Raw genomic sequence first — 72089 nt, 5'->3', positions numbered from 1 at the left:
TCCAGCAGGGACTGTAAGACTATTTGGTCCTTCGACATGAGCGAGTCAACTTGTTCAGATGACTCCAATTTGTCCGACTGTAGGTCTAGGCCTAGGCCTACTTCAAGATTGCTCACAGATCTGACGTATTGACATGACCTCTGATTTTCGGCCAATTTGAAGGCCTCACACTCGATAGCAACATCAAGTGCTTCATCCAGGGTCTTAGGCCTGGTTTGAAATATGCTCCATCTCATATCAGGGTGCAATGCGTCTAAGAACTGATCTTTAGCCAGAATGTCTTGCATACTCCTAGGTGCATTTGGATATGCATATTTGGTTAATCTACGCAAATTTTGTGCCAGCTCTGGAAGTGACTCGCCCTTTTCACGGGTTCTGTTCTTTAATAGCGTCTTATTCAACTCTGCTTTATTTTCAGAGTTGAAACGCCTTTCCAGTGCGTTTATCAACGCTGGATAGTGATACCTGGAATGTTCTTCCAAATCACTCAGAACCGCAAGAGCAGCCCCTCTAAGACTGGTAGCTAAAAATGCTGCTTTGACATCATCAGGCCAAGCATTTAATTCACACACAATTTCAAAGTGTGCCAAATAATCCTGTAGCGGTGTTGAGCCGTCATATTCTGATGGCTTCATCAATGGTTTTGTCATTGATGTGCACCTCGTCTCATCAGGACTTACAGGCAACATCGTACATGTTTTGTACGGGTACGGCCTCCTCGTTTTACACAAGGGACTTTGTTGTGTGCTCCCTTCTGAATCAGAGAGGGATGGCAGTTTCGCCGGTTCACTTTCAGACTCAAAGTCAAAATCAAAATAAGCTGTCCCTGTAGGTCTAGTAGGCCTACTACCACAAGCGTAGTCGCTCGTATACGAGACACTGTTACGGCTTTTTATTTCTTGCAGCCGGACTTTGGTCTGTTCCAGAAAATCACGCATGTTTAATTCATCCTTACCTTGCCCTCTGGTTATACCAGTGGGTTCACTAACGATTTCAGAATTCATATCGAAATCGCACCGCTGCTCACCAATGTAATGATTTACTCAGGGTGTGGTATATGGATGATGCGTGATTTCCTGATAAATGACTCAGAGAACGGAAAACATGGAGCAAAACGACAATGGAAGTACAATCACAAAATAACACGATTTATTAATAAAACACGAATCCTAACCATACAGAGACTGCCGCTTATATTGAAAGTCATGTCTCTAAACAAATGGTCAAGCCGTCTTTGCACAGAAACAAATGCACGTGTTAACTCAACAAGCTCCAAATCATAAGTGAAGGTGCATCGGATGACTGGCCCACGCGCACGCTCATGGCACGCTCCTCTCACATGCCAGTCGACCCAGCAACAGCACCAACCAATCAGGGCCAGGGAACGGCGACGTAAAAGTGCACGCGAGAGTGGACGCAAAAGTGCGTCTACTGATACGTCGCCACCTCTCTCCGCCCTCATTGCAGAAATGCGTCTACCTTCCGCTGCATAATGCATACCACAAATGCAGACGCATCCACAATAACGAGGAAGAGAAGTAATGGGACAATTAATATGCAATTAGCGTCAATTAATTAACAAAAGGAATAATTTGGGTTTCATTTATGAAAGTCCGAAAATACGCAAACAATCAGGAATGTGCGCCTTGTGCAAGTACAGCAAGTCAACAAGTCAACAAACTCTCCTGGGTCAATGTCCGTTCGTCAGGTCGAAGGCGACGCAAAATTGCATCGCCGAAGTCATTACATTTGATGAAAGTTTCGTACACAAGAAAAAGGTAAAGCCTGAAAAAGATAGGGAGACACCCGTAGGCTCAGGGCATTTCAATAATAATAATACTTTATTTTTATAAAGCGCATTTACATCAAACAAGATCACAAAGCGCTGAACAATATTAAAACAAAATATAATAGTACAGATAAAATATAAACATCAATAAAAAGTACAGATAACATTATCATAAAAACAAAATAATATGAAAAACAAGATAATCACGAGATAATATAAGATAAAAGAAAAAAATACAATAACACCAAGATGGGTAATGCAATGAAGGAATGATTAATGAGCAGCAGATGCAGAAACACATTGCACTAACCAACTGGCTAACAGCAAAAAGCAAATGATGTAGGCCCGCCACAACAAATTCACGAGAGCAAAAAACAATCAAAACTGAGCGGGCGTACACCAAGAGCAACAAACAATATGAATGAATAAAAAATATATAACTGCGCAAAAAGAAACTTAAACTAACACCTAAAATGCAATATGCACAGGAAACGGAAACACGAGAGCAAAGGCCACAAAATTAACTGTGCAGAAAGCAAAAAGGGAAAATAATTGAAGCAAAATTTACCAACAAAATATATACTATTAGACAAAAACCGTGATGAGAATTGCAAAGGAAGAGGTGAACGAGCAAGAGCAAAACAATAACAACAATGCAATTACCATCGGTCTAATATAATAATAAGCAAATACCATCGGTCTAACATAATAATAAGCAAATACCATCGGTCAAACATAATAATAAGCACAAGAAAAGCAACAAACTAAAACAGCTAATAATGTAGGCCCACTACAAAACAATCACGTGAGCAAAACAAAAGAAACAAGTAGGCATACATCAAAAGCAACAAAGCAATTACGGGGAAATGATGTAATGCAAAGCAAAAAGAAAATGATACTAATTAACACCAAAAAATGCAGTGTGCACAGGAAATGGAAAACACGAGCGCGAAGACCAAGTAACGAACTGTGCAAAATGCAAAAAACAGTGATATACTTTGCTAGGATGCACAACAGCAAGATTCACGAGAGCATAAATCAAACAAAATGAAAAGTATTATGCATCAAAGCAATAATAGGCCTGTAAAATTACAAAAATCAAATAACATTGTAAAAATTACAAATCAAACAAGCAGGAGAATATAATTATAATACAAAATGATTAGAGTAAAAACGCCAAAAATCAAATATATACACTGAGTAAAAAATATAATTGTCAGAGTCAATTTCAGATGATGTTCGAAAAAATGCGCGTGTGAAGACAATGATGATGACCATAATGCACGGAGTGTGATGAAGAGTTGTAAAATGTAATGAGATGATAACAATCTTGCACGGAAAATAATTCGCGGAAAAGCAATCCAACAAAATAATATAATATGCCAGGGGAGAGGTTACTAGCACATCACCCTGGCATTTGTAGAAAATAACAAAACATTAAATAACACAATGGCGGAAAGGATGGGGTTTCTAGCGTGATTTGAACATCGGTAGAGTTGTTGCAATGCAATGCGAATATCAAATGAGATGTATCTTGGCGAATATCATTGAGATGACGAAAATAAGGATCACTAGAGGAGAGGTTACCAGCACTTCACTCTAGTGATTATTGCACAGAAAACACATAATATTGGAATGCAGAAACAATATCTCTCGACGACAAAAACGTAGAAATGCAAATATAACGCCATTACGTTGCAAAAATATGATGAACAATGCACGGAAATTAAATCGCGGAAAATATGATATAGGGGAGAGGTTACCAGCACATCACCCTGGAAATTGAAATATATTATAAAACACTAATTAAAACATTGGCGGAACAGATGAGTTTTCAGGCGTGATTTGAACATCGGCACAGTTGTTGCTTGGCGAATATCAGTTGGTAAGCGATTCCAAAGAGATGGTGCGGCATAGGCAAACGCTCTTTCTCCGTAGAACTTCGTGCTCGGACGGCTGGTTTTCAGTAGATTATCACGCGAAGATCTTAATCGTCTTGAAGGAACATAAGGTTGTATGAGATCACAAATGAAGCCAGGTGCCATGGCATTCATAGCCTTGAAGGTGAGCAGAAGGATTTTAAACATAGCTCTATATTCCACAGGAAGCCAATGCAATTGGCGTAGTAAAGGTGTGATATGCTCACGGCGAGATTTGCATAAAACTAAACGTGCTGCGGTGTTTTGCACGCGTTGGATTTTTGCGACTTCGGTATGCGTTAAACCGTACAACAAAGAATTTGCAGAGTCAAGCCTAGATGTTACAAAGGCGTGGACGAGTCTAGCGGCAGTGTTTTCATCCAAATATTGGCGGATCTGGCCGATCTTCCGGATAGCAAACATCGCCGACTTGCAGATATTATTTACGTGGTCACTCATGCACAAAGACGCGTCCATGATGGCACCGAGGTTACGCGCTCTTGGCGATGACAACACTTCAACCTCACCAATGGATAGCTTCGCTTGAACAGGAGATGTGGATGAACTGTTGAAGCGGGAACAAAAATGAATAAGCTCAGTCTTGTCATCATTGAGGACTAGCTTATTAAATGCACACCATGTTTTGATATTCACAATACATGCTTCCAACTTTTGGAGAGCTGAATCACGATCCTCAGGGTTGAAAACGAGGTATAACTGAGAGTCATCTGCGTAAAAACACAGTTGATGCCATGCGACTCAATAACATCCTGGAGTGGCGCACTGTACAGGGTGAACAAAAGTGGCCCAGCTACCGACCCTTGCGGAACACCATAAGATAATGGAAGAGGATCAGATTGCACGTCGTCTATCAGAACCGATTGCGTACGATCAGCCATGTAAGACTCGATCCAGTTTAAAGCTGTACCTTTTATTCCATAGCGTGTACATAGACGGTCTAGCAACATACCATGGTCGATCGTGTCAAAAGCCGCCGAAAAATCTAAAAGGACTAGCATAGCCTCTTTCCGTCGATCAAGAGCAGATAATATATCATTCTGAACACGTAGGATGGCTGTTTCGGTGCTATGATGTTGCCTATATGCAGACTGCGAACGTGCTTGGAGGTTGTTTTCAGATAGATATGATTGCAGTTGTGATATGGCGACCCTCTCAATTACTTTGCCCAAGAAGGGGAGGTTGGAAATTGGACGGTAGTTAGCATATACGTTGTGGTCGAGTCCAGCCTTTTTCAGCAATGGTCGAGCATGTTTCAGGCTCGATGGAACTACGCCGGTCTTCAGCGACTCGTTCACAATGGTTGTAATTGTTGATAGCAATTCCGGCAGACAGGTTTTAAAAAGCACCACAGGGAGGGGGTCCAAGCTGCAAGATGTGGTGGAGGCAGACTTGATGATCTTGAAAACGTCACCCTCTGTTACTGAAGAAAACTCGGAGAATGAATGAATGCAATCCTTGACAACATTAGGTGTTGCAACGTTACTTGCAAGGGATCCACGGAGTCTTGTTACCTTATCCGCGAAGAAGTTGGCGAAGCTATCACCGAGCGACTTCGGGCAATCATGAGATGGCAGAGCTTGGTCAACTTTAGGATTTGAAAGCTTGTCAACCACACGAAACAGGTCCTTCGAATCTGTTTGACTAATCTGTGTACGATGGTAGTCAGTTTTTGCCTTATACAGGAGATCTTTGTAAAGATCACATTGGTCTTTGAAGTACTCTTTGTCTACAGAGAGTCTAGATTTAAGCCACTTTCGCTCCCGACGACGTTTCTCTTGCTTCGCTTCTCGAAGAGCATCTGAATACCACGGAGCATGTGGTCTAAGCATCACAGTTCGCTTGCGTAGGGGTGCGTGGGTATTTAACACACCAGTCAATGAAGATGAATACTCCTTGACGAGGCTTTCCAAATCAGGAGCCGGAGCAGAGAGCAAAGGTGAAGCACGAATGTCGTCAATAAATGCGTCAGTGTCCACACCTCGAAGTCTGCGAGATTCAACGTGTTTAACACTTAGTCCTGGGCGAGCTATATTGACAAAGCATCTGACGGCATGGTGATCTGATGGTAGTCCACGATGGATCGATGGTAAGGAAACTAGATCTTCATCTTTTCTGGATATGATGAGATCTAATGTATGCCCCTTCTTATGAGTCGACCCGACGATATGTTGTTGCAAACCACATAGATCCAACATGTTTAGAAACGCCAACGCGTCACGATCATTGCAATCGTCGACATGGACATTGAAATCACCAGTGATCAGTAACCTGATAGGTGTCGCAATCACTGACTCCAGTAAGGAGGAAAACTCATCAAGAAACATGTTGAAAGTTTGCTTCTTGTTGGCATATCCAGGTCTGTAGATGATCAGGAGACGCACAGAATTTGATTTTGAAGAGACGGTAATATCAATGTATTCGATTGATTTGAATTCACGAGTTTCATTGATGTTGAATGACAAACCATCACGAACAAGAATGCCTACTCCTCCAGCTCTTGTCAAACGAGGTACATGATAGAGTTTGAAATTAGGAAGGGTATTGTTTATATCAGCAATTGACCGATGGTCCTGTACCTTTCTTGTGTACCAAGTCTCTGAGATGGCCATGAGATCTAACTGACCAGTTATAACAAAGTCGCAAAATGCAGCAGACTTGTTCTTGGCATTCAAGGATTGTGCATTCCAGTGGCCGAATCGAATGCGAGGTGCATTCTGGGATTCAGGATTGATAGTTTTTACTTCAATCAGGTTACCTCTGTCAATGCATCGGCTCATCGTTTCAACATCCCGGCATGCATTTCTTTGGGAGATGGTCTCGATAGTTTTAACGCCATCAAGGACACCAGTTGGAGGTGTTTGCAATGACTTGTGGGATTCAAGGAGAGCAGGCTTGATTTCAATAAGATTATTATGGTTAATGTGTCCAGCATGAGTTTCGACTTCCCAAGATGCTTTTCTACAAAAGGGATTTTCGTAAGTTCTTGTACTCATCACAGCATTTATCGACCTTTTCTTGTTTTTACCAGCACGACATCCTCGCGTGGTTGCGTTTGCAAGGATGTTAAGTGTGCGTAATTGATTCAGGTCTCGGATGGTAATCGAGGAATACGATTGTTTATCACACCTTGTTTTAGAAACATCAACATACTTCTAGTATACATGATTGGTGTCATAGTAAAATATACACAAGTTCTATAAATGGTGCGGAATTCAACAGTTTAGATCCACAATGCAGTACATATAGCGTAGATGAGTCAAATTATAAAAACAAAATGTATACAGCAACGATGAACGACAAGTAAAATCAAATCATATAGGTAAAACCTATCAATGTTTATCAGGTGAACTTACTCAAAATTGCGAAGAAATTCGATGTAGAAACACAATAAAACAAAATATTTGCTGGACACAAAAAATCAGCCTGCAGCCTTACGGCGCATTAATAATTCTAGAGACCGAGGATCAAAATATTAACTCGTGATCAATCGTGACTAAAGAACAGGGAGTCATGATTGATTGAAGGCATCTCAATAAGAAATTGTTTATATTTAGGCCTATATTGAGTATATTTCGGCAGTAATTACGTTCATAATCCGCCCTTTACACGGGCTTTCACAATAAAATAAAAAAGTGGGCCTACCATAGTTGCTATATCTTCATTCTGACACGAATGGTCAGTCTGTTATCAATAGAGATTGCTTTCTTATATTGATCATAATGCAAGGGTGTTATTTGATTGTCCAAATTCATAGTATAAGGGTCGGTTCATAGTGCATATTCGAAGGCGAATATTCGGCTTCGAATACTTTTTGTGACGTCAAAATATATACGGCAACGAATACACGCCGAGTTGAATCGGATTAAATATCGCGCAACTGATAGCGAGATACTATTGATTTATATGAAAGGCTCGAGGTCACCTGAATATCGTTCGACGAACGATGATTTCAAAAATCCCCAATGAAAATCAAGGGATCTGGAATGAGCGTTTTGAGCGTTTCGACAGTATTTTTGTGGGACATGAGAGCACACTAGACATATCGAATTACATTATGAATACGAAGAATGTCTTTCTGATATCAAATAATTTTCATTTTTGAAATTCACGATATAATACAAATTTTATGACAAATTATTAAAATTTGATATTTTTCACATATTGATATAACAGTCCTCGAAGCAAATATTATAAATCTAATGATACTTTCTTAAAGTGTATGTAGCTGGGAGGAAAAGCCGACGATCAATTGAAAATTTTGCCCTTTCATATTGAAGATATGGATTTTTCTCCCAAAAACACCTAAATTTTTTTGGTGTTTTGGGAAAAAAAAGTATAATGCGGACCTATTTTCTCAATAATTATAAAAATGCGACATTTTTGGTGACTCAAATTTATGTATAGGCTTTCCACTTTTATTTAAGCTATAATTCGCCACTCTTTCTGATTAATAAGTCCAGCCAAGCCCAAAATACCTCAAATAGTTTCTGTATTTTACCGGAACTCATTAGGGTTACACAAATGGCGCATTCATTTAGTGGTGTGCCCCCTTATTAGTGCGGTACAAGCGTACCCATTTTTATATGATATGAAAGTAAAGGAAAATGCCTGGCAGGCAATAGCATTCCAATCCTGTAGTGATGGTAAGTAATGTTTTATGCAAATAATATGATATTTAGGCTTACAAACATAACCTAAAGAATGTTTCCATATTTTAAATCGACTGATGCAGAAAAAAGTCCAAATTCAGATTTATGCCTCCACCCCGGTTTTACATAAATAATGTTTGGCCCCAGTTCTAGGTCCCCATATGCATCTGCCCCTGGCAGACGATGTGTGAGGGTCTGGGGTGGTAAATCATTGGTTATTGATATAAAAATGCGTTTGCCATGATGGAGGTTCAACCATTTTTGTCATAGCGGAATTCTTGACGTTTTTGGCCCCAATAAACGATGTTATTTTGGGCGGAATAAAGATGTAATGCGTTGTTATCAGTCAAATTCATAATTATAATTAATAATTAAGAGGGCAAAATAAGTAATATGTAGGAATGGATATATAGCGCTTTGCAATTAATATCTTCATAAACTATGCAGAACAACCAAAACCACGAGCGTTGGTATCCTATCATTGCGTGTTCTTTTAAAATAAATTCTTGTTTATTTCTATAATTAGTGAATCAGGCATTAAAACACACTTAGGCCCTAGCAATGTAGGCCTACACAAGTTCGGAACGAGACTTTTTATCTTTTGACGCGTATTTCGGTCAAATGCCAAAATTGATTGCTCAATGAATCATGAAATGAGAGCAGTACTACTTTGATGATACCGATCTCAAGTGGATATCAGCCAATGGAAAAAGTATTCACCGGAAATATATTTGTGGGAGTTGAATTTTGTTGAACTCGACAGATATATATTTGGTGGGTCACCGTGGGTGGTCTCATATATAACACTTGTGAGAGCTGTCATATTAGTCGTCGCTTCAATCATATCTTATGATATTTATTTATTTATTTATTTATTTATTTATTTATTTATTTATTTATTTATTTATTTATTTATTTATTTATTTATTTATTTATTTATTTATTTATTTATTTATTTATTTATTTATTTATATTTATTTATTTATTTATTTATTTATGAATTTATTGACTTATTTATTGACTTATTTATTTATTTTTTATTTATTTACTTATTTATCTATTGACTCTTTCATTTCTTGATTTGCTTTGCAGTTGAAACCTACAAGAAGGTATGGGTCAACCTCCGCGTCGTAAATGCCCCAAAAAGCAAATCTTTTTGACTCCTATTCAAGTCAGGGGCGTAACCAGACCTGACCTTCCGGGGGGGGGGCAAGATTGAAAAAATTCCCAATTTCTGATCAAAAGTTTTAGTATTTATGTTCGAGAGAAAGCTTGCTTGCCACGAAGCGTTAGCGTTAAACAGGTGGAGTCGGTGGGGTCCAGGGGTCCAGGCGGGGATCAAGGGGCTGAGCGCCATGAAGCTCCTGGTTTTTGGCATTATTAGAAAATATCAGTGTTTCAGAGTACAAATTTCACAATGAAAGTAGTAGGCCTATAGATCTTCTTCTCTCTTTCTTTCCCTTTTCTCTTCTCCCTTGAGTCCCTTTCCCTTTCTCTTCTCCCTTCCCCTTCTTTCTCTTCTTTCCCCTTTCTCTTCCCTCTTTTTTCTTCCCTCTTTTTCTCCCTTTCCTTTTACTCTCCTTCCAGGTTTTTTGTGTCCGGGGGCAGCTTGCACCCCGGCCCCCCACTGGTTACGCCACTGCTCCTATTTAGACCCATTTATACAGACATTAAATCATGACAATAGTTCAATGGAGTTTACCTATTATGATTTTATTAACTTCGTTAAAGAAATTCTCTAAATTTTGCTTACCTTGGTCAACAGGCAATACTTGTTAACAGTCGGGCAACGCTGTAAATTGTAGAAATATATCTTTCTCCGGTTCATAGTTTTATATTCGAAGCCGCATATATTTTGACGCCCAAAACGTATTCGAAGCCGAATATTCGGCTTCGAATATTCACTTTGAACCAGCCTTAAGATCGCAAACTATTCGATAAATACTTCTAAGAAATGTCATACAGAAAATTCAACTACGACTTCAAATCAATTTATTGATATGTTTGTTTCAATTTGAGCGATCTGAACCAGACAGCCGTAACATACAATCAGCTCTCACATCTATCCAATTCACACTAAGTGTAAAAGACACTTCAACACCAAAGCAAACATGAAGTTAACACATAAACACAAAGAATAATCATATGACAGTATTAAGATCCTAAACATCGGACATGTTGAGTTCCAAAATTGTTTAAAAAGTAATAAAATACAACAGTAAAACATCTACCCACCCCCTTACAAAAAAATTCATCACAGATTCCAAAATTTCAAAGATTTCCTTTGACGCTGCTTAACCCAACAGGTTTTAAAGGGGTTTTTTTTTTAGTATTTTTATCATCACCCCCCCCTTGAGAAATTCCTGCGTACGCGCATGTCAGCAGTAGATAGCTGATGAAGTAGTACCGGTATGCTATCAACAGTAGATAGTGGATGAAGTAGCTTACTATACTATCAGCAGTAGAAAGCTGATGAAGTAGTGTGTTATCAGCAGTAGATAGTGGATGAAGTAGCTTACTATCAGCAGTACACTCTCAGAAAAAAATCATTTCCTTGGATAAAGAACATTTTTTTTCTGTTCTACTTAGAACCTTTGAGGGTTCTTTCTTTAAGATTCCTTAAAGGTTCTTCAAGCTTAAGGTTCTACAAAGAACCTTTTTCTTGGCTACAGAACTTTTTTGGTTCTACAAAGAACCCCATTGGGTTTCAATTGGGTTCTTTGTAGCAACGTTTGCACAGTTTGTGGGACATGAGAGCACATCAGACACATTGCATTCTGAATACGAGGAATGTCCTTCTGATATCAAATTATATAATTTTGAATTTTTGATTGTTTTGAAATTCGCGATATAATATAGGGCCTAAATTTGTTGGCAAATTATTAAAATTTGATAATTTTGACATTTAACAGTCCTCGAACTCGACGTCAACTTTATAAATCTAATGATAGGCTTATATCCAAATTTTGCTGTTATTCAAAACGTTTGATAACATTAAATGTCGGGTTATATAACTGTCAAACGACAAACGTTTATAAAACGTTTTAGATGAAACACACACAACAGTATTTTGTAAAAATAATGTTGTCAAAATGTACGTTATTGTAAAATTTCAAAATATTTTACGAACTTACGAACTTACGAACTTACGGAATTGATGGGTAGTGTTTAGGCACTCGCCTTTATATCCCCATATCTTTGCCAATAGTTCTGGAGTTCATGTTTGAATGAGGTAACTGTCAGTGCGTTAATAACTTGCTGAGGCAGGTTATTCCATTCTTCAATGACTCTTTGCGTGAAGAAATCCTTTCTGCAGCGAAGACCTTTATGCAATCTGGGTTTAAAGATCTTCTTGTTGTGTCCTCTTGTGCTGCTGCTTTCATCCAAAAAAAAAAAAACTTGTCTGCATTTACCTTCTCTAACCCATTCATGATTTTGTACACCTCTATCAGGTCACCGCGCAATCTTCTCGTCTCCAGTGTAAATAGACCCAGTGCCTCTAATCTCTCTTCATATTGAAGATCTTTCAGTTCTGGAACTAATTTGGTGGCTCTTCTTTGCACTTTTTCGAGAGTAGTAATATCTTTTTTTTTTTCTGGATTCCATACTGGAACACAATATTCAAGATGAGGCCGTATGTATGATCTATAAAGAATCTGGAAGGCATCTTGGTCAAAGTGCTTGAATGTCCTTTTAATCACTCGGAGAGAATTCATGGCTTTCTGAGCTGCTTTTGAACATTGGGTGCTGGGCTTGCAGTCATTCGTGATGTACACTCCCAAATCCTTTTCACTCTCAATTTCTTCAAGTGCTGACCCATTCATCTTGTAGCTTCCACCTGGGTTATTGTATCCCATATGCATCACCTTACACTTTGCTGTGTTAAATTTCAGGAGCCATGTTCTAGACCATTCAAGGAGGTTGTCTATGTCTTTCTGCATCGCTTGTACATCATCATTTGAGTTCACACTACTAAATACCTTGGTATCATCCGCAAACATCTGCGCCTCTGATTCAATAACTTCAGGAAGGTCATTTATGTATACTATGAAAAGGAGTGGCCCTAGCACGGATCCTTGCGGAACTCCACTTGTAACTTCTGCTTCTGCTGACTTGCCTTTCCTTACAGCTACATACTGTGATCTCCCACTGAGAAAGCCTTGGATCCAATTCAGTATATTTCCTCTGACTCCATATGAACTTAGTTTACTCAAAAGTCTCTTGTGTGGCACCGAATCAAAGGCCTTCTGATAATCAAGAAAAACAACGTCTACTCCATTTCCTCTATCAAGGTTGTCTGTTATGTCTTCCAGAGTCTCCAATAAATTTGTAAGGCACGATTTCCCCTTTGAGAAGCCATGTTGTTTTTCTGAAAGTGCACTGTGTTCATCAAGATGCTTTTGAATCTTGTCTTTGATGATCGATTCCATGACCTTGCAAGGGATGCAAGTTAAACTCACAGGTCTGTAATTTCCGGGTTTTGTTCTCGATCCCTTTTTGAAGATGGGTGCAACCCTTGCTGTTTTCAGTCTGCTGGCAAAATTCCTGTGTCAAGTGTTTTCCTGAAGATGAGGTACAAAGGAGTTGCTAATTCTCTGCTACACTCTTGCAGAATTCTTGGATGAAATTTATCTGGTCCCGGGCATTTATCACCCTTAAGCTTATTCAATTTCTCTTCAACATCTTCTATACTAAAATCAAAATCACTCAGTTCATCCTCAATAACACTTGGTAGAATTGGTATCTCTCCATCTGGTTCTTTAGTGTACACTGATTGAAAGAAGGAACTCAGTACTTCAGCTGCCTCTGTGTCGTTGTCGGTTCTTGTCCCATCTCCTTTTTCAAGCTGTGTTACTCCAACTTTCACCTTTTGTTTCTCTCTAACGTAACTATAGAACTTTTTCGGTTTCGTCTTGAACTCCTTCATGAGTTCTTTTTCATAGTCTGCTTGTGCTTTCCTGACTATTTGTCTGGTCCTGTTGTTTTGCTTCTTATAATCTGCAAAATCACTATCATTTTGCGTTCTCTTGTATCTTTTATAGAGTTCATACTTCTTTTTGACAGCTCTTTTGACTCCAGATTTCATCCATCGTGGTTTGTTTTTCTTTGCAGGCTTCTTCTTTGGCACATGTTTATCAGTCACACTCTGATACTTGTGTTTCAACAGTTGCCATGCACCTTCACTGTCAAGAATGTCCATTTCTTCATTCCACTTGATAGAACTGAAGTCGGCTCTCATATCATTATAGTTTGCTTTGTTTAAATTTGGCTTTGACTCATTGTCATCCTGCAGAGTCTCTATGTCAACATGGCATGTAAAATTCCAAAATAAACCGACATGATCGCTTTTCCTATGGGGGTATTTCCTCTATTTCTCCATCAATCATTGGTTCTTCGTTTGTAAAAACAAGGTCAAGCAACGATGGTCTTTGCCCTCTCTATATCTGGTTGGTTTGGTAACATGCTGAATCCAATAAAGATCTTGAGTAACATCGTAGAATACACTTGCTGGATGTGTGTCACTCGCTTCCACAAAGCCTTCTGTCCACTTGATTTCTTTGAAGTTAAAATCGCCGAAAACAAGGATGTGGCTTCTTCTCATATTGTCAATACTCTTCAGTTGATCAAGTAATTTCTCATTATTTGTGTCTGTACTGTTTGGGCTACGATAACAAAGTCCAACAAGTAGAACTTCACTGTTACTTAACTTCACATCACACCATAGTGATGATTCAAAGTTGTTGCTGACTACTTCATGACATTCTGAGACTTGTAGATTGTCACGGAAATACATTAGTAGGCCTCCTCCTTTTTCTGTTTTAGGCTTGTCCTCTCTGAAAAGATTGTACCCACTTAAATTTACTTCTCCATCTAGTACAGAGTCGCCACACCATGATTCTGCAATGCCGATGACATCAGGATCAAGTCTGTCTATGTGCACTAGTAGTTCACTCCGCTTATTCATAATACAGCTGGCGTTTGTGTAAAAGCATTTCAGAGAACTAGGATTGCTACTACCTGTATTTCTGCAAGTCGAACCATCATTTCTTAAGGTAGGACCATCTTTCTGGGTAGCGCTAAACTTCTCATCTGGTTCTGATTCTTTATTGTCTATTTCAATATCACTTATCTTTAGTTTCATAATCTTTGAAGTATCACTTACTTCATGTACTTCTTGTACAGTACTTCCTGTACCTGTGCTGTTGTGCTTGGGTGCAGGTTTTATATACAAGGTTTTCTCTTTCTCCTTTGAAGGATTTGGCTTAACTTTTGCCTGCCTTGTCATCATGTCATTGTCACTAGTACCCGGAACTTCCAGGGGTTGGTCAGTCTGCACATCGCCCCTTACCGTAAAGTTCTGGTTTAAACTCACTTCTCCTCTGGTCCCTTCTGCTCTTCTGTCATCTGACACTGGCTGGAACTCAGGTGGATAAAAACTTGCTCTCCTTGCAGCAATATCTTCTGACATAGGCAGGTCTATGATACTTGTGGTGCATGGTGCCGGTGCTAGTAAAAAGTCTGTATCTTTGTAATTACCATTCTTTGAGCCTGGCTCCTTTTTTGTTGCCACGAAAGGAGCTACTTGTAGTACTTGTGGACGGTACTATTTTTCCTCCACGTATTACAACATCCTCACCATTGCGTCGTCTTTCCTTAAGATCGTCTCTCAACTTTCTGTTCTCTTCACGTTCCTTTGGTGTCATATCAGGTGTGACGTAAATGAAGGATAGAGTATCGTCTTTACTACTGTGAAGTTTCTTGGCATTTGATAACATTTTCTTTTTGTCATTTATGTTATTTAAAGTTACTTTCAATAGTCTTGACCTTCCAGTTGCCATGTCTGACTTCTTACCAAGGCGTATTGGTTTTAGGTTGACTTGTTGATCAGATATGTCAAGATACTTTGTCAACTCTTACATAGCATTATGTTAGAATACCGGGTATTTTGTTTCGCAGCAGCGGCAGCGCCGGAAAAAATTTCGGGGGGTGGCATTTTAGTGGGGAAAAGTGAATTTTTTTGTGGGGATCAACAAATCAGTTTTGCGCAAAATTGCCGCAAAAAGTGGAAATTGTCGTAATTTTGAGTTTTCACAAACATACAAAAAACACCAATCACTGATTATATGAAAAAAACACCACAAAACCATTTTACAATTAATATAATTATTGCAAAATGTTGTATGTTTTAATGTGTGAACTCGGAGGTGCTCTTACAGAAAGGAGGAATTGCCCAAGAAGACGTTTTGGTGGTGCGCCTCTTTAAAGGCGGGATATCCTAACTAAACTGAACTGAACTATGGCGGCGCCCAGTTGGGAAATTCCTTCACGTTCCGAGACCGAGTGTTGTGTCTGCGAAACCGTCGGCCCAAAACGATTTGGTGGACCACAAGACAAACGACTAAGACATGTTAGAAGTAGGTGTTGTCTAAAATTGATACTGAACATGCTGAATGAGCTTATTGCATTTGGAAGTGAAATCTTGCGTTTACAAGGCGGTAGAGGAAGCACCTCTTCGCACTTGTTCTCGCTGGGATAAGAGGGATTATAATCTATGTATCGATCTTGACATCATCGCACCTCCTCATCCTACTTCAGTCATGCAGTTGATCAATATTAACCCGTGCATGCACTGACCATGAATACCTACCATGCACTGACGATGTGCTATGACCCCGGCCTATGACATGAATGAAATAAAAAGAATACGAAATAATAATATAATAATAATTATATGTCCCTCGAAAATTAAAATAAATCGACGTTTCCCAATATTTACCCGTGATATAAATTCCTTAAATTATTAATGAAAGAAATAAAAATAATATTAAGGAAAAAAAATCAGTGGGCCTATATTTATTTATTTATTTATTTATTTATTTATTTACTGTGGATGATTTACCTTACTTGTATTTATTTATTTATTTATAGGCCCTATTATTATTATAATTATAATTATTGTTATTTTATTATTATTATTATTATTATTATTATTATTATTATTATTATTATTATTATTATACAGCCTTTATAGTATAAGGTGTATATGATGTTCTCTTGTGGCCTACAGTGCGCACGGGTGTTTACAGTTTACTCTTGATTCGTATTTTCAGAGAAGATGTAATGATCTTCTTTGGTATTTTACTTAAGACAGCGTTCAAGCTTTGACTTACATTTGGCGGACAAAATGGTGGAAACTTAAAGTGAAAGATATCCTACTTAAAAGAACTTTTTCTAGGGTGAAATTTTGTGTAAAAACTGAATCTGACATAAAAAATGCATAATTATCAACTTGAAAATTTTCCCCATAGCACTGTACAGGCATATTTGTGCCCAAAATCATCAAATTTGAGCAAAAAATTTTGCTAAAAAAATAAGTCCTTCAAAATGGGGATGCTTAGGGCTAAACAAAAAAACATGTTGCTCTAGAGAAAGGTATTGGTAAGAGCAACATGTTCTTTGTTTAGCCTTACACCTCCCAGTTTTGAAGGACTTATTTTTTTAACAAAATCCATTACTTTTTTCACGCCCTCAAAATTCTTAGGGGTGGGGGTAGCATATTGCAAGTTATTTTCTTTTCTGTAAATCTAGCTTACTTTTTTGTTATATCACCATTTAGCTATTGAAATACTGAGCAAAAAGACACTTAAAACATCCCTATAGCTCATACCATTGTGGAGATATGGCATTTTCAAATCGAAAATGAGGCAAATATTATACTTTTTTCCAAATCAATTGTCACCCGAACCTTTGAGTTTCTACCCCTGCTACGAAAATAAAGAAATATATGGATCCCATTCAATGCTTTTAATATCACAAATGTACCCTTGTTACACACTTAGCATAGAAAATTAGGCACTATTTGATAGATTTCATGTTCATACACTCACAGGAAATTAGCAAGTCAAAATTTTTGTCACCCCAAAACGGCCATTTTCGGCCAAAATTGGACCAAAAAATGAATTTTTCTCAAAATCAGTGAAAAATAAGGGGTTTTAAGTGCCAAAATCTGAAAATATGTGACATTTTACCCCTAATAACATTTAAGTAATCAAGAATTTTGACTGTTTTCACCCCTAAATACTTTTTTCACTTTTTTTCCGCCAAACGTAAGTCAAAGCTTGAACGCTGTCTTAAGTGTTTATTTTATCAAGTTGTCTCATCTCCGTCTTTTATAAAAAAAAAAAATGAAAAAAAAGAAAAAAATTAATTAAAAAAAAAATGAGAGAGAAAAAAAAGAAAAGATCCAAGGCTTTTATCAAACGCAATTTACAGCTTTAAAAGTTGCACTGGTTATCACAAAGAATGTGCTTGGATATACTAAAAAAATCATAAAAATCCCTACTACCTAGGCCTACACTATTTTTTTTTTTTTTTTTAATACGCTAAACAAACGGTTTTTTTTTTGGTCTATAAATAATATCAATTATGATTTATAGGTACTCTCTACTCAGTTTATATAAAAAATAATGAAGTGTGTAACTGTGTTTTAATAAAGTACATATAGGCCTACTATCAAAATAATAAAGTTAAACACTAGGGGGCCTACGCATGTGTAAAGCCATCAAAACAGCCAGGCAAGTCAGTGTATTATAAGTCAATGACGTCACGGTCGTTGTCGATTGCCGATCTATTGATTAGTTGTCGGTCAGGCAATCTTAACGTCGATATAGAGTGATTGGGAATTTATAATCCCTCTTATCCCAGCGAGAACAAGTGTGAAGAGGTGCTTCCTCTACCGCCTTGTTTGCGTTTGCTGAAGATGCACACCTTGCACCCAGAACAGGATTACACTACCGGAAGTAGACTGCGGGAACCTCAATGATAGTCAGTCATTTATTTTTTGGTCGTTATATGACTATCATTTGAGGGACTGAGTTGTTATAATATATTTTCCGAGGTGCAATTTCAGACAATAGCTGGGGATTAGTGGGGCAGAGGTTATCTATTGAATCCTTTCATGACCACTGAAGCATAGTCAAGTCTGCCAAGGACACTCGGCACAAACTGAAAGACCATGTCAACTCTCGACAAAAGAATGCATGCATGTCAGGTCATACGACACCAATTTGGTGTTTGTTATGACACCAATTTGGTGTTTGTTATGCTCCTCGAAATTAGTACCTTACAGTCTATGTCTGTACCGGAAGATGCACACCCAAAACTACCTGCACCCGGCCCAGAGGATCACCAGAAGATCAAGTTCATCATCATACATTGAGTACCACACACGTATCGACCCATTCAAATTTTCATTTGTGCCAAGAACAATTAAGGATTGGAATGATGTACCACCAGATATTACAAGCATTACAAACCCCAACCAGTTTAAAACAGCAACAAGCAACCTAACTAAAGCACAAGACTCAAACATCAAGGACTAAGCACAGCACACGCGCACACCATTATTTCCTGCTCGTCTAGTTCCATAAGGGACGTTGTGCAGTATCACAAAGAAGAAGAAGAAGAAGAAGGATCATGTCAGAAATTAATATTTTGTTCTGGGTCTGATTCTTCTTCTTCTTCCTAATGTATATCGTGCATACCTCAAATTGAGTATAGAGGGTATGCAATACGACGTCACTCATGACAGAGTCATTCTCATTTAAATAAAATTCTGTCCTCCATAAGGTACCACAGGGCAATTCGCATGATACTACAATAAAACAGGTTATATGTATGAATGGTTGTGGAATCGATCTAGAGACCTGTCCCTCTCTCATCTTAAGCGATCCTAGAACTGTCCTCCAGCATGGCTGCCATTTCAATTGTTATACCGTTCGGTTGATTTATTGCATACACTCTATTGTCGCACGGGCTTAACGTGCACAGTTTTTTGACCTATTCACGATCCTGGAACCTAGGATTGATTGCAGATATCAGAACCGGACTACTGAAGATGATAGCACCCCATATCTTACATAGTCACATTATGAAGCACCTTGAAAAACACAACATTTTGACAGACAAACAACATGGTTTTCGTGCTAAACACTCTTGCGAGACACAACTTTTACAGACAGTTCATGACTTTTACACACTCGACAACAACACACAGACAGACATCATTATAATGGACTTTTCCAAAGCGTTTGACACAGTGACAGTACCCCATGACAGACTCCTTTACAAACTAGACAAATATGGTATCACAGGCAACATACATTCATGGCTCACCAACTTTTTAACAACACGCAAGCAGAGGGTGGTCAATGGGGAGCACTCAGATTGGGTCCATGTGGCCCGAGTGCCCCAGGGCACGGTTTTGGGACCCCTTCTGTTTTGCTCTACATCAATGACCTTCCTCTCAACATCACATCAACAGTTAGGTTATTTGCAGGCGACTGCGTACTATATAGACCCATCAAAAACGACACAGGCGCTAGACAACTTCAAAAAGACCTCGACACTTTAACCACATGGCAAAATAACTGGCAGATGACATTTAATACAGACAAATGCTACACCTTGAAAATATCCCGTGCAAGACAACGTAAACAACATAAATACACACTGGGCAATGCAACATTACAAGAAACATCCTCACATAATTACTTGGGTATTGAGATCTCTAGTGACCTCAGGTGGTCGAATCACATCAACAAAATCACTGCTAGAGCTAGTAGGGTCCTTGGATTTGTGAGGAGAAATCTCCATTCTTGCCCACGTGACCTTAGAGCCACAGCTTCCAAGACTCTGGTACGCCCACACGTGGAGTATTGCTCCACGGTGTGGGATCCCTACACTAAGGATCTGGTAGACCAAATCGAATCCATTCAACGAAGAGGGGCACGCTTTGTTTTCAAAGATTACAGGTGGACAAGCAGCGTGACAGATATGTTGACCAAATTGGAATGGGTACCACTCAAGGAGAGGCGGGAAACATCAAGAAACTAAGTGGCAGAACCAACTACTATAACTTTTCATACTTCCCAAACACCATAAACAATTGGAACAGTCTACCTGAGCACATAGTAAACATAGAGGACACAAATATATTCAAGGAAACCCTGGCTAACTATGTCAGCCAGCGAAAACATGTGGACTAATTATATTCTTGCGCACACCATATCTTCTCGGTTGGCTTCGAATGAGAAGCATTGAGAATATTCTTCAGATTCAGATTCAGATTGTTTGTAAGCTTACCCATGTACCTATCATTATTTTATCCTCCATTCTCTCGGTCGGGTCACGTCACACCCATTCATGCATTGGACTGAAAACAACTTTATCGCATATTTTTATATTTTCAGAGAGTCGAACCTGGCACAATAGTGTGATGGCTCACTCCAGAGTTCAGTGAATGCGAATGTTGTAATGTTGTTTTCACTCCAGTGAATGTTGTTTGTCAGCCGGTTCATGCCCGGATGTCCGACCGACAGAATAGCCTGAGGTACTCACACACCTCCATCACTATGATTTCCACTGATCTGCTCCGTTTATCTCGATGGTCTGAGGTTTCTGAGCCTATCTGGTACAGGGTACACAGTATCGAATTTTATTAACAAAATATCACTTCTTACCGTTCCTCACATGAAAATAAGATTTGAACAAAAAATATTTGGTGCATGTGTGAAAATGTTGGGTACATTTGAAGACTGTAAAATGACCAAATTTGTGACCGTAGCGATCGTCACTAGCCCTAGCACTCTGGCCATAGTATCCGTTTTTACTTCCACTAGGGCCAGAGGCACTTACATTGAAAAAATTGTTGGGAATGCTTGAACGATCCAGTACAAAAAATGAAAGCATTTCAATGCTTGATCGAACCAATATAAATGTGTGCCAGGTCACTAATTAACATGATAAAACCCACTTGAGAACACACAATTGCGGTCATTTCTAAAGATGCATTTATACTCACCTGTTTCATTAACTGTAGCTAGACAGAACGTTCGTCAGGAATGTTAGATTCCTGTATTTTAAGTCATTACGAATGCTAGAGGTAAGTAGGTGTGGATGACCTTGATATCACTAGTGTGATCAACTCCCTATGGGTAGGGTTAATATTAAGGGCCCCAGTTTTCTCTTTCCCCCAATGTTTAAGGGTGATATGAAGGTTGACAAACCTGGTCAGAGGTGTGCTTGGTTTGATGTGATGGCTTGCTGGTCATAAATGAGATTCGCAAAGATATGACTTACTGTGTTGTTTATTGTGACAGAATTCGGTGGTGATTGTATTTAATCCCGGGTATTTAATATACTGCTAATCTACATACGGGTGGCAGAATACATAATGAATATGATACTGTTGATGCGTATTTAAAAAGGATTTGTCTATTGTGCATTTTAAGTGGTTTAAATGCTTTTAACGCGCCTTGCTACATCGACTTGTTCCATCAGGAGTGCATGTTTATTGCTGTCATTTATAGCTACTAAGAACAAAAAACAAAACAAAGAATGCTCTCGCTTTCAGTGGAACAGTTCAATAATCTCCATTCATTAATCATAGCTCAAATCTTGACATCAAGTTATGGTTTTTGTACCCAACATATTTGAGGGTCATTTGATGAATGTACAAACAAATTGAGGTTAAACAAGAAATGTCTTTAAAAAAGACAATGCCTCAAGAGATTCCAGCGGGCACCATTTGTTATTAGCTTATAAGAGATACTTGAAATGCTAGCTTTAAGCCATCTTGCAATGGTAATAATTCTGTTGTATTTAATGTAGGAATACCTGCATGCCGGGTGGTAGTCCGAATAATCAGTCCTAGGCCCTATTCATTTACTGACATGATCGATGGACCCTGCATTTTTCAATACATTGATGCTGTAGCCTTCGTACTGAGGCTACACACAAGGAAACTAGGCTATAATCATGAGCCCCGGATGCTTATATATAATAGAGGGCCTCCTTCAACTCCCAACTTGTGACCACAGAAATAGCTTAATAACTGTGTAGGAAAAAAAAAATTGAAATTTGGACACCAGAAACTTAAGGTTGAAAGTCAAAAGTGTCAATTGGTACACCTTTATACAGCAGAAGTGATAGTAAGATTTTTTCAAATAAAATCTCTTTTCTGTAAAATTGATTGCTGTGCTGAAAAATGTTGCATAATGGGTACTTGCTTTTTTGTACAGGTATTCATTGTAAGGTACCATCAATGATGGTCACAGAATTGGGAAAATACATTTGCCCAAGTTAAATAATCACCTTTCTAAACAAAACAATTTCAATGTGAAATATCCTACTTGCAGGGTTGTCACCAGGACCAAAAAAAGTACTAAAAAGGCTACTTCGAAATTTGATGATCATACCTAGCATAGGCCTCACGGTTGTTTGATGTGTATAGAATTGGTTTCATTATTAACTAAATGCAAACTATAGATGGCGCTATTTATCATAAATCATATTTCTTTATTTGCAAGGGGTAGGTGATTAATACTGCCATTAAAACAGCTGGAATAGGTGAAACAAGCAACAAGGAAATTTTATAAACATATTTTATCAAACAATATAAGGAATTGTTTGTATTAAAATCTTGAAAGAGTAATTTCCAGTTACTAAATAGCGCCACCAATTTTGTCATTAATAGATACATTTTATATCCGAAAAAGCTTTAAAAATGCTATAAAAGTGAATGATTTTGTAAAAGAGGGGAAATTAAAGTTGAGAATGACCCAAAAGCATCTGTACACATTAGCATGATATCACATTTAGCTGTTCAAGCCTAAAATATGGTTGTACATGATGTTTCGCTTGAAAAATTAATAAATGATCCCATCAAACAACCGTGGCCTAGGACAGGCCTAGGCAAAAAAACCCTTTTTTTTCTAATAATTTCTCCGCAAGCGTCATTTATGTCGACAAATTGTTCACATATCCACAGCAGGGTTGCAAATATACCATACCATATGTCACTCAGAGTGCGACAATTTGTACAGATAAATTTATCACAACAGGTAATTTGGCCATTCGTCTGCATATTACTAAAAATAACGTCATTTATGTCGACAAATTGTTCGCAAATCCACCGGTTAGTTTTAAGGATATAATATATGGCATAAAATATGACAAATCATCAAAATAAATTTATAATGAATGCTTTTGTGGATATTTGCTAATACAATATATACATCTGACATGTGTAGATGATTTATGTCTTCAGTAGGAATTCGGCTGAGGGAATTCCAATTGAATGAACTTTCAATAGCATGACGAATTTTTGCGTACACTGCGCGATATACGCCAGCGTGTGCGATTATTGTGTGTGAGTATCGCGAAGTGAATCCAACCATGCCAACGCACTCATAGACATACCACCTAGACCTATGAGTGCCCATCCCTAACCAGGGCAGTAGGTGAAGCCACGTATCCAAGGTGATTTTGGTCGGTTGGTCGGACGCGGAAAAAAAAAAGCGTTCATATCTGGAGAGAAAGACGCGCTTTGCGTGATTGCTGCGCCATTATCACTCGTGTCAAATGCAACTTGTTCTGTACACGCGACTGGAGAGAAAGGCGCGCTGGTTTGTGTGATTCCAGCGCCATTATCGCTCGCATCAAATACAACAGGTATCGTAGACTCGAACATATCTGCTTGCTTGCGCCCCGGTATGCGTCCGTGTCAAAGTCGTTGCTAAGCAGTGTCCGCTTCACTCACGCGAGTCAAAGTCACTGGTCTAGGTGCTCGTTTGTCTGGGAATGCACTCGTGATTGGTTAGCATTGTATCCAAGGTCGTATGCGTTCGCGTTGTAGTTTGAAATACGCGATATACGATCGCGGTTGGATCGAAAAGTGCAGCTGTTGAAACCTGCGTTCATTCAAAGTCTCAGCCTCAGGTTGTAGTAAGTAGGTATGCCAGGTGAATTCAAATTTGCCATCAAACTGCATCATTTTATATATCAAATTAAAGCCCTTGAGTAAAGAAAGCCAAAACTGAAAACCTTTTTTTCATAGCACTTTCCATAGTAAAGTTACATCTTGTCAAAGATTGACTTTCATCAAAAAGATTCATCTAGCAAAATTCCCCAAAAAGCATTTGGTGGTGTTTCTAGATCTTAGACCTCATGTTGATAGCAGCTTTTTAATGGAACTGCTATCAAAATCCTCTAAAATTCCATGTGCGAGTGACTTATCACCATAAAAATCATATATTTGGGTTAAGTGAAGTATAGACAACATATTTATGTAGGTTTCCTTGACCGGCCAGTTCTTTTATATTTCTATGTAAATATATGTATTGTGTTCTAGGCGAATTTGGCTGACTAGCAAATGTGTTAACTAAGGTTTGCCTGGCATACCTATAGTAACGCTACAAATTTCAAATGTTTGAGGACTTGTTCTCATTGCTTAGGCCTACCGGGGTACCTGTATTCCCGGTATTTTCACATCATATTTTGTGGTCAAAATGATTACAAATGTGTAAATTTGCAATCATTTAAATGCGTGTACTGGCGATACTCTCGAAGAGAGGAATGTACTCACCGGTAGAAGAAGAAGAGGGAGAGTGCTACTACTTCAATAGTGAAACAGTTTACGCGAATTTCTCCAACATGTCGAATGCTAATTTATGCACCCTTATCAGCAAAAATACAGCTGATTTAGCCAAAGTGAACATGAAGTCATCGGTTATAATATTTTCCTAGCATATTGAGCTAACACCACAGCTACTTGTTTTTTTACAATATACTAGTATTAAAATAAAGAAAATCAGTAAAGCTTAACCCATCGAGCGATGCTTTAAAACCGGAGACAGCCGAGGCGAATATACCTAGTATAGGGAGACCGGGGCAAAGTGGAACACATTTTTTTTGTGGCCCAATCAGGATTACGAAGGAAGGCAAGGCAAAATTTAAGGTTTACAAGATACATATTTGGTGCATACGCACCAATATGAACTCTCGCGTAATCGGGCCGTCTTCACGTACCAGAGGTAAAGTTTGACATATCGCACGACTCTGGGATATTTGGTTAAAAGGATAGAGGGTTAAGTGCACAAAGTACAAAAAAGTAACTATATCTCATTAACAATGATCCTATAGATATGCGACCACTGACTTTTTTTGTTCCTTATGACCAGAGGAAAAGTTTGACATATCGCACAACTCTGTGGTATATTTGGTTAACAAGATAGAGGGTTAAATGCACAAAGTAGAAAAAGTGACTATATCTCATTAACCAATAATCCTACAGATATGCGACCACTGACTTTTTGTTCCTTATGACCAGAGGAAAAGTATGACATATCGCATGCGACTCTGTGGTATATTTGGTTAAAAGATAGAGGGCTAAATGCACAAAGTAGAAAAAAGTGACTATATCTCATAAACCAATGATCCTACAGAAATGCGACCACTGACTTTTTGTTCCTTATGACCAGAGGAAAAGTTTGACATATCGCATACGACTCTGTGGTATATTTGGTTAAAAAGATAGAGGGTTAAATGCACAAAGTAGAAAAAAAGTGACTATATCTCATCAACCAATGATCCTACAGATATGCGACCACTGACTTTTTTGTTCCTTATGACCAGTGGAAAAGTATGACATATCGCACGACTCTGTGGTATATTTGGTTAAAAAGATAGAAGGCTTAATGCACAAAGTAGAAAAAAGTGACTATATCTCATAAACCAATGATCCTACAGAAATGCGACCACTGACTTTTTTGTTCCTTATGACCAGAGGAAAAGTTTGACATATCGCATGACTCTGTGGTATATTTGGTTAAAAAGATAGAGGGTTAAATGCACAAAGTAGAAAAAGTGACTATATCTCGTTAACCAATGATCCTACAGATATGAGACCACGGACTTTTTTGTTCCTTATGACCAGAGGAAAAGTATGACATATCGCATACGACTCTGTGGTATATTTGGTTAAAAAGATAGAGGGTTAAATGCACAAAGTAGAAAAAGTGACTATATCTCGTTAACCAATGATCCTACAGATATGCGACCACTGACTTTTTTGTTCCTTATGACCAGAGGAAAAGTATGACATATCGCACGACTCTGTGGTATATTTGGTTAACAAGATAGAGGGTTAAATGCACAAAGTAGAAAAAAGTGACTATATCTCATCAACCAATGATCCTACGTGAGATGTGACCACTGACTTTTTGTTCTTTATGACCAGAGGAAAAGTTTGACATATCGCACGACTCTGTGGGATATTTGGTTAAAAAGATAGAGGGTTAAGTACACAAAGTACTAAAAAGGATGCAGCCAAAGATAGGAGCTTGTAGTCACCTGCTCCGCAGCCGACTGATGATTCCGCTTTGCCCGTGTTCCACTTTGCCCCGATCTCCCTAAATATTCGTCTCAGGCTGAACTATTTAGCTACCGTTCAAAAAATTCGACATTTTTGTAAGACGGGGGTGCAGGCCCTTTAAATATCCCTAAAATCCTTCACAGATACCTTATTTCAGATTAACTTCTTTAAAACAATAAAAACTTTACACATTCAAAGCTTTATATTCTTTTCAAAGTCCAGAATCAAGTCAAACATTTTTATAATCACTCTTCAAGGCAAACATTTTACTACAACTCCGTATAAAGAATTTATGACCGTCCCTGTCATTTTTTTTTCTAATGCATAATTCATTAGCCCGAAATGCAGACTCATTGAGCATTTTGTACTGTAAGAACTTCGTAGCAACATGGAAAACGTAGACCAAATGTACTTGACAGAATGATTTGTCATGGCAATCCGGCCATTATTTCGCCCAATAGTCGTGTTTCATGTTCCAATTCGAATACATACTGCTTTCGGCAGAAAAACTGTGTCCTGATAGATTGGAATGTTGTAGATCTGAGTGCATACCCAATTTATTTCCTCTCTTGTACTTCCACCCAGGACTTCCACCTAATAGTAATACTGTTTGCACTTCCACACTGATTTGTTTTGTTGTTGAGAACCATGCAGTTTCTTCTCCATAAAATATTGCTTTATGTAACACAATCTGATCATATCAAACCAAAGTCTGCAAGAATGAAATTGAGATACTGAGATACATGTATGTAAGCAAAAATAAAGAACAAAAATATAAGAAAATTGACACATAAATATGTCAGGGACTATTAGAGATTTCAACATCAGTTGAAGCCTTAGTACTAAGCAAGATAGTAATGGTAATAACTCAAATTTCTAAAATGTCCTACTTTGGTCTGAGTGGATCAGATTATGTCACATATTGTTATCATCATTACACTTTTTGTAATTAAATATTTATTATTGAATTTATTGTTATTTACAGTTCCCCAAAAACAAGCAGTCTTGGTTGTGATGCATCAATAGAGCAACCTCATATGACATATTCCTGGAAATGGTAAGTAATTCATTAAAATCCCTCCTCCTCATTCAGTAAACATTTGACTGCCCCCACATGCATTTGCATCTCATCCTTGTTTTAATTTGGGGTGGGGTGGGTTGGGCAGAGGTTGTTTATTATCCATATGAGATCTGTCCCTGAAAATTTATGAAAAAATGCAACATTTTGGTGACAGTTTTTCCTAATTATGACACGATCAAAGGATTCACATGAGTCTAATGTAGTTATACCTGTTTATGATACAGATTCATGTGAGTCTAATGTAGTTACTAGCCCATCGGAATACTACATTTTCATGCACACCCATGAAAATTAAGATTCTGGTTACCATATGTCATAGGCATTTTGTCAGTTGCTGAAGACAATAGGAAGCAAAAGAATTTGAGCAACTCTAAATCAATATTAGCCTTATTAGACTAATTCCCCTTGATCATGTCACAATGAAAACCAGAAAAGATATTTTATGCATAAAACAATAAAAATTATGACTTAAATCTTGGATGACAGGATCAAGCACATGTTGTGCTGAAACCAGCATAAAAATTAAGTGAATAATTGTGCAATTTCCTCTCAACAGAATAAAACAAATGGATCTGTATCTATCCACCTTTGACATTGTTTAATTTAGACCCTTGGATAATGTACAAGGGTGATGTGTGGCCAACAGTGAAATGCCTGGATGTGGATATGACTGGTCAAATTTTGCCAGCGCACAATTTCTTGTGGTTCACTGATGACATGATAGCAGGATACCTTTACATATCTCACTTTTTTTGTTGCTCTAAACCTTTGTCTTCACAAAGATATTGCCAAATCCTAGAATGTCTTGTCTAATGAGATCATATGTGAGGATTTCAGGGCACAAATTAACTGCTCCAGTGCCAGATGTGGGTTTAAAATAATAGCTGCCCTGTGAACATTTGGCAATTTACACAGTATAAAATAATATTGTACTCATCTACACATGGCAGCTATTGCACTTACCTACTTCTGGCACTTAGCAGTCAAAATAGGCTCTTGTCAATTACTTTGGGGTCCATAATTCTTGCATAGTATTGTTTCTAACATACCATTTTTGTTGTTTGCAGCCTTATGGGATGTCGATAGCATTAAACACAGCATTGTACCCAGTCTGTGTGTAAATGTAAATAGAGTGCAGCGATCAACAAGTGCCACCAAAGAACGATTGGCAACAAGAGAAAATTCCTGTTATGAATGGGATAATGACCTGTAAGTAGATATTTTGATTAAGCTCATCAGACTAAAAAAAATCATTCATTCATATTTTTTTCACTCATCATATACAGGCTGGTCCAAAAACAACTTTACCCAATTTAGAAGGTTAATCTCTCAAAGTAGAAAAGTCTATTTCAAATTTTTGTTGTATATTCTGAAAGACCGCCTTTCTAAGAGTATTTGGTGAAAATATGAATGAAAAGGAATTTAAATAAAAAATGTGGCGCCAGTTTGAAGGCAAATGGTCAAAATTAAGTTTGTCCACACATAAGCTTATGGGATGTTTGTGTGGGATGTGTTATCAGTGTGGTGCAGTTTTGTTGAACACAAAAATTGATTCTCACAAACTTATCTTGAAAGAATCAATCGAATCAACTTACTGCTTTTGGAATAGGGATGATTTTAGGAGAATTTTGATTCTTGCAAACTAAGTTTAGGAGAATCGTTGCGAGAATCAATTCTCTTTCTTGCCGAAACGGGCAGCCGTCATTATGGAACCTAAAGAAGACAGCAAATTTTACTTGAAATTTTTGAGCATCCCCAGGCTAATTTTAACCCCCCCCCATAATGGAACTTCCCATGTCGTCTTTAGGGTTTAGAAAGATTATTTCTTGGGAATTACCACCGTGCTGAAAATGCTAATTTTCTTGGTAATTTCCATGTCTTCTTTTGTGTTTTGAATTGAACGAGATATTTCTTGGAGATTCCCAGGGCAAAAACAGGCTAGAAATGTTGGGAATCCTGTGTCTTCTTTAGGGGGGATGCCATTGATATCTGGAATAGCCCATTTCATCACATTATGATATTACACATGTCCAGAATCTTTCTGTGTCAAAATATAAACATTTTGCTTGATATCAAATACATATATGAAACATTGTTAGAAATTTATATAAAGTTTATAAAATATTTAAAAATCTACAATTTTGTACCATCAAGCTTGAGATAAATTTCTGTGTGTACATGGAATGATTCAAAACCTGGTTTTCATCATTGGGCAGGGAAATCCTCCTATATGTTATTGCCCCTGAGCATGTGTTTCAAGCAAAACCTCCTTTGTAATCTCTTGGCAGTTATTTTTAAACATGTTCAAGGGCCACAAGTACATACGAGGTATTTCCTGCCCAACAATATTTTGTTTTACTTTTGACAGTTTTCTGTACCATTTGTATCTCAACTTCTCTCATATGGGCTGTTCAATTTGAAATCCATATACCCCCTATGGAATACATGACCTTATATCCTACATATAGGGGGGCTTAGATTTCAAATGAGAGTCGCTTATTCAGGTAACCCTATTTGAAATTCACACTCCCTGTGTGGGAGATTAAGATCATGTCTTCCATAGGGGTGAATGGTTTTGAACTGGAAGAATAGAAATACACCCAAGTGTATTAGAAATACACACAAATGTATTAGGAATACACCCAAGTCTATTAGGAATGCACCCAAATGTATTAGGAATACACCCAATTGTATTAGGAATACACCCAAATCAATTAGAAATACACCCAAATGTATATGGAATACATCCAAATGTACTAGGAATACACCCAAAAAAATGTATTGGGAATGTATTAGGAATACACCCATAAGCCTTTGCGGGTAGACCTGTCATCATTTGACGCCATGCTGATTTGCACATCGTTTTGACAAACATCCTTACGGCGCATTTGAAAGCCATGAAGTGCTTAATAATGATACGCGCATCAGCATGACGACATCTGAGGTTTATGTATGAGGTGAACCGTGAATGTATGGTGGTTGACCTTTGCCAATTAGTATTTCTACTTCATGTCTTTATGCAGGCAATGAATGACTACTCAGATGACCAGGCTATCTTCAATTCTCTTTGATATGCTCAGATATAAAACCCAGGTAATTAATAATGCGTTGTAGGCTATAGTGAATTTGAAAATTAGGTTGATGTGTTGTTAATATATATACACCAGGCACAAAAAGAAACTCGTCAGTTATATTCATCCTTGCTGTTCAATAACTTGATAATTTTGGATTATTCTGCAATATGACAGCGTTCAAGCTTTGACTTACATTTGGCGGACAAAATGGTGGAAACTTAAAGTGAAAGATATCCTACTTAAAAGAACTTTTTCTAGGGTGAAATTTTGTGTAGAAACTGAATCTGACATAAAAAATGCATAATTATCAACTTGAAAATTTTCCCCATAGCACTGTACAGGCATATTTCTGCCCAAAATCGTCAAATTTGAGCAAAAAATTTTATTAAAAAAATAAGTCCTTCAAAATGGAGATGCTTAGGGCTAAACAAAAAACATGTTGCTCTAGAGAAAGGTATTGGTAAGAGCAACATGTTCTTTGTTTAGTCTTACACCTCCCAGTTTTGAAGGACTTATTTTTTTAACAAAATCCATTACTTTTTTCACACCCTCAAAATTCTTAGGGGTGGGGGTAGCATATTGCAAGTTATTTTCTTTTCTGTAAATCTAGCTTACTTATTTGTTATATCACCATTTAGCTATTGAAATACTGAGCAAAAAGACACTTAAAACATCCCTATAGCTCATACCATTGTGGAGATATGGCATTTTCAAATCGAAAATGAGGCAAATATTATACTTTTTTCCAAATCAATTGTCACCCGAACCTTTGAGTTTCTACCCCTGCTACGAAAATAAAGAAATATATGGATCCCATTCAATGCTTTTAATATCACAATTGTACCCTTGTTACACAATTACCATAGAAAATTAGGCACTATTTGATAGATTTCATGTTCATACACTCACAGGAAATTAGTAAGTCAAAATTTTAGTCACCCCAAAACGGCCATATTCGGCAAAAAAAAAAAAAAAAAATGAATTTTCTCAAAATCAGTGAAAAATAAGGGGTTTTAAGTGCCAAAATCTGAAAATATGTGACATTTTACCCCTAATAACATTTAAGTAATCAAGAATTTTGACTGTTTTCACCCCTAAATACTTTTTTCACGGTTTGTCCGCCAAACGTAAGTCAAAGCTTGAATGCTGTCATATACATTTTGTTAATTGGATTTTGCTTTCTCATTTGACACCCTGTTCGTGAAAAACGAACAAGAATTGACCAAGATATGCGCCTCAAAAGCCTCAAACACCAAAATCAAACGTTGCATTTTCAACGATTTTCAATGGGAACGCATCGTTGTATTGCACACAAGCACCACGGGCCAATCAATAAAGCACACAGTGTAACAGGTACAATTGAATCGTTACAATTGCAACTTTTCATTTTACGGTTTGAGAGCTTGGAAGCGAATATCTTGGTCAATTCTTGCTCAATGTTCACGAACAGGGTGTCAAATGAGAAAGAAAAGTTCAATTAACAAAATGTATATTTCAGAATAATCCAAATTTTTCAAGTTATTGAACAGCAAGGATGAATATAACTGACGAGTTTCTTTTTGTGCCTGGTGTAAACCCTAACTGCCTTGAAATCTACAAAACCCTACAGGCTGGGTGCCTCCCCTTTAACATGAGGTTTATCATTTTCAGATTTATTACATTAAAGTAAATTCTTTGATCTGTAGGCATTAAAGCGTGGATTGTGTCTTGTCTAAGAGATTGATGTTTACATTGATTTGTCTACTGTCCAATCCCCTGAGTTGCGGGTTGGAAATGACACATTACACAAGCTACATGCCCCATATTTTGCAGGATGAGGGTAGTGGAAGGACTTGAATGGTAAATTTTGTTGAGTAAAGAGTGTGTGTAAATTTACGTCTAGTTACTGATAATAATACAGGTTTCTTTCCTGGGTTTGAACATTCCTGCAGACGATGGTGGACTACATTATTCAATGTGGCAACAGCCAAAAGCGTAAACAAAACAGAAAATATGACGGCAACACTGCATGCAGAATGGAAGTAATTATTTTTTCCCGGAGCCAAGATCCGTTTTAGCTCTATTGGCGGGTGGCCCCATTACAGAAAAAAAATGCACAAAATATATTTCCCAGTGCAATTATACATTTTCATATGAAAATAAATCATTTTAAATTCAAATAAAAAGAAGAAGAAAAATTTTTAATCATCGCCGGGATGGGAATCGATCTCGGGACCCTCTGCGTGGGAGTCCAGCTTCGTAACCACTACACCACGTAAACTCATTGATACACATAGGGGAAATTTTCAGTATATATCGTAACATATCGTGCGTGATTCATACAAAAAAATTAAAAAAAACAGTACTTACAATGAGGTTCACTGGCGAACCTCAACGGATTTAGACTGATAAAATAGTGCTTAATAACATACGTACAGTTTTGGAATAATTTGAGACATTTTTGTGTTTTACGTGTAAAACCAATGACAACGTCAAAATTGAGCCAATCTTGGCCGGCCCCCCCTGCATTCCTGGGCAAACCCAGCAAATACCGTCATATATTTACTGATAATGATACTGGTTTGTTTTCTTCCCAGATTGATAATATTGTGATATTATCTGATGGAGTGGATGAAGGTGGTCTTATTGGAACATTCCTGGGCAAATACAGATGTCTGGTCAAACCAAATCTACTCTTTGTTAACGTTGATCTCAGTGGTGCAAAATGCAGGTAAATATCATAGTAATGATCTTGCCAATCGGAGAATAATGTTATATATATCTACATCCAAGTGGGATACTTGGGAGAAATACTGATGTCTGGTAAACAATAAAGTATGTTATTTTTACAGCTTTAAAATTTCACATTTTGGAGAAAACCCATGGTTCTGTAACATGAAATTTTCCTGAAAGCTATAGGAAGAAAACATATTCATGTGCATTAAAATTTTGCAAATCAACTGCACTTACAAAATTTATGACATTTTCATGCACACAGACACTTCATGCTTTGCAGTATTAGGATCTTTGATTTATCTCAGAAGGCTATTCCAGTTGAAATCCATACACCCCAGGTGGGAGACATGACCTTAATCTTCCACACAGGGGGTGTGAATTTCGAATGGGGTAATTGGGGTTATCTTAATAGGTGATTCCATTTGAAATCTACACCCCCTGTGTGGGAGATTAAGGTCATGTCTTCCACAGTATGGATTTCAAGTGGAATAGTACTTACCAACCTGGTTGCTCTCAGGGAGCAAGAGCCCAGTTAGAGCGGAAACAGGGACAACAAAGTCAATTAGCTTCCAATCCACCGCATTCATGTGAAATAGTTTTTTCTTAAGAAGCAGGCTTCCTCCTGCCACCTTCATCCCACGGTGCACAATGTGGTTAAGATGTATGTATTTAATGGATTATTCCAGTTGAAATCAATACACCCCCTATTAGGGTGCATCAAACGCCCCTCATGTCAACCGTATTTTTTGTACCTAGTGTCAAACTGTGCCATTTAACTAGAAAATCATCCCCTCCAAATTTAAATTCAATCGGAGGTCAGGAAGGGGGTCCACCGTGAGCTTAAAGTTCGGACAGAGGCAACCAATAAAAGTCCGGCCGGCAGCTATTGTATTATATATACAGTTATACACACACATTAATAGCTGCCTTTAGTGAAAGTTTTTAAAGTACTTCATATCACAGCCAATACTCAATCAAATGCAAATCCATTTGAACTAAGCAAAAAGGCAGCTATTTTCAGACATATTTGAGGTCATAATAATAGCTGCCATGTGCATGTTTCTCTATTTACAGCTGTTTCTGCATGGAAAATGGATCCATCATGCGCTACAAGCTTAAAGTTTGTGTATGATAGGTGCCTTTAACTAAATGACAAATCAATCAGGCAGCTATTTAGTTTTCATTACTTTATACTGCACATCACTGTGGCTGCCATATGAATAACAATGTAATAAATTGCTTAATATTTATCAGTCCATATGATATGCTTTCTCAGATTAGGTGTCTGTTTTCTATCTTGCTCCACCACTTGCAAGACATTTGATTATGTTCCTCACTCTGGGCAGTAGCTAGGAAATCTGTATGAGTTTCACGACACTTTCTGCTGCATCATTTACCACATTGACGGCTCTAACATTGCTAAGCGATAGCAGTAAAGCTAAGGACTCGGGGCAATCAATTACATTCAAGCAGTCATGTATACATGTCCAAACTGCTGTATAGTATCAAAATCTCTCTAATGCAGAATCACATTGAACAGCTTCCGCAAGGCACTGTGATATCAAAGCACCAGCTATCAAAGATATGTGAATTTGTTGTATTTGCAACAATAATCTAAAGTTCCTGCTGGATAACATGCAGTGTTGCTTCTGACCCGCCATGGAACGATCTTCAGTTGTACAAGCGCCTCCTGCAGTATGCCAATATCAATTTCGGCGTTGCAACCAGTGCACGCAAACCCACAAAGCCCTGAGCAGACATCTGTGGTACATGTACCTCACCGAAGAGATGGCACCGCTTGCCCTCTGTAGTGGAAGCTACTGGGTCAGTACAATAACAGGCTTTAGCGAGAAGGCTACTTGAACTTAAACCTGATGCCGCAGCACTAAAGCCATAGATTCGCGTGGCGCAGGCTTTGGAAAGCCAAAGTTCCCTGACCCTGAGAATATCACTTAGTCTACAGTCGCCCTAGCTGATTTTGCAGGCAAGATTCACTATGAACATCCTGCAGATCAATGACAAATTCCTAGCAGACAATGTTGATACTTGGCCAGAGTCCTCGGTTTATCTGCAATCGCTTAGCAATCTTAGAGCCGTCAATGTAGCTCAATGTGATGATGCAGCAGAACGTGGCGTGAAACTGGCGTGCAGATTTCCTAGCTGCTGCCCAGAGTTAGGAACATTATCAAAATGTCTTGCAAGATAGAAACGGACACCTAATCTGAGAGAGCGTAAACTGAATGATGTTACCTAATTTACCAATATCATATGGACTGATCAGCAACATAGATAAGTACATTTATTACATTGTTATTCATATGGCAGCCACAGTGATGTTCAGTATAAAGTAATGAAAACTAAATAGCTGCCTGATTGATTTGTCATTAAGTAAAAGGCACCTATCATGCAAACTTTAAGCTCGCAGCATGCGATGGACCCATTTTCCATGCAGAAATGGCTGTAAATAGAGAAACATGCACATGGCAGCTATTATTATGACTTCAAATATGTTTGAAAATATCTGCCTTTTTGCTTAGTTCAAATGGATTTGCATTTTATTGAGTATTGTCCGAGATATGAGGTACTATAAAAACATTCACTAAAGGCAGCTATTAATATGTATGTATAACTGTATATATAATTCAATAGCTGCCGGCCGGACTTTTACTGGCTGCCTCTGTCCGAACTTTAAGCTCACGGTGGACCCCCTTCCCGACCTCCGATTGAATTTAAATTTGGAGGGGATGATTTTCTAGTTAAATGGCACAGTTTGACACTAGGTACAAAAAATATGGTTGACATGAGGGGCGTTTGATGCACCCTACCCCCTATGGAAGACATGACCTTAATCTTCCACACAGGGAGTGTGAATGGGATGTGGGAGATTAAGGTCATGTCTTCCATAGTGGGTATTATGTATTTCAACTGGAATAGCCCAATGCACCAAAGTTGGCAATGTTTGTCTCAGAAACCAACATTTATACTGATTAGTACCAATTAGTCAGACCACATGATAACATGGTCAATTTCATTATCTCTAACATTAAAAAAAAAGACAGAAAAGTACAATATTTATAGTGCGGTATTCACAGGCGCATTTCCTATACGTTGGTCCACAAGCCTCAGCACACTTTACAGGTTGTCACTTACCGCTATGGCCCCACATCATTTTTGATGCTTAGAAGCGCACATCCTCGACATTCCACAATTGACCTTCGCAGCCAGGATCAGCACCCCAATTTTCGTATGGGATACAATGAGACAATTAGCAGTAAGTTCCTTGTCCAGGGGAATTTTAACAATAAGCTTACTCAATTTTTCCATGAGAGCTAACTAAACCACCGCCAGGGTTCTAACCCGCAACCTCTCGCACCATAGTCACACGCCTTATTGATTGAGCCAATTTGACTTCTTGTTAAATGTAACAAACAGATTATTGGCCAGTTTAAATTCTTGTAAATAGGAACAAAATCATAAAAATCCTTCAATGTTTTTAAACAGAAGTAATTGTTATATTATTTGTTACTTCTGTGTAATTTTCAGTGTTTCTAGTTCATCTGACATGTACCAACATCCAAATGATGTCTGCATAGCAGGCTACAGTGACCAGATACTCAGATTTGTAGCAGAGAGGGGCAGTGGAGGGCAGCTGAATCGTGTGAAGAATATAGACAAGACTTATGGCTTGCAGTCTAATGCAGTAAGTCAACCTAATTAGTCACCTTGAAGGAGAACTGTGACACAATTTTTCCAAAAAAAATCCAGTTAAATGAAGATTGAATGGTGAAACATGAAGTTAGATTTTTCTATTAGAGGCTCCAATTTCCCATATACTATAAATGACTGATTTTAAACTAATTACATAACATTGTGAATTCAGTCTTTTGTAAATTTTGATGATCGTAAATCTAAAACTGAAACTTAAAACCCAAATAAAGTATATGTACAAACACTAATATCCCACCTTCATATTTGCCATTGTAGTGTGACATCAAATTTGACTTTTGCCAGGTCAAATCGGTTTACGGTAACTGTGCTCAGAACCCTCAATCAAAAGATCACAACACAAAGTCAAGGGGTTGCTTAGTGTGCAAACCAAGTGTGAACCAGTAACTAAGGTATGATGTATTCACTTTGACAGCAAATAGATTGGCATGTTAGTTCTGAGGAGAATAATAACCATATTAACCAAGGGGTGATCTGTTATCCAGCTTAGTAGAAACTGTTCATACCATTATTTCCTATTGACACGGCATGCAAAAATTAATGTAGGTTTTTGCCGCTAAGCATACAATGTTCTGGTTAAGTGCTCTCAGTAGAAACAGCCTGGATACATGCCTGGCTATGGGTACAAGGTGTGTTGGTAAGAGTACAACAAAGTCTGAGTATTTTCATTTTGCAAGTAGAAACAAACTACATGTCTTTTGTTTTTGATTTTTTTTGTCTTGCCTGAACTATGTTTAGAGGGAAATTTAGTGGTCACTATGGCGTGTGTGTGCATGGCGTAGCTAGCGGTTCCAGCTGAAATCCATACACCCCCTATGGAAGACATGACCTTAATCTCCCACACAGGGAGTGTAGGTTTCAAATGGAGTCACACATAAAGGTTATCCCATTTGAAATTTACACTCTCTGTGTAGAAGATTAAGATCATGTCTTCCATAGGGGTGTATGGATTTCAACTGAATAGCCCATTACAGTATCTGCAAGACAGATTCAAGTGAAATTTTAAAGCTGTTTGCCAATAAAGCAAAATACATGTAGGGCCTAAATTTACCCATGTACCAACATTGTGAGCTGACTGGCAGTTTTGATCACAAAATAATAGCGGCTCTATAAAGGTTGTCTTGTTTATTTAATGAAATAATACTAGATATATGGAATAAGACATGCCTATAGAACTTTACCTCTCATGTCTGATCCAAACTGAATAGAGGTTTAATGCTTTGCATGCATTGGCTTCAACATAAAAAGTCAAATTTTGAGATATGAACCAATACTAGACTTGTTTGTACCCATTTTAATGAAAATGTTGCCCTTCTGAAATTGTTGAATTTCGAAACTTGTTGTCTGCAGTTGGCACCCCTGTGGATAGAGTTAACTCGAATTGAACACAGCATTTCCCAAACTTGTGTCAATCAAAATATTGTTATAAATTAAACATTTTTTGTTGTCATATTTTCTGTTGCAGGTGACACTCCTGAGATGGGTGATAGCAAGTCAGTTTTAGCCAGTGGCAGGATGAAATCAGAGAGTTTCCCCTCATAAACTGGCAAGAGAATTTTCAGTGAGGTTGATTGGAGTTGACTACAAGAACAGGTGAGTCTGGTTGTAAGAACTATGTTGATTGGTTACAAAGAGTACTATATCATATATTATGCCAATCAGAGATAGGGTAAAATAGGTTGAATGGAGTCGACTACAAGAAGATGCGAGTCTGTCTGAATCTCTAAGAACTGTTTTGATTGGTTACAAAGAGGGCTATGTCATATTATATTGAGCCAATCAGAGATAGGGTGAAATCGGTTGAATAGAGTCAACTACAAGAACAGGTGAGTCTGCAATCCCGAAATATGTCTTGAAACATTAAAAGCGCCTCTTTAGGGAAAATAAGTCCCCCCACTCCCCGTGCAATGTTGAAAGCGTGCAAATGTGTTCAGCGTGTCTCCAAAGTGTCGCAACAATGAATGATGGGGGGAGGGGAAGGGAAAAGCGTTAATTGATGGCCCAGCTTTCTTCTAATTCCAAATATTCAACATTTTTATCCACATTAAAAATACACTTTTGATTTCATTTAAGATGCCTAAAGCGTTTCAAGGACATATTTCGGGATTGTCTGAGGCAATCGCATAAAAATTAACATCTGATTTTAATCTTTTGGCTATAACTTTAAAACTACTTGATAGAATCACTCCAAATTTTCAATGAATATTAGTTAGTGCATAAGCTATGATGTGGGTATAAAATAAAAACAACTAATTGTATCAATTTTGACTATATCGCCCTGCACTACAAGCAGGTTGCACCCATCACCTGTGTATGTCTACAATCATAGATTGAATACAATAGCGCTCTTTTCAAACATACTAATCTTACAGATGTGAGTGATCAGCATGATATAGTTCAATGCATAGGTACCGCGTGAAAAAAATTTCCATGACTATTTATTGATAGATAGGCTATGATGTGGGCACAAAATAAAACAACTAATCTTTTATTTAGATAGTGGTCAAATAATTCTTTTGTACTGCATCCATTTGCATATCTTCTGGAGCGTGCCTATAGAGGAGATGATTTGAACTAATGACCTTATGTGCAAGCACTCTATAAGTTTTAAAACCCTAATTTATCTATGGCATGATAATTGATTGTTTTTTTTAATTGTAATAAAGACACACATAGATCCGGACATCTTTAAATGTCATGAATATGGGCAATATAGCAATTGTCAGATAACACTAGTGGAAGTTTTGGATGAGAAAACGGACATTTTGATGAGAATCGGCCAAAATGGTGAGAATTTAATTTTCTCATTCTCTTGGATGAGAAACTTCCTGGTGTGTGTGTCAATCATTATTGTCTTATTAAAACTGGTGACAATTGCTAATCCCTGATTATTATTTTCTCATCCAAAAGAATGAGAAAATTAAATTCTCACCATTTTGGCCGTTTCTCATCAAAATGTCCGTTTTCTCATCCAAAACTTCCACTAGTGTTATCTGACAATTGCTATATTGCCCATATTCATGACATTTAAAGATGTCCGGATCTATGTGTGTCTTTATTACAATTAAAAAAACCAATCAATTATCATGCCATAGATAAATTAGGGTTTTAACACTTATTTTCGTGTTTCACAATGTCAATTGTCATGAATATAGAAGAAAAGTTTACTGGTTTGAATAAGTCACACACAAAAAAAAAAGAAGAAAAAAAGTGAAACTGTTGGGACTCGAACCACTAGCCTTTCGTTTCACCGTCGGAAGTTCTGTCCATTACACCACGCTGTCATGTTGAAATAATTACGGGATTCCGTGATATATGGGTGCGCATTGCATTCTCGTGATTATGAAAATGGTAAATCTCGACAGACGATTTACATTTGCTAAAATCAGTAAAATGTAAATAATGTTAGAGCTAACAAAACGTAAAATAGTAAAATTAGATGTAGTTTTTAAGAAGCTTTCAAACAAAACACTTTACAAATAAAAGTTGACACCAAATCGGCCTAAATTATGAATTTTGTCAACGGTTTACCATTTCTAAATTAAAGAAACTCCTTGTATTAATATTCAGTATTAGACTATGGTAAACCGTCAAACCACTATGTGATTCAATGGGACGATTTACAATTGCACTTTACCATTTCACGCAAATAAAATGATCAATTTTAAAGATATCTCTGCATGAGTAGGCCTACTTCATGAGCGTATTAATGCGATTTTTTTTATTGGTTCGTTTAGTTTTGTTTTTTTTTGCTTTGGGGGAGGGCGTTGGTCTGAAAAAGGTGAAAAAAAATCGTTTTTTGACTATATTGCCCTGCACTGCAGCGTTCACGCGATACATATGCATTGAACTATATCATGCTGATCACTCACATCTGTAAGATTAGTATGTTTGAAAAGAGCGCTATTGTATTCAATCTATGATTGTAGACATACACAGGTGATGGGTGCAACCTGCTTGTAGTGCAGGGCGATATAGTCAAAATTGATACAATTAGTTGTTTTATTTTATATCCACATCATAGCTTATGCATTAACTAATATTCATTGAAAATTTGGAGTAATTCTATCAAGTAGTTTTAAAGTTACAGCCAAAAGTTTAAAATCAGATGTTAATTTTAGCGATTGCCTCATACAATCCCGAAATATGTCTTGAAACATTAAAGCGTCTTTAGGGGAAAATAAGTCCCCCCTCCCCCGTGCAATGTTGAAACGTGCAAATGTGTTCAGCGTGTCGCTAAAGTGTCGCAACATTGAATAATGGGGGTGGGGAAGGAAAAGTGTTAATTGATGGCCCAGCTTTCTTCTAATTCCAAATATTCAACATTTTTATCCACATTAAAAATACACTTTTGATTTCATTTAAGATGCCTAAAGCGTTTCAAGGACATATTTCGGGGATTGTGGCTTCCCCTACAGTGCCTTTCTTACAGTGGCCCGGATTGGATAATTGCATGATATAAACATCTGAGTAACCAATCAAAATATAGCTTATAGATCTTTTTTTACAATTTTAAGCTTAACCTCCTTCAGGCCTACTGACTATTCTTACCATATATCTGATTGACTAAGTACATGCTATAGACCTTAATCTTTGTAACCAGTCAAAATAGTTCTTAGGTAGCCTATATAAGTTTTTTTGTTTAAATTCTAAATATTGTAAATTCAAAATTGTAAATTTTCATAACCATATTGTTCTTGATATTTTGAGAAAATATCTGAAAACTTAAGTCTATGGCTAGCATGCAGAGCATTAATTGAATTCTGGGCAGACAATAATAATTTGGCTGGTAGTGCACATGGGGATAAGATAAGCTAGATGTGGGTAATATTATGAAGCAGAGATGGGAATTATCAAGTTGTTGGTCATAACTTCATTTTTTTGTTGAGAGCTCAGATTTATTGTGATGGCAAGAACAACATCAGCTGTCATATGATATGGTTGAAATTGCTAAAAGGTGTACATGGAATTTCATAAAAGACCTAAAAAATTTAGGTCATTTGGGAAACTTTATGTCAAAATTCAAAGTCAAAATGTTCAATTTATGGTCGGCTTTTCATCCCAGCTACATACACTTTAAGTACAGATCATTAGATTTATGATTTATAAAGTTTACTTCAATAATTTGCCATAAAATTTGTATTATATCACAAATTTCAAAAAATCTAAATTATTTAATATCAGAAGGACATTCCTCATGCTCAGAATGCAATTTGGTGTATCTGATGTGCTCCCAGGTCCAACAAAAAATACTGTGCAAAGGTGGTGACCGACCCCTTAAGTTCATGAAATTATAACAGAAAAGCTTAGGCAGGTTGTGTGATATATGCTGCAATTATGAGAAGCACAACTACTGTAACAGACAGCCTTGACCATCAAGCTGTGTTACATTGCATATTTGCACTCTTAACATTTTGTCTGTTGCGATGCATGCAACTTTCATATAGGGGGCAGTTTAACTACACAAGTTATTTAGTTATTTTGATTTTGCCCAGGTAATTTCAGAACCAACTGGTTCCTTCCTCTGTGGGTAATGGTGTGTGAGATGCTGAGATCAGTGTTTCTAGAAGATCTTCTACTAGAGTTGCCAGTTGATTCCATCTCATTATTATCATGTTTAGGTCAAGAATGCTAGAGAGAAGATAGGCAGGCCATGTGATATGTGCAGTAATTATGAGTTACAACTACAGACTGTTCAGAGTAATGAACAGGAGTGTAAAGATTTGGTTCAAGGTTTTAAACAGGTGAGTGAACAATAGTCAAATTTTCTTTAAAAAATTCAAACATGTCAGAATTGTAAATTTTCACGACCATATTTGAACCGGGATTCGGGCTGAAATATTTTGGCAACCCTGCAAACAGCTGTTACCCAAAGCATCCAATTTAAACCCCTGAGCACTACGTACCTGCCGATATAACATTGCCTCAGATTGGTCAATTACCTAAATTATCTTAAAGTTTTTACTTTTTTTTTCTTAAAGTGCTTTTGTATTGCTCCTTGACCATCTTATTTTGATGATATGAGCATGTTATATAAATCCATTAAGTTAAGTCATTTATCTCCTTTTTTTTTGTTTGTTCTCTCCCTTCCAATAGCAAAAAAACCCTTTGGGTGTTAGGGTTAATGACCTACATTAATTTGTGTTGATCACATAGCATATATTCATGAGGTTATGGCTATGAATTCATAACCTCATGAATACGCATGATGCGTGTGATCCAATCATATTTTATTATTTGCAAAAACGCGAACGCAAATCGAGGTCATTAATATTTCACAATTGACCGCAAAATGCGTAATTGTTCCAATGTCGCACACAATTGACTTCGCGTCACCGTATTAAAGCGTCCAACAAACTGCTTGGCAAGACTGGCTGCCGATTTGGATTGCGCGCTACCATATTTGCACAGATTCTGATACGTACTTTTGTTATTGGTCGTTCTGTTTTAGCCTGATCAATTTTTGGAAAGGGAAGATGTAAAACTCATCTATTTTTATAAACTTTTGAGCAAAATTTGGTGTTATTTTGTAAGGTGAAGAGATTAAAGTGACGGTTATGAATGAGGTTAATAACTTTGCATCGGTAATATATCGGGCATTGTGAAAAATCTAAACATTTTGCTTTGGACCTCGGAATATCCTCGGGGCTACGCCCTCGGGATATTCCTCGGTTCCAAAGGCAAAATGTTTAGATTTTTCACAATGCCTCCAAATAACCGATGCGCAGTTATTATACCTCTAAATAATGTGATACAAAAACTGATGTTTCACAACTTGAGGTCAAAATATGAGCTTTGCTTGTCTAATGGGGGTCATTGAACTTTGCCATTGGGGATGAGATTAATATGAGTCATGAGTTATAATCTCATCCCAATGACAAAGCTCAATGACCCCCATTAAACAAGCAAAGCTCAAATTTTGACCTCAAGTTGTGAAACATGAGTTTTTGTACCTATATCGCATCTAAAAGTAATTCTTTTGAGTGTAGAAGCATTTTAGATTTAAGGAACCTTGAAATTGTCATGTATTCTTCTGTTGCCGTGGTAATTGCAGGAATTGGAGCAAGCCAAAACTCAAGTAGCTAATGAGCAAAGACTAAGAAGTGAATTAGAGGAGAGTTTGAAGAATGCTGCTGAAGATGCACAAAGTCAGGTTAGTTTTATCAATCAATCAATAGATTGATTGATCAATCAGTCAATCAATCAATCAATCAATCAATCAATCAATCAGTCTGTCAATCAATCAATCAATCAATCCCTAACTAATGTAGCCAATGAGCTAAGGCTAAGAAGTGAATTAGAGGAGAGTTTGAAAAATGCTGCTAAGATGCACCAAGCCAGGTTAGTTGTAATCAATTAATCAATAGATTGATTGATCAATCAACAATTAATCAATAAATCAATCAACCAGGCCTTGACTCATGTAGCCAATGAGCAAAGACTAGGAAGTGAATTAAAGGAGAGTTTGAAAAATGCTGCTGAAGTAAAACCATGTAAAGCTGAATTTATACTCGATCACTTTTGCAGAAAAGCGATTTTCACGCATGCTCAATGTTTACTTACATTTCCAGACCGTCAAGCCGATCAATCGATTCAAATCGCCGAGGAAAAAACGACGTCGCTTTTGCAAGTTGAAGAAATCTCAACTTCCCTGCGATATCGCTTGACACGTGAATGCGTCAACCAATCATATACAACCTTCTGAATCTATTATTTTGCTAATTAATTTACCTTTCTCGATTATTAATTTTTGGTGATGTATTAATTCAAAGCAATAATTATTGACAGCAACTGATGTTTTAAAAATGTATTTTGTGGCATTTAGAATATTTTAATTGTCGGCTGCAATCGCTATCGCCGTGATAAGTATAAATGCAAAACCGACGAGCGATACATCGCAAAATTCGGCGATTGCTCATCGCTTTTCAAAAGCGTTTAATCGCAATCGCTCGGCGATTGAGTATAAATTCAGCTTAAGTTGTTGTCAATCAATCAATTAATCAATAAATGGATCAGGTAGTCAATCAATCAATGTATTAATCAACCAGTAAGCAAAGTCTAAAGTGAAGGAGAGTTATAATCGCATTCATATTTCCATAGGTCTTGGGATTCTTGAGTTTAGGCCAATAATACATCAAAACAAAAGTTTTAGGTGTTTCCCTCTTGAGAAAAGTCATGCACATGGGGAAGAAATGACACCCCTTACATTAAGCCTTGGGATCTCCTGTATAGAACCAATGCCATTCCTCTTGTGTGTCAGCTTTATTTATCTCAATATTTGGTTCTCCAACTCACCTTAACAACAAAGTGCAATCGCTCACATATAATGAAATGGACAACATAAAATCAGACATGCCTAGTGGTTAGTCTTTAATCACTCATACTTTTTTCTTTCAGATTATGACAGCAAGTAGTAAAAATCTAGAATCTGAGAAGTTTCTAACAGATTTACGTCAAAATTACTTGCGTGCACAGAATGAAATGCATGACCAATTGGTAAGTACAATACCCCTGATTGGTTGATTACATGATGTAATCATCTGGGTAACCAATCAAAATATTGCTTTTAGATCTTAGTACAGATAAATAACATTAATTTTATATTGTTTAAATTTTGCTCATATCAATACTGGATTATATTACTTTGCTGTAAACCTTTGACGAAAGCGTACTGCCATGGTGATGAAAAGTCGGAGATAACTACGTCAAGGACACAAAGTTTATTCATAAATTTCCACCTGGCAACAGCAGATCGCCTCAGCAGCCAATCGGAGACAAGTGCGTGTCACCGTAGTTAATCTGCAATGTAAGCTTAAAATACACTCTCATCAAAAGTTTACAGGAAAATATTATAACAGGTATTGTATGGTTTTTACTTGTATTTAATCTTGAGATTTATAATTATGTTGGCCTATTTTAAAATCTAGCTTTATATGTTCTGCAGGACCCCAATGTATATTGAGTGCATTGTAACTTCAAGCGTACTACTGTAAGAATGTCTTACATGGAGAAATGTATACGTATAATCTGGAAAGTGCAGGGCCATTTGATATGTAGACTAAACCAAGTCTTTTTGACATTCTTAGGACAATATAATTAACTATCAATGAATCGTCAAAAATTAGAAATTCAATCATGAAGGCACTTTTCACTTTTCATAACCCTAGGATGTATTATATTTGATATTTTGAGTTCAATCAGTTGTTGAATATGCCTTGGACCAAAGGTAGTTGATATGCTGGTGGGCAAGCTGATTCAAATAATGAGCCATGGTGTAGATAGATGCACATTTAGCCTGTCTAGTCGAAACAGATCTTAAAACCTTAAATTCCACAGCAACCACAGGACTAAAATTCATTTCACATACTCCACACGATTAATTCAATGACTTACATGTATAACATGTGTCTTTGGTTGTGTATGTTGCAGACAATGCTGTTAAATTCCAGAGATGCAGTTTATCAAGAAGTAAGTTCCTCAAATTTCTAACTTCATTTCTCTAAAATTGCATTCTTCTTGAAATATAGAGATTGTGCGTGAAATTATTCATTGGTTCAAAGGATTTGAACCGGTGTCCTTCACTGTAATTATGGCACAGTGCAGTCCATTCAATCAAATGTTGTCATCAACCTAATGACTGCACAAAAAGTAACACAGCTGTTATAAATACGCTTATAGCGTCGGAACTAATCATTATGTTCACAATATTTTAACATAGAAAGAAGTATGATTTATTTATGCGCATTTTGATACCCTATTTGTCCAATTTCCTTCAATATTAACAACACAGCAGTATTTGTAAATACCCGAATTTAAAAGTTTCAGCTATTTGTATTGATTTGAAGTCAGTGCGAAGATAAGTGGAGGGTTGTACGTGCCACAATGCTTGCATAATTATAACAATTGAATGCTGTAAAATGCAACTTTTAAATTCAGGTATTTTTCTTTAAAAGCACTACTGTGTTGATGTTGTTAATTTTGAACAACATTTGACAAATTGGGTATCAAAATGTGCCTAAATCAATCATCCTTCTCTCTATTTAGAAATATTGTGGAAACAATTATTAGTTCTGAAGCTATAGGCATATATATAACAGCTGGGTTACTTTTTGTACAGACTTTATTTCATCATAGTGCATTTATTATGTGTGTGAGACGAACTGTCATGGTAGATTGCAATCATGCTTTGTTGATTGCATTTGAGTAGTCAGCCATATTTACGGTATGATACGTCATATGCACAACGTCTATACTCGGTCTGTTTCAGCCGGGTGAAAAACCCAGATGCTTTTAGGTTGGTCTTAACCCTGGAATTATGGAACATTTTGGGCCTCATAACTGTTAAATTGATAGTCTAAAGTATAAAAAGTATACATATACTGCGCCAAGAAAGTATCCTTACACTTGGAAAAAATAATCAAACTTTCAAAACTGAACAATATTGGGGTAAATTTGTTTTTTTAATAGATGCATTATCTAATCCTGCATACTATGACACCACATTGAATCCATTGTGACCTGAAGAAGTAAAGTTACAAGCAGTTGAATAGACGAAGGTCCAGTTTTAAAAGTGACAAACTGGCCTATACAAGGCGCAAAAAGATTCCAACAAGCGCAACAAAGAGACAACACAGTTTCTTCAATGAAGCTTATTTAATGAAGCTATTTATAAAGCAGTTTTTATTTCAGTTTTTATTTCTCTGTACTTTTCATAACTCTCATTTTATTTGTCAGTTCTTGTTTCAGTTTTCTTTTGTTCCCTTTGTTTCAAATGAAATACACGCATAAATTAGCCATTCGCCCTCTCAAACCAGATGTCTATTCCATGGAGTTTTGAATAGCCAGTTTATCACTTTTAACCCAATATGGTACAGTTTTGAAATTGTGATTATTTTTCCAAGTGTAAGGATACTTTTTTGGCGCAGTATATTTAGAATGCCAAAGGCTTTACGAGCCCAGCTTTTTGGGCAAAAATGCTCAATTTGTTTTTGACCCAATTATTTTCGGGGGAAATTCTTCAGGAAAATAAAAAAAATATATTAATTTTCAACAACTTGATATGAATATAAAAAAATATTGTAAAAATTTATCAAAATTTCAAGAAATTAATAATAAAAAATGTGTGTTTGTTTTTTTAGTTTTTCCAAAATTGAGCATTTTTGGCCAAATTTGACATCACAGGTGGGATGGTCAAGTCTTTGCTTTTCTAAATATACATTTCTTTTTATACTTTAGACCAAAAATTTGTGACACGATCTGGTCCATGGGGGCCAAAGGCAGCAAATTTGAAACTGAGATAAAAGCAAAAATATGCAGTAAAAAACAATAAAATACATAAGAAAATACACATCATAAAACCTCATAACTTAAGAACCAAGTGTGCTAGATCTTTGGTGTTTTCAGTATATGATAGCCTAATTTTTACTACAAGGTAACAATTATAGTAACTCGATTTTCAAAAATGCCTCCTTTGGCCCCCATGGAGCAGATCGTGTCACATTTAGAAGTTATGAGGCCCAAACGTTTTCCAGGGTTAAGACCAACCTTGATGACAGAAATGATCAAATTGTACAAGATTTCAAATGCTTCGCTGTCAGAAAACTGTTAAAATTATCTTAGGAAATTGGTTTATTAATAATTATTATTAACACTTATTTATTGTGCTGTCCTCTTGGGTTGCAGCAAATTATTTCATCTAATGCTCAATTCCAGTTGAAATCCATGCAGGTTATATGGGGTTATCTGAATGGGTGACTCAATCTATACCCCCTGTGTTTGAAAACAATTGAGGGCACCCTCCTCTTCTGGTATTGATAGGATTTCATATTAATGTTTACTGACCTACATGTAAAAAATAACAAGAATATACAAAATTTAATTATCTGATTTGTGTACACTTGTATAACATCAGGTGCAAAGACTTCAGAAAGAAAATGAGAGTTTGAGTGGCAAAAGAACTCTACATACGTCCATTGTAAGGGGTGAAGATTTCCAACTGCCAAATGGAGTAGATGTAAGTATATACTCAGGCTCATCAAAGACATTGGCATATCTGAATATCTACACATGTATATCATCTCAGTATGTGATATGACATTGGTGAACTGTACTTTACCACATTTAATGAGCACCATGGGCTCTTAATTCATTCACTTGTGGGGGGGGGCACTTATTAAAGGGATGAATGGGAATTTACACACAATCATTACAAATACAATGTATCTTATGTCAAAATCATCATTTTCGGAAATTTCAAGTAAAAATAATAATTTTATGTAAACATTTGACGTAATCTTTTATTCTCTTCAGGACTTACAAAGGCTGTGCATTAAATATCGTGAAGATATCATCACAGTCAAGGTCAACTCAGAACACATAGAGGAGAGTCTTCGCAATGAGATTGGATTCCTAAAAGATCAACTCCAAGCAGAACAACATACTAAGAACACCCTAGAAGAAACATACCAGACAGAGCTGGATGAGTCTAAAGAAGAACTACCTCTACGTAAATACTTGGCAAGGTCCATAAGTTTGGATGTAGTGCCAAGGAAGAAAACTTGTTGCTCCCGTGCAGTGCAGGTAATGAAGGTGCCGATATATACAAAGTGCGAGTAAAAATGGACCTGGAATTACATTGAACCAGTAACTGCTCTCCTGAACACCTCGTAAGTTGGAGAAGACAAGGTGCTCACTGGTAGAGAATTCCACCAGGCGACTGCACGTGGGAAAACGAAGCTTTGAAGAGCTGGATACGGGCTGGTAGTGGATTGAATTTACTGGGATGGTAGGCTCTTGTAGAGGATGGAAGCATTGGAGTCATGTAAAGAGCTGGGTTGACTGCCACAAGGTTGTTACATATCTTGTACATGAGAATGAGGCTGGATGTTTTTCGCCTTTGCTCGAGGGAGACCCATTGTAATTCTTGAAGCATTGATGAAACACTGTCTTGCCGTCTGTATCGGTGGAGGACGAATCTTGCAGCCTGCCTCTGTATGTTTTCAATTTTATTGATGTCTTTTTGATGGTATGGAGACCAGACTGGACATGTACGTGTATTCAAGATGAGGTCGGACCAGCGACATGTAGGCTTGTTCCTTCAACTTGCGAGAGCAACCTCTCAGATTTCTGCGGATGAGCCCCAGGATTTTATTTGCACGGGCTGTCACACCGCTGATGTGTTTGGACCATGACAGATTGGAGGTGAATGTCAAGCCAAGATATGGATAGTCGTCAACAGATGTCAGAGCACTATTCCCTAAATGATATCGGCCGTCAATAATATTGCGACGTAGGGTGAATCTCATAGAATGACATTTGTCAGTGTGAAATTTCATTTGCCAAATAGATGTCCACTGGTGAAGCATGTCAAGATCTTTTTGCAATGCTAGTGTGTCTTCTGAATTGTTGATAGGTCTGTACAAGAGGCAGTCGTCTGCGAAGAGCCGGATATTTGAAGTAATGCCTGATGGAAGGTCATTTATGAATGATAAGAACAGCAGAGGACCAAGCACTGTGCCCTGGGGCACTCCTGAGGTGACGGGGACCCATTCCGATGCCTGGCCGTCGATGACGACTCGTTGCGTGCGTTGTGTTAAGAAGTTGTCTACCCAAGCGAGTAATGAACCTCGAACTCCGTAATGTTGTAGTTTCAGGAGGAGGCGCTGGTGGGGAACGCGGTCTAACGCTTGGAAAAATCCAACACAATGGCGTCAACTTGGCCTTTATTGTTGAGGGCACTGGCTAGATCGTGTGTGGTTATCAGAAGCTGGGACTCACAGGAGCGGCCTGGGCGGAACCCATGCTGGGCGTCTGTAAGGATGTTGAAGGTGTCATAGTGGTCCATCACCTGACTGAAGATAATGTGCTCAATTAGCTTGCTACATATGCTCGTGATTGAAACAGGGCGGTAGTTAGAAGCTGTACTCCTGTCCCCTTTCTTGTATATGGGAGATATGTTGGCTATTCTCCAAGCATTGGGTACAGTACCAGTGTCTAATGACTGTTGGAATATAGCAGTTAATACTGGAGCAGTTTCGACAGCCAATTCCTTCAAAAAACGGGCAGGGATAAGATCAGGCCCAGTCGCTTTCTTGACCTGTAAGGACTTGAGCAGCTTTAACACCCCTTCGGTTGAGACGACAATGTTGTTGATAGATGGGTAAGCAGAGCCAGTCATCTTAGGCAAGTTAGATGTTTCCTCAGTTGTAAAAACTGACCTGAACTGGTTGTTGAAGGTGTTTGCTTTCCCCTTGCTGTCGAATATGACCTTGGAGCCTTGCTTGAGAGAAGAAACGCCAGTAGAATCTTGCTTCTTGGACTTGATAAATCTCCAGAAAGCCTTGTTAGATTTATCCTCTGGATTATTGAGCATGTTATTTTGGAAGGACCAGTAGTTCTGACGGACTTTCTTTTGGGTCAACTTCCTGTAATCCTTGTATGCTTCCCAATCAGATTGTTTTTGAGTCATTATAGCCTTATTGTAGAGGCACTGTTTTTTCCTGCTCATCTTCCGCACCCCTTTAGTGATCCAAGGGTTTGTATGACGGGTAGCAGACATCTTGGATGGGATATGATTCTCCATAAGCTCAAGAATTTTGGAAGTAAACATGTCCCAATTTGACTCCACGGATCTTGAGTTAGGGTCGCTAGATAGGAACACTTGCTGAAAATTAAGCATGTCAGCTTTCAGGTTGTTAATGTCGGCTTTATCAAACATGAACACTTTGCGGGGAATTTTCCTGTTCAGCTTTGGCTTAGTGTTCAATGTGAAACAGACTAACTCATGGTCACTAATCCCGAATACACCTTACACTGCTCAATGAATGCGGGATGGGTGGTGAGAACGAGATCAAGGATGTTTTTTGTTGCATCCGAAATGCGTGTTGGTTCCTTTACCATTTGGTCCATAAAAAATTCATTGCACATATCAAGGAGAAAAGCACATTTTGAAGGTTCTATGGCATAAGGTTTTACCACTCGGTCGATCCAATCGATATCGGCTAAATTTATGTCACCAGCAACGACGATGATTGCGTCCTTGAATTTAGATTGGATATCGGACAGAGAGTTTGCAAGTTGTTCAAGATTTGAAACAGGAGATTTTGGTGGACGATAAAAGGAGCCCAGAATTAACGGCTTCTGATGCTGGATGTGGATCTCGATCCATGTCAGTTCAGCCTCAGATTCTATAATGTTACACTCAGTGGCAATTATGTCGTCTTTGATCATGATAAAGACACCGCCTTTCCTCCCATGGGCTCGATCTTTCCTATAAGTAATGAAGCCAGGAGGGGTAATTTCTGTGGTGAGGATAGCACTACTGAGGTGAGACTCAGTTCCAATGACAATGTCTGCATTATGATGCTGAATCATGTTCTCAAGCTGGGGAACTTTTTCGTATAAACCATCACAATTCACCACTAACACTTTAAGTTTCCGATGACCTTTGTGGTGAGATTGACTGGGAACCTGTTTGGAACGGTGAGGATTGGTTGAAGGGGAAGATGATGCAATCGGTAACCCTATGTCCTCAGTAAGGGATAAGGTAGTGTCATCCAGGCAACTGAAGGAGTTTGATAACGAAATGCTGGAAAGCGTGTGGAATATTGTGGGGCTGATGTTAGGCAGGCCACACTGGCAACAAATCCACGCTGCACTACTATGTGCATTGGCCTCGTATAGAGTTTCTGGCATGTTCATACACTCGATGTGGTACCAGCCGTCACATTGATCGCACTGGAGACATTGCTGGCCCCATTTAGCTGGTTTTTGGCAGATAAGGCATGGGTATTTCACGGGCGTGGCCCAGGATTAACCTCAGTATCACCTGCTAACAGGAGAAGAGCCATGGCTAAGGACACATTTCTTTTGGGGCTGAAATTCATTTTCAGCTTCTTGTATGTAAGTTTCAGTGAAGTAAACGTGGTTGATGGGCCATAATTGTTCGACTCATAATCAAGAGCAGAAAAAAATCAAGAGCAGAACTAAGTATGTATGGGATAGAGAAATTATCTTACCCTTCCCAGAATCCTTTGCAACATGATACATCACCTCATTTCATCAAATGACACTACCATTACTACCATTCCCTTTGTTTTCATGTTGAGAATAGACTGGTAAACCATGGGTCAGTAGTCAAGAAATTAACATATTTTGCAAGACCTGGATGTGCTCTGTTCATTGAGATACATTTTGTCACTATCGCCCCATGTTGCACTAGATAGCAAATCAGCACGGAAATCAGTACAGAAAATTGAAATGGGAGAAATGCATTATGGGAAGTGTAAGATATCTTCTCTGTGTATGGGCACTACTGACTTTCTTGCAGTGCCTGTGATTGGTTACATTGCTTTGTATGTAACTGCCTTTCTTACAGTGCCTGTGATTGGTTACATTGCTTTTTATGTAACTGCCTTTCTTACAGTGCCTGTGATTGGTTACATTGCTGTGTATGTAACTGCCTTTCTGACAGTGCCTGTGATCGGTTACATTGCTGTGTATGTAACTGCCTTTTTTTCTGACAGTGCCTGTGATTGGTTACATTGCTGTGTATGTAACTGCCTTTCTTACAGTGCCTGTGATTGGTTACATTGCTGTGTATGTAACTGCCTTTTCTGACAGTGCCTGTGATTGGTTACATTGCTGTGTATGTAACTGCCTTTCTTACAGTGCCTGTGATTGGTTACATTGCTGTGTATGTAACTGCCTTTCCGACAGTGCCTGTGATTGGTTACATTGCTTTGTATGTAACTGCCTTTCTTACAGTGCCTGTGATTGGTTACATTGCTGTGTATGTAACTGCCTTTCTGACAGTGCCTGTGATTGGTTACATTGCTGTGTATGTAACTGCCTTTTTTTCTGACAGTGCCTGTGATTGGTTACATTGCTGTGTATGTAACTGCCTTTCTTACAGTGCCTGTGATTGGTTACATTGCTGTGTATGTAACTGCCTTTCTGACAGTGCCTGTGATTGGTTACATTGCTGTGTATGTAACTGCCTTTTTTTCTGACAGTGCCTGTGATTGGTTACATTGCTGTGTATGTAACTGCCTTTCTGACAGTGCCTGTGATTGGTTACATTGCTGTGTATGTAACTGCCTTTTTTTCTGACAGTCCCTGTGATTGGTTACATTGCTGTGTATGTAACTGCCTTTCCGACAGTGCCTGTGATTGGTTACATTGCTGTGTATGTAACTGCCTTTCTGACAGTGCCTGTGATTGGTTACATTGCTGTGTATGTAACTGCCTTTCTTACAGTGCCTGTGATTGGTTACATTGCCGAATACATCCAAAAACCTTTCGCCGCTAAATTATCAGTAACGTTGCCCTTTGCGGACAGATTAAAAGAATACAAAAAGCTTGATCACAACTCACTCTCGGTGAATCACTTGAAGCATGTATTAGATAGGAATGGTTTAATTGTAATTTACTATTCAGTACTCTATCATGTTCATTTCAATATAATTGTATTAAGTTTACTAAGTAACCAATTAAAATAGAGCTTTTAGATGGCCTGATTGGATCAGATCATGTCGCAAATATGGTTATTAAGGCTCATATTGAAATACCCTACCACGCTTTCACACAGAAAGAAGGCAGGGTTCCCCTCGCTAAGCGCGTGCCTCAGGAAAGCTCGGTCATAAAACGGAATATAAAGATGGATTATATGCATCAGTGATACACCCTGCCTTTTGAAGTGGTCCATGGCGAACGGGAAGAAAACAAACTGACTATGGCTCATCGCACAAACCCAGGAAAGCGCGCTCCTAATTTAAGTGGCTAATTGCAGTGTTATAATCACACAGGATTTTAACAAAAGAAGGCTAGCATAGGAAATCTGCAGGATGGCGCACACCTTCCTGTGTAAGGGAATTTCAATATGAGCCCTAAGAAGTTACAAAGATAAGTATGAGCATGAGAAGAAGTGACCTCTTTTGTATATTTATGAATATTATTGAGACTTTTTGCATGTTTTATTCCTTTGCAGTTATGTTAAGGAGTTACAAAGATGAATATGAACATGAGAAGAACGTACGTGAGGAGTTTGGATCCCGTATCGAGGAGCTGGAGAGTTTGCAGAAATCTACAGAGACCAAGAAGCAAGAAACTATAGGCATTCTACAAAATGAAATAGAGGATCTTAAAAGAATCAAGGTACGTTGCAGGGTCCTTACCATACATGTACATAAAGAGCAGATACCTTCTACCATGGGGGTTTTGCATTTTCAAAAATGGGGGGGCATTTGTTAGAAGTGAATTTTTAATGAAAAAACTCGTGAAATATGACTTCTGGAATTTGCGAAATACGACTTCCGGTTTGAAATTCAACATGGTGGTGCCCATACTGGGATTACATATTATCACAATATACTAAGAAATTGGATCTGTAAGTGCTTTTTTATTCAAGAGCCCTGGGCAAGAATGCAATTTATTTGGACATTCTACTTTAAATTGGATGGAAAGGTAAGCTAGAATGTGATTTGTCCATGCAATTTTGCGATCATAACATGCCAGTTTTAAGCTTACTTGTGGTGCTTACATGCTATGGCATGAAAAGTAAAACGAAGGTCCGTTTTTTTTTTTCTTTTTCTCTCCATCAATTCCTCTGAGACCACGCTATCACACAACTCCAAAATTGAACACCTTTTTAGAATTAAGGTATTTGTGGAATAAAATAAAGCCAACAGACAGTGTTATTTGTACTGCACCATGGTTTCATACGCATGATGTACATGTACGTAATGTTGTCTTACCGAACGACTACAAATGTGCGAAGTAAAGTGGCAATTCATGTAATTTATTGTTTCAGTCATCACATGCATGCATGTGTATAATAAATTACATAATTATGGTAGTTACATAAATTATAGAAGGCCTGACTAAATTTTGTGTGACTACAATAATACTCTAAGGCCTCAGACCATGCTGTAACCATTAGTAAATCGCAAACATCCTTTTAATGGACGTAACTTTACAAAGTGTCCCTGTAGTAAATCCCTATTGCTTACTTTAGTCATCCCATTGCATCTACTCATGAAGCCCCTGTGGCCAAGTAGTTAAGGTGCTGGTCTTGTAAACCAGAGATCCTGGGTTCAATTCCATGGGATCACTTTTCCTATTTCCTCCTTTAATAATGCCTTGACAGCGAAACAGATAAGATTTCATCATAGTTTGCCTATTACTGTCAAAAAAGCCACCGTTTTCATGTAACATTCCTCTTTGTTTGTTTTCAGTCCAAGCTTGAGAAAGATCAGAGAGAATCTAAGAATAAATTACAGTCATTACAATATGAGTTAGACAACAGTGAAGCAGTGCAGAGGGACTTTGTTAGGCTATCACAATCATTGCAGGTAGGAATACAGTCATTACAATATGAGTTAGACAACAGTGAAGCAGTGCAGAGGGACTTTGTTAGGGTATCACAATCATTGCAGGTAGGAATACAGTCATTACAATATGAGTTAGACAACAGTGAAGCAGTGCAGAGAGACTTTGTTAGGCTATCACAATCATTGCAGGTAGGAATACAGTCATTACAATATGAGTTAGACAACAGTGAAGCAGTGCAGAGGGACTTTGTTAGGGTATCACAATCATTGCAGGTAGGAATACAGTCATTACAATATGAGTTAGACAACAGTGAAGCAGTGCAGAGGGACTTTTAGGGTATCACAATCATTGCAGGTAGGAATACAGTTATTATAATATGAGTTAGACAACAGGGGCTAGTGAAGCAGTGCAGTGGGACTTGGTTAGGGTATCACAATCATTGCAGGTAGGAAAACAGTCATTACAATATGAGTTAGACAACAGTGAAGCAGTGCAGAGGGACTTTGTTAGGCATTCACAATCATTGCAGGTAGGAATACAGTCATTATAATATGAGTTAGACAACAGTGAAGCAGTGCAGAGAGACTTTGTTAGGATATCACAATCATTGCAGGTAGGAATACAGTCATTACAATATGAGTTAGACAACAGTGAAGCAGTGCAGAGAGACTTTGTTAGGATATCACAATCATTGCAGGTAGGAATACAGTCATTACAATATGAGTTAGACAACAGTGAAGCAGTGCAGAGGGACTTTGTTAGGTTATAACAATTATCAATTCATTTTGGTGGTGAGATGGCGGATCTGTGAAAAGGGTGAATAGTATATTAGTGAAAAAAGGATTGGCTTGCTAATCTGTTGATTCCTGATCCTGATCCCAATCTGTAAAATACCAAAAATACCCCCCAAAAATATGTCATCATACACATCCTACACTCCTCTATATTGGCACTTATCAACTTTGACTGATGGCCAATAGTGAAAGAGGAAACAACACATCTGGGTTTATTCATAAATTGTTACAACAAGCTCAACATTTTATGGCGAAATATTATCCATAATAATTGAAATGAAGTGACCATCTTGCCAAGGTTCAGACCAATGTAAAAGAACATTGTGATATGTAAAGGCAAGAACACCTACTCAAATCCTAGTATAAACATTAAGTAATTGCTGGTAATAAAACAAGTAAAAACCAGTTGAAAACACCTACCTTGGACAAACAACTTTAAGTAACTTTTCCAGCAAAATACAATGCTTTAGCTAATTGCTGCTGTGATTATCTAACTTCAGTGGTACAATAGGATGTGTTGGCGTGAATGAAGACTAAATACTGATTTTGCATGACAATAATTAATCTATTCATTCGATCTGCAAATGAGGGGATTTTCCCCGGTTCCGATATTGATCAGATTATGCCAAAAGTTGGACGAATTCGGAAGCAACTGATCAGATAGGTCCTACTCTAATAGAAAGAGGTTTTACTAAGACTTATTTTCATGTTTTTTATAGGTTCAACTAGAAAACATTCGTCAGAAGGATAATGAGGTACGATGGCAGCATGAGGATGATGCTGAGAAATGTAACGGATGTAAACAAGTGTTTGGCAAAAAAGAAAAAGGTATGTAACAGATGTAAACAAGTGTTTGGCAAAAAGAAAAAGGTATGCAATAGTGTAGGAATTATTTATTGGGATATTCCAGTTGAAATTCATACACCTTCTATAAAAGACATGACATTAATCTCCCACACAGGGAGTGTGAATTTCAAATGGGGCTACCTGAATGACTCCATTTGAAATCTGCACCCCCTGTGTGGGGAGAATAAGGTCATGTCTTCCATATGGTGTGTATGAGTTTCAACTGGACTAGCCCATTGTATATCAATTTGGTGGGTTATCAACATCAGTACATGCACTCATTTTTATACTCAATTGGTCTCCCAAATACACCCACATGTCTCCCTAAGTCACATACATGTAGACTGAATGCTTCATCATCTGCACATGTCTCCCAAATACACCCACATGTCTCCCTAAGTCACATACATGTAGACTGAATGCTTCATCATCTGCACATGTCTCCCAAATACACCCACATGTCTCCCTAAGTCACATACATGTAGACTGAATGCTTCATCATCTGCACATGTCTCCCAAATACACCCACATGTCTCCCTAAGTCACATACATGTAGACTGAATGCTTCATCATCTGCACATGTCTCCCAAATACACCCACATGTCTCCCTAAGTCACATACATGTAGACTGAATGCTTCATCATCTGCACATGTCTCCCAAATACACCCACATGTCTCCCTAAGTAACATACATGTAGACTGAATGCTTCATCATCTGCACATGTCTCCCAAATACACCCAAATGTCTCCCTAAGTCACATACATGTAGACTGAATGCTTCATCATCTGCACATGTCTCCCAAATACACCCACATGTCTCCCTAAGTCACATACATGTAGACTGAATGCTTCATCATCTGCACATGTCTCCCAAATACACCCAAATGTCTCCCTAAGTCACATACATGTAGACTGAATGCTTCATCATCTGCACATGTCTCCCAAATACACCCACATGTCTCCCTAAGTCACATACATGTAGACTGAATGCTTCATCATCTGCACATGTCTCCCAAATACACCCACATGTCTCCCTAAGTCACATACATGTAGACTGAATGCTTCATCATCTGCACATGTCTCCCAAATACACCCACATGTCTCCCTAAGTCACATACATGTAGACTGAATGCTTCATCATCTGCACATGTCTCCCAAATACACCCACATGTCTCCCTAAGTCACATACATGTAGACTGAATGCTTCATCATCTGCACATGTCTCCCAAATACACCCACATGTCTCCCTAAGTCACATACATGTAGACTGAATGCTTCATCATCTGCACATGTCTCCCAAATACACCCACATGTCTCCCTAAGTAACATACATGTAGACTGAATGCTTCATCATCTGCACATGTCTCCCAAATACACCCACATGTCTCCCTAAGTAACATACATGTAGACTGAATGCTTCATCATCTGCACATGTCTCCCAAATACACCCACATGTCTCCCTAAGTAACATACATGTAGACTGAATGCTTCATCATCTGCACATGTCTCCCAAATACACCCACATGTCTCCCTAAGTCACATACATGTAGACTGAATGCTTCATCATCTGCACATGTCTCCCAAATACACCCACATGTCTCCCTAAGTAACATACATGTAGACTGAATGCTTCATCATCTGCACATGTCTCCCAAATACACCCCCATGTCTCCCTAAGTAACATACATGTAGACTGAATGCTTCATCATCTGCACATGTCTCCCAAATACACCCACATGTCTCCCTAAGTAACATACATGTAGACTGAATGCTTCATCATCTGCACATGTCTCCCAAATACACCCACATGTCTCCCTAAGTCACATACATGTAGACTGAATGCTTCATCATCTGCACATGTCTCCCAAATACACCCACATGTCTCCCTAAGTAACATACATGTAGACTGAATGCTTCATCATCTGCACATGTCTCCCAAATACACCCACATGTCTCCCTAAGTAACATACATGTAGACTGAATGCTTCATCATCTGCCACATGTCTCCCAAATACACCCACATGTCTCCCTAAGTAACATACATGTAGACTGAATGCTTCATCATCTGCACATGTCTCCCAAATACACCCACATGTCTCCCTAAGTAACATACATGTAGACTGAATGCTTCATCATCTGCACATGTCTCCCAAATACACCCACATGTCTCCCTAAGTAACATACATGTAGACTGAATGCTTCATCATCTGCACATGTCTCCCAAATACACCCACATGTCTCCCTAAGTAACATACATGTAGACTGAATGCTTCATCATCTGCACATGTCTCCCAAATACACCCACATGTCTCCCTAAGTCACATACATGTAGACTGAATGCTTCATCATCTGCACATGTCTCCCAAATACACCCACATGTCTCCCTAAGTCACATACATGTAGACTGAATGCTTCATCATCTGCACATGTCTCCCAAATACACCCACATGTCTCCCTAAGTAACATACATGTAGACTGAATGCTTCATCATCTGCACATGTCTCCCAAATACACCCACATGTCTCCCTAAGTAACATACATGTAGACTGAATGCTTCATCATCTGCACATGTCTCCCAAATACACCCACATGTCTCCCTAAGTCACATACATGTAGACTGAATGCTTCATCATCTGCACATGTCTCCCAAATACACCCACATGTCTCCCTAAGTAACATACATGTAGACTGAATGCTTCATCATCTGCACATGTCTCCCAAATACACCCACATGTCTCCCTAAGTAACATACATGTAGACTGAATGCTTCATCATCTGCACATGTCTCCCAAATACACCCACATGTCTCCCTAAGTAACATACATGTAGACTGAATGCTTCATCATCTGCACATGTCTCCCAAATACACCCACATGTCTCCCTAAGTAACATACATGTAGACTGAATGCTTCATCATCTGCACATGTCTCCCAAATACACCCACATGTCTCCCTAAGTCACATACATGTAGACTGAATGCTTCATCATCTGCACATGTCTCCCAAATACACCCACATGTCTCCCTAAGTAACATACATGTAGACTGAATGCTTCATCATCTGCACATGTCTCCCAAATACACCCACATGTCTCCCTAAGTAACATACATGTAGACTGAATGCTTCATCATCTGCACATGTCTCCCAAATACACCCACATGTCTCCCTAAGTCACATACATGTAGACTGAATGCTTCATCATCTGCACATGTCTCCCAAATACACCCACATGTCTCCCTAAGTCACATACATGTAGACTGAATGCTTCATCATCTGCACATGTCTCCCAAATACACCCACATGTCTCCCTAAGTAACATACATGTAGACTGAATGCTTCATCATCTGCACATGTCTCCCAAATACACCCACATGTCTCCCTAAGTCACATACATGTAGACTGAATGCTTCATCATCTGCACATGTCTCCCAAATACACCCACATGTCTCCCTAAGTAACATACATGTAGACTGAATGCTTCATCATCTGCACATGTCTCCCAAATACACCCACATGTCTCCCTAAGTAACATACCTGTAGACTGAATGCTTCATCATCTGCACATGTCTCCCAAATACACCCACATGTCTCCCTAAGTAACATACATGTAGACTGAATGCTTCATCATCTGCACATGTCTCCCAAATACACCCACATGTCTCCCTAAGTCACATACATGTAGACTGAATGCTTCATCATCTGCACATGTCTCCCAAATACACCCACATGTCTCCCTAAGTCACATACATGTAGACTGAATGCTTCATCATCTGCACATGTCTCCCAAATACACCCACATGTCTCCCTAAGTAACATACATGTAGACTGAATGCTTCATCATCTGCACATGTCTCCCAAATACACCCACATGTCTCCCTAAGTCACATACATGTAGACTGAATGCTTCATCATCTGCACATGTCTCCCAAATACACCCACATGTCTCCCTAAGTAACATACATGTAGACTGAATGCTTCATCATCTGCACATGTCTCCCAAATACACCCACATGTCTCCCTAAGTAACATACATGTAGACTGAATGCTTCATCATCTGCACATGTCTCCCAAATACACCCACATGTCTCCCTAAGTCACATACATGTAGACTGAATGCTTCATCATCTGCACATGTCTCCCAAATACACCCACATGTCTCCCTAAGTAACATACATGTAGACTGAATGCTTCATCATCTGCACATGTCTCCCAAATACACCCACATGTCTCCCTAAGTCACATACATGTAGACTGAATGCTTCATCATCTGCACATGTCTCCCAAATACACCCACATGTCTCCCTAAGTCACATACATGTAGACTGAATGCTTCATCATCTGCACATGTCTCCCAAATACACCCACATGTCTACACCCCCTAAGTAACATACATGTAGACTGAATGCTTCATCATCTGCACATGTCTCCCAAATACACCCACATGTCTCCCTAAGTAACATACATGTAGACTGAATGCTTCATCATCTGCACATGTCTCCCAAATACACCCACATGTCTCCCTAAGTCACATACATGTAGACTGAATGCTTCATCATCTGCACATGTCTCCCAAATACACCCACATGTCTCCCTAAGTAACATACATGTAGACTGAATGCTTCATCATCTGCACATGTCTCCCAAATACACCCACATGTCTAACATACATAAGTGCTTCACATACATGTAGACTGAATGCTTCACATCATCTGCACATGTCTCCCAAATACACCCACATGTCTCCCTAAGTCACATACATGTAGACTGAATGCTTCATCATCTGCACATGTCTCCCAAATACACCCACATGTCTCCCTAAGTAACATACATGTAGACTGAATGCTTCATCATCTGCACATGTCTCCCAAATACACCCACATGTCTCCCTAAGTAACATACATGTAGACTGAATGCTTCATCATCTGCACATGTCTCCCAAATACACCCACATGTCTCCCTAAGTAACATACATGTAGACTGAATGCTTCATCATCTGCACATGTCTCCCAAATACACCCACATGTCTCCCTAAGTAACATACATGTAGACTGAATGCTTCATCATCTGCACATGTCTCCCAAATACACCCACATGTCTCCCTAAGTCACATACATGTAGACTGAATGCTTCATCATCTGCACATGTCTCCCAAATACACCCACATGTCTCCCTAAGTAACATACATGTAGACTGAATGCTTCATCATCTGCACATGTCTCCCAAATACACCCACATGTCTCCCTAAGACACATACATGTAGACTGAATGCTTCATCATCTGCACATGTCTCCCAAATACACCCACATGTCTCCCTAAGTCACATACATGTAGACTGAATGCTTCATCATCTGCACATGTCTCCCAAATACACCCACATGTCTCCCTAAGTAACATACATGTAGACTGAATGCTTCATCATCTGCACATGTCTCCCAAATACACCCACATGTCTCCCTAAGTAACATACATGTAGACTGAATGCTTCATCATCTGCACATGTCTCCCAAATACACCCACATGTCTCCCTAAGTCACATACATGTAGACTGAATGCTTCATCATCTGCACATGTCTCCCAAATACACCCCAAATACACCCACATGTCTGCTTCATCATCTGCACATGTCTCCCAAATACTCCCACATGTCTCCCTAACATACATGTAGACTGAATGCTTCATCATCTGCACATGTCTCCCAAATACACCCACATGTCTCCCTAAGTCACATACATGTAGACTGAATGCTTCATCATCTGCACATGTCTCCCAAATACACCCACATGTCTCCCTAAGTAACATACATGTAGACTGAATGCTTCATCATCTGCACATGTCTCCCAAATACACCCACATGTCTCCCTAAGTAACATACATGTAGACTGAATGCTTCATCATCTGCACATGTCTCCCAAATACACCCACATGTCTCCCTAAGTCACATACATGTAGACTGAATGCTTCATCATCTGCACATGTCTCCCAAATACACCCACATGTCTCCCTAAGTAACATACATGTAGACTGAATGCTTCATCATCTGCACATGTCTCCCAAATACACCCACATGTCTCCCTAAGTCACATACATGTAGACTGAATGCTTCATCATCTGCACATGTCTCCCAAATACACCCACATGTCTCCCTAAGTAACATACATGTAGACTGAATGCTTCATCATCTGCACATGTCTCCCAAATACACCCACATGTCTCCCTAAGTCACATACATGTAGACTGAATGCTTCATCATCTGCACATGTCTCCCAAATACACCCACATGTCTCCCTAAGTCACATACATGTAGACTGAATGCTTCATCATCTGCACATGTCTCCCAAATACACCCACATGTCTCCCTAAGTAACATACATGTAGACTGAATGCTTCATCATCTGCACATGTCTCCCAAATACACCCACATGTCTCCCTAAGTCACATACATGTAGACTGAATGCTTCATCATCTGCACATGTCTCCCAAATACACCCACATGTCTCCCTAAGTCACATACATGTAGACTGAATGCTTCATCATCTGCACATGTCTCCCAAATACACCCACATGTCTCCCTAAGTAACATACATGTAGACTGAATGCTTCATCATCTGCACATGTCTCCCAAATACACCCACATGTCTCCCTAAGTAACATACATGTAGACTGAATGCTTCATCATCTGCACATGTCTCCCAAATACACCCACATGTCTCCCTAAGTCACATGTACATGTCAGACTGAATGCTTCATCATCTGCACATGTCTCCCAAATACACCCACATGTCTCCCTAAGTCACATACATGTAGACTGAATGCTTCATCATCTGCACATGTCTCCCAAATACACCCACATGTCTCCCTAAGTAACATACATGTAGACTGAATGCTTCATCATCTGCACATGTCTCCCAAATACACCCACATGTCTCCCTAAGTAACATACATGTAGACTGAATGCTTCATCATCTGCACATGTCTCCCAAATACACCCACATGTCTCCCTAAGTCACATACATGTAGACTGAATGCTTCATCATCTGCACATGTCTCCCAAATACACCCACATGTCTCCCTAAGTCACATACATGTAGACTGAATGCTTCATCATCTGCACATGTCTCCCAAATACACCCACATGTCTCCCTAAGTCACATACATGTAGACTGAATGCTTCATCATCTGCACATGTCTCCCAAATACACCCACATGTCTCCCTAAGTAACATACATGTAGACTGAATGCTTCATCATCTGCACATGTCTCCCAAATACACCCACATGTCTCCCTAAGCAACATACATGTAGACTGAATGCTTCATCATCTGCACATGTCTCCCAAATACACCCACATGTCTCCCTAAGTCACATACATGTAGACTGAATGCTTCATCATCTGCACATGTCTCCCAAATACACCCACATGTCTCCCTAAGTACCCACAACATACATGTAGACTGAATGCTTCATCATCTGCACATGTCTCCCAAATACACCCACATGTCTCCCTAAGTCACATACATGTAGACTGAATGCTTCATCATCTGCACATGTCTCCCAAATACACCCACATGTCTCCCTGAAGTAACATACATGTAGACTGAATGCTTCATCATCTGCACATGTCTCCCAAATACACCCACATGTCTCCCTAAGTAACATACATGTAGACTGAATGCTTCATCATCTGCACATGTCTCCCAAATACACCCACATGTCTCCCTAAGTAACATACATGTAGACTGAATGCTTCATCATCTGCACATGTCTCCCAAATACACCCACATGTCTCCCTAAGTCACATACATGTAGACTGAATGCTTCATCATCTGCACATGTCTCCCAAATACACCCACATGTCTCCCTAAGTAACATACATGTAGACTGAATGCTTCATCATCTGCACATGTCTCCCAAATACACCCACATGTCTCCCTAAGTAACATACATGTAGACTGAATGCTTCATCATCTGCACATGTCTCCCAAATACACCCACATGTCTCCCTAAGTCACATACATGTAGACTGAATGCTTCATCATCTGCACATGTCTCCCCAATACACCCACATGTCTCCCTAAGTCACATACATGTAGACTGAATGCTTCATCATCTGCACATGTCTCCCAAATACACCCACATGTCTCCCTAAGTAACATACATGTAGACTGAATGCTTCATCATCTGCACATGTCTCCCAAATACACCCACATGTCTCCCTAAGTCACATACATGTAGACTGAATGCTTCATCATCTGCACATGTCTCCCAAATACACCCACATGTCTCCCTAAGTCACATACATGTAGACTGAATGCTTCATCATCTGCACATGTCTCCCAAATACACCCACATGTCTCCCTAAGTCACATACATGTAGACTGAATGCTTCATCATCTGCACATGTCTCCCAAATACACCCACATGTCTCCCTACGTCACATACATGTAGACTGAATGCTTCATCATCTGCACATGTCTCCCAAATACACCCACATGTCTCCCTAAGTAACATACATGTAGACTGAATGCTTCATCATCTGCACATGTCTCCCAAATACACCCACATGTCTCCCTAAGTCACATACATGTAGACTGAATGCTTCATCATCTGCACATGTCTCCCAAATACACCCACATGTCTCCCTAAGTCACATACATGTAGACTGAATGCTTCATCATCTGCACATGTCTCCCAAATACACCCACATGTCTCCCTAAGTAACATACATGTAGACTGAATGCTTCATCATCTGCACATGTCTCCCAAATACACCCACATGTCTCCCTAAGTCACATACATGTAGACTGAATGCTTCATCATCTGCACATGTCTCCCAAATACACCCACATGTCTCCCTAAGTCACATACATGTAGACTGAATGCTTCATCATCTGCACATGTCTCCCAAATACACCCACATGTCTCCCTAAGTCACATACATGTAGACTGAATGCTTCATCATCTGCACATGTCTCCCAAATACACCCACATGTCTCCCTAAGTAACATACATGTAGACTGAATGCTTCATCATCTGCACATGTCTCCCAAATACACCCACATGTCTCCCTAAGTCACATACATGTAGACTGAATGCTTCATCATCTGCACATGTCTCCCAAATACACCCACATGTCTCCCTAAGTCACATACATGTAGACTGAATGCTTCATCATCTGCACATGTCTCCCAAATACACCCACATGTCTCCCTAAGTCACATACATGTAGACTGAATGCTTCATCATCTGCACATGTCTCCCAAATACACCCACATGTCTCCCTAAGTCACATACATGTAGACTGAATGCTTCATCATCTGCACATGTCTCCCAAATACACCCACATGTCTCCCTAAGTCACATACATGTAGACTGAATGCTTCATCATCTGCACATGTCTCCCAAATACACCCACATGTCTCCCTAAGTCACATACATGTAGACTGAATGCTTCATCATCTGCACATGTCTCCCAAATACACCCACATGTCTCCCTAAGTCACATACATGTAGACTGAATGCTTCATCATCTGCACATGTCTCCCAAATACACCCACATGTCTCCCTAAGTCACATACATGTAGACTGAATGCTTCATCATCTGCACATGTCTCCCAAATACACCCACATGTCTCCCTAAGTCACATACATGTAGACTGAATGCTTCATCATCTGCACATGTCTCCCAAATACACCCACATGTCTCCCTAAGTCACATACATGTAGACTGAATGCTTCATCATCTGCACATGTCTCCCAAATACACCCACATGTCTCCCTAAGTCACATACATGTAGACTGAATGCTTCATCATCTGCACATGTCTCCCAAATACACCCACATGTCTCCCTAAGTAACATACATGTAGACTGAATGCTTCATCATCTGCACATGTCTCCCAAATACACCCACATGTCTCCCTAAGTCACATACATGTAGACTGAATGCTTCATCATCTGCACATGTCTCCCAAATACACCCACATGTCTCCCTAAGTCACATACATGTAGACTGAATGCTTCATCATCTGCACATGTCTCCCAAATACACCCACATGTCTCCCTATCATTAAAGAAACATACATGTAGACTGAATGCTTCATCATCTGCACATGTCTCCCAAATACACCCACATGTCTCCCTAAGTAACATACATGTAGACTGAATGCTTCATCATCTGCACATGTCTCCCAAATACACCCACATGTCTCCCTAAGTAACATACATGTAGACTGAATGCTTCATCATCTGCACATGTCTCCCAAATACACCCACATGTCTCCCTAAGTCACATACATGTAGACTGAATGCTTCATCATCTGCACATGTCTCCCAAATACACCCACATGTCTCCCTAAGTCACATACATGTAGACTGAATGCTTCATCATCTGCACATGTCTCCCAAATACACCCACATGTCTCCCTAAGTAACATACATGTAGACTGAATGCTTCATCATCTGCACATGTCTCCCAAATACACCCACATGTCTCCCTAAGTAACATACATGTAGACTGAATGCTTCATCATCTGCACATGTCTCCCAAATACACCCACATGTCTCCCTAAGTAACATACATGTAGACTGAATGCTTCATCATCTGCACATGTCTCCCAAATACACCCAAATGTCTCCCTAAGTCACATACATGTAGACTGAATGCTTCATCATCTGCACATGTCTCCCAAATACACCCACATGTCTCCCTAAGTAACATACATGTAGACTGAATGCTTCATCATCTGCACATGTCTCCCAAATACACCCACATGTCTCCCTAAGTAACATACATGTAGACTGAATGCTTCATCATCTGCACATGTCTCCCAAATACACCCACATGTCTCCCTAAGTCACATACATGTAGACTGAATGCTTCATCATCTGCACATGTCATTGTGGTATGATTGTTAGTGTCAACTTCAGATGCACTCCTGTCTTTGTGCACCATTGTGACAGGATCCCACTCTGCTGACTGTTGTGAGATGCAGGTCAAAAGGTTAGCAAGGATACAACTGCACAGTTGCCCAGATTCTGGGAGTAAAGTCTTACAATGTTGGCTGACTGAGGTTGTCATTTCTAGCTCACCTGACGTAACGCCGATGTACACATTGTTATCGAACATAGTGACTGCGCATTTCAATGCGGTGAAGTGCACAGTAACAATGTGCACATAGGCGTGATGACATCAAGGGTCTAAACTCAAAGGCTTTACCGAAAAGGTGAATTCTAAATTTGAACTAAGGGTACATTGCCATTTTTTGTTCATTTCAGCAACATTGCAAGCACTGTGGTAAAGTCTTCTGTCCAGAATGTGTAACTAAACATGTAGAAAGCGGCCCACGGAGAAGACGTATGCCAGTTTGCAACATCTGTCACACATTACTAGTCAATGAATCGGCACCGTATTTCAGCAAAGAAGCTCCAATGACTTCATAGCACCAGTGTTTCTAGATTTAATTAGACTAGAGGAGATTGACTAGTGGGTTTGTAGATATTCTTGTGACTTTTAACTGTTTCCTGTGCCATAGAAACCGTAACAAATAAATTCGGTGACCTATTGACATTTAGCCCTCTGGCTTTCGGTAATTCCTGTCCCATAAAAACCAACAATACTTTTATTGATTTGACCTTTGACCCGTGCTTTGTACTGATTTTTTTTTTTGGGGGGGGGGGCAAACCTGGACTGGCTATGTTTGGAAGTCACTAATCCCCATGGGCACTACTGTACATTATTAGCTTCTTTGAACTATTTTGATTGGTTACAAAGAGGGCTATCTCATGTATTAAGCCAATCAGAGATATGGTACATGTATGAGTTTGGTTTCATTTTAAAGCTGCTTTTTGTTCATGGCATTTTCTATATGTACGAAACCAAATCAGGCAAATATGTGAAATGTTTTTGGTTGTATGAGACTTCCACATGGGTACTACACACCACAATTTCAGCTTCTTAAGAGCTAATTTGATTGGTTACAATGAGGGCTATATCATGTATAGGCCAATTGAAGCCAATTAGAAGGGCTCACATTAATCCCATGGGCATTACCCGCCACTCAGGGTGGTTAGTGTTAATAAACAGGTATTAATCCTTCATTAACCAAACAGAGGCGCCATAAGAAAGAAGGTAATGCCCATGGGGATAGGACTTGTGCTTGAAATTGTATCATCAGAGATTGTTGCATGAACCTGTAATGTTAATCTCTCCACATGGGTGTCGACTGCAGATGACGTAAGCTCATTTTTTGTTAATTTCGAAAATTTCATAATTCTATATTTACATGACTATATTTAGAATCAGCATGAAAAATGATGCATCAAAATGAGTACAAACAAGCCTCTTGATATTTTGAACTAGGACTTCATATGTTGAAGCCTATGCCTGTAATAGGTTAATTACATGACATAATCATCTGACTGACCAATCACACTTAAGCTTTTAGATCTCATAGCACTTTTAAAAACCATATCCCTGATTGGCTCAACATATGATATAGGACTCTTTGTAACCAATCATAACAGTTCTTAGAGGCCAATAATTTTGTTGGTAGTGCCCATGTTATTATAATTATACTTTGTTATTGCTATTTATATATTAGATATTCTTAGATAGGTCAATATTTTATTACTTCTTTTTTTCCAATTGTTCTTATTCAAGAATTATTACCATATGCATTATTTGTTGATGATATTAACCCTATTGGCACAAATGTACAGCATTTCTGATTGAGCAATTATGATATATTTATCCGAGTGGCCAATTAATTATGCTTCTAAATTGAGAGTCATATTTAGGGTTTTTGTGACCGTATGAGCAAAGGAAGGATTGAGTCTCATCATAAGGATTTAAAAAATTAGTTTCTACTCTCTGCGACTTACGGTTAAGGAGATATGTGACCATCCACCACCTAGGTCATTTTCTGTTTATTGCAGAATTTGAAAGAATGCACTTTCAGCTTTAAAATGACACCTCAACCAGCTTCATCGGACATCTGGAAGTGAAGTTATGGTTCATCAAAGGTCAAATTCATATAAATATATATTACATAGAAATCCATATACTGTTTTTGATTGTATCTCAAAATGGAAAATGCCGACTTTACGACCAGTTTGTGGTGGATGGGCACATATAAGACAAAAAGTGTCAAATTTTCAAGGTCAATCACACAGGGTCAAAATTCAGAAATGTTCTGATTTCTTTGAAAATAGCCTTAAATTGTTCAACTTGCCACAAGGATTAAAACATGTACATGTATAGTTTATGTTGTAACTGTGTTTCTTTTATGGAGTTAATGCAGAAGTCAAAATGCCAACAGCTAGTTCGTCCTGTAACAAAATGTAGGAGGCAGTATTTTTGTTTCAATCTTGCGACTACAATCTAAAATTTGTTCGGCTTTTATTAGGCGGAAATTATTTCGGCTTTTGTTACTGCGCGCATCAATTAAGTCCCAACTCACGCTCGCGTAAATTCACATAAGCATGCGCAGGTCATACATAACACAACGCACCACTAGCGTAAGCATTGTGCCCAACCGCATGCATGCCATTCTATATCAATACACAGTGTTATGAGTCTTATTTTTTTCACCTTATATAAACCGAACAAACTTTAGATGAAAAATTTAAGTTTATTTTTAATGAAATCAGAGCATTTAAAAATTTTGACCTTGCATGAATGACATTTGGCACATTTTGTCTTATATCTCTAAAAGTGGCAGCTAGTTGAAACAATGCATTTTTTAATCCTTGTGACAAGCTAGATAGTTTGATATGTATTTTAACCCCTGGATACTACTGGTCATCTAACAGCATTTCTGATTGGTTGATAACTTGATATGCTCATTTCAATGGCCAATTATGACTAGGCTATTTATGGTCAGCCTTGCATTTGCAGATGATCTGATTAATACCCTCCTTGATTGGTTCAAATTTGGA

At 38.5% G+C, this 72089-nt stretch overlaps 1 long non-coding RNA gene and 1 pseudogene across 1 annotated transcript in view; both read left to right on the top strand.

The window, feature by feature from the left end:
• Positions 1 to 28745: 28745 nt before the first annotated feature.
• On the top strand, positions 28746 to 58147 carry LOC140144148 (rab GTPase-binding effector protein 1-like; annotated as a pseudogene).
• An 11285-nt stretch (positions 58148 to 69432) lies between these two features.
• The window catches only part of LOC140144144 (uncharacterized), a 4926-nt gene continuing 2269 nt past the window's right edge, over positions 69433 to 72089 (top strand). Inside the window, exon 1 of the long non-coding RNA XR_011857839.1 lies at positions 69433 to 69640. This is a non-coding gene — a long non-coding RNA (uncharacterized lncRNA). The remainder of the gene's footprint in view (positions 69641 to 72089) is intronic.

Source organism: Amphiura filiformis, unplaced genomic scaffold, assembly GCF_039555335.1.
Source record: "Amphiura filiformis unplaced genomic scaffold, Afil_fr2py scaffold_42, whole genome shotgun sequence".
Lineage (NCBI taxonomy): Eukaryota > Metazoa > Echinodermata > Ophiuroidea > Amphilepidida > Amphiuridae > Amphiura > Amphiura filiformis.
This window is presented reverse-complemented; position numbering and strand designations above follow the sequence as displayed.